The sequence below is a fragment of the Rhipicephalus sanguineus genome, chromosome 7 (assembly GCF_013339695.2).
Source record: "Rhipicephalus sanguineus isolate Rsan-2018 chromosome 7, BIME_Rsan_1.4, whole genome shotgun sequence".
Taxonomy (NCBI): domain Eukaryota; kingdom Metazoa; phylum Arthropoda; class Arachnida; order Ixodida; family Ixodidae; genus Rhipicephalus; species Rhipicephalus sanguineus.
In genome coordinates, this window is record NC_051182.1 from 63,401,701 (window position 1) to 63,473,789 (window position 72,089).

The window sequence follows — 72,089 nt, forward strand, 5'->3', positions numbered from 1 at the left end:
GAGAAGAGCAAAGGGAAGAATGAAGTTCTTGCGAGAGGCAAAGTCTGCTGATGGCGTGAACATGGCGCTAGAGAAGGGAGCATAGTCGCAGGAGATCGGCACAAGAACAGAAGACAAAGGTGGGATGTCCGTGTCCGCGGCGACGAGGACACGAGAAAAAGACTTGCAAGAGTCGACTTCGGCGATCGCTGATAATTCTAGCTCGGCATGGGCACAGTCAACAACGGCATGATGTGTGGAAAGGAAGTCCCAGCCTAATATGACGTCGTGCGAGCACTGCGAAAAGACAACGAATTCGACCACATAGAAAAACGTCCTGAATGAGTAGCCGAGCCGTGCACGTCATAGAAGGCTTTACGTGATCCGCGGTTGCCGTGCGCAGGGAGACGCCAGAAAGCGGCATCGTAATTTTTTTTAACTTGCGGCACATTGCTTCACTCAATACAGATACAGCAGCTCCAGTATCGACTAATGCTTGCACGGCAACACCATCAACGTACACAGAAATTTCGTTGGCAGGTAGAGAACGAGGCCTTGTAGAGTTCGACAGCGGCGCAGTTCTTGCCTCCGCAACTGCGATGGTCAGTTTTCCGTTTGGGCGGGTGGTGGTCGACGAACCATAGGTGAAAGCGAACGTCGCCGCGGGGAGGGCGATCGACGTGGGTTGAAGGCGCGGCGGTTCGATGAAGAGGTGTCTGAAGTAGCGTGTGGAGGCATTGACTGTGGTGGCTCTGGGCGGACGTAGCTGTAGCTATCATTGATGGTACCTGGACGAGGGACGCGCCGGCGACAGAACCGTTCAACATGGCCGGGTAGACAACAGTAGTAGCAGATTGGCCGGTTATCCGATGTGCGCCAAGGGTTATTGGAAGGCGTTGCAGGACGGCGATAAAGAGGAACGTGCGGGCCTGCCGGCGCCCGCGTTGCGCAAAATGCGTTTGTTTGGGGAGCAGTGTCCGCGATGGGTGGCAGGGCATGTGGCTGCCTTCTCGCGACGTCAGCGTAGGTGAGGGGCGCGGATACAGGCGGTGGCTGGTACGTGGGCGGTAGTGCCTCGGAGACTTGTTCTTCGATGGTTTGTCGCAGCGATGAAGTGAGCCCATGAGTATTGCCTGGGAGAAAGGGTGCAAGAGACAATTGGCGAGCCACTTCCTCTCGGATAAACTGCTGAATCTGCTGTTTCAGGACCGCCGGGTTCGAAGATATTGCGCCAACGGTCGCTGCTGACGTGCTGGTCATGTCCGAGCTAGGACGTCGCGTGGAAATGCGCTGCTTTCGCAACTCATCGTAGCTCTGGCAGTGCTGAATGATGTCTGCGACTGTTTCAGGGTTTTTCGCCACAAGCATGTGGAACGCATCGTCCCCAATGCCCTTCAAGATGTGCTTGACTTTATCGGCTTCGGACATGACAGGGTTGAAGCGGCGGCAGAGGCCTACGACGTCCTCAATATACGAAGTGAAGCACTCGCCAGCCAGTTAGGCGCGATCACGCAAGCGCTGTTCTGCGCGGAGCTTGCGCACGGTTGGTCGGCCGAATACGTCCGCGAAGGTCGTTTTGAAAGAGGCCCAGTTGGAAATCTCAGCCTCGTGGTTGTTCAACCAGAGTTCCGCTACTCCTCTCAGGTAGAAGTGGACGCGGCCAAGTTTGTCGTTGTCATCCCACCTGTTGTTCACACTCACTCGTTCATAAGAAGAGAGCCAGTCCTCGACGTCTTGCTCATCAGTACCGCTGAAAATGACGTGGTCCCGCTCTCTTGGAACACCGGGACAGCGGGCAGCTTGGGGTGTGGTAGCATCGTTCGGCATTGTTGAAGGGGAAAGTAGAGTCCGGCTGCGGAGTTCCAGGATGGAGAACAGAACCAGCACTCTCCACCACTTGATGGTATGCGTTTAACGTTGAGGCAGTAACGCGTTTATTAGAAGATTGCAGCATCTGAAGCGATCAGCGGTCCAAACCGAGCAAGCGCGAGCACCAACAACAACCGTCTTCGTCTTCTTCTTTCGCTGGCGTTCTTGTCTGCGCCCTACCATGTTACACTATCAAAGGTACAATTTTCCTTCTCGAAATGGTTCTATAAGTGTTCTGTGGTATGAATTTTACAAACGCTAGAAGCAATCCTATACGAAGACTGCAGTAATGCACTGTATGCAACTAAGCAACTACAGACCAACAAACATCGAAACAAAGGCAACATAACTCTCAAGGAGCTGCTATGGTGGAAATGTCGGATCCTGGTGGAGCGCTCATGGAGCCAGCTTCATACGGCGCTGCTGATATAGCGTATTCTGAAGAGCCTTCGCGCATCCTCTGGTTGTTCGGCAGGTTTCCTTCACATGTGTATTTATTTTGATCACGAACCTTCACAAAATTAAAAGCGACGAATTTCTTGATGTAATTTCTTTGTTTCCTTTAAACAAAGAAGCTGGGTGACAGGTAATATTTCCGAAAAACGGGTGTTGCTGAAATCTATTGTTTCTTCTTCCGTTGACATTTATATCAGTTCTCTTACTAATCAAGGAGGTTTCAAAAGAACTTTAACCTCCTTCCCACAGATTCCAGCTGAAGCGGAGTGTTCATCCTGATATCTGTGAGACCTGCGGGAGTGAGGGTAGAAGTGAATTCTCACTAAACGGAATGACACAAAACAGATTTGCATTTATTAACACAGACTTGCTTTTCGTGCTTTTCCTGTTACCCACGCGTTCGAGTGAGTATTCATAAAGGCCTCTTGCACTAAACTTGTTCGCATGAGAAAAACTCACTGGCTACTTTACGTAATCGTCTAAGAAGACTCCTTGTCCAAAGCCACCCACTGTAAATGTTTTTCCTTCCTTATTTATCACGCAAACGCCGCTTTGAAATTTTTCTATAGTCGGATACAACTTTAGAAGTCAGTGGCATTTCCTCCTCAAAGGCGGATGAACACAGCCTTCACGAATGGGCGCGCTCTCGAGACTGACGTCATGAGCGGGACGGCCGGTGGCTTCGCCTTCGGAGAACATCGGCGCGTGCATGAGCGGGACTATTTCTTTAGTCGCGGAGGCGATCGGCTGCCGCGCTTTGGGCGTCTAGGCGGGGCATCTTCTGACTTCTTAAGTTGTATCCGACTATAGAAACGTGGTCGCCGCGAAGATGAAAGACAGGCGCATCTTGACGTACGCTTGAGAGGAACATTGCTAAGATTTTGGCTTCCCTCTGAATTACAGTGTGTTTTTTTAGAATATCACGCTTAACGTTGCTGCACGAAGAGTTACTTAAGGCTATTGCCCTAATATAAGGTCAACGGTAAGCTGTGCGTATTAATAGCGGAACCGGTGAGCCAGTAGATATAAACACTTATGAACCAGCAGCCCTTTCAATTCGAGCCGTGCATTTTCTCTTTGTTGTTCCTGATGTATGACACAACGCAGTTTGCATAAAATTCCGCACGTGCTGATTATGAGGTACTGCATCGCTGGGAACTGCTGAACAACCCTGATCGCCCCCGTTTTTAGAGGTGCGCTCCACGTATGGTACACAATGAACTTCCAATTCCGAACCCGCAGGAATGTACCCGCTGCGCCAACCATTGCACCCGTAAGCTATTCTGTTGCAGCTTGCTTCCTGAGTGCATGGCGCTGCGTGACCTCCCTTCGGTATTGAGCCAACAGTGTGAGATTGTCATGGTCAACCTAATTTCTGTAGAGAGGTTGATGAGTAAGCGACTAGGCTGCTCCATTTCTTGATGTTTTCCAGGAAAATAAAGTAGGACAGTGTTAATTCTCAAATGAAAGTACAAGTAAACAAACAAAAAATCAACGTTAAACAAATGGAGCAAGAATAATGCGTGCTTACGAACGTTAAACTGTAAAGGGAACTGTATCTTTGGAAGTTTCCGTTTTCACCTGATACCTTCCTGTCGGAAGTGCATCGTCATGCCCAGCGAGACTGTACCTTAGGTAAAACACGTGCAGTAAAATAAAATCTATTGAAAGCCGTACGATGTTCGCCGTCTAGATCACTTCGAAAACGTTTTGTGGCGGGTTGAATTTATTGAAGTGTATTATAGAGTAATTATTTGCAGGTAAAATTCGGAAGGTGTGAATATGCAATGACTGCAACAGTAGCATCGCTTAACAAAAAAGTTCGGCAGATTCCACGTAGCGTGGGAGTCGATGTTATGCGAAGCATGCGGCGGGAAGGAAAATGTGGCGTAATTTTATTTACTAAGCGAAACGTTGCAAAATGACGTTAAATATTTGTATGAATTTTATACGCACACATATATGTTGAAGAGCCGCATATCTGTTATATAACCAGTTGTTGACAGTTGGGTAACACTGCCAACGGCAACGTGGGTATTACGAACACCAGAAGCGGTAAGCGGATATGTAGTGCTTATACTTGTCCCTTATTATAGAGTACGCGCGCATGTTTCACGAACCCGTGTGCATGTGTGGAAGAGCTCCTTGACAGTTCTTGAACAAGGTCATCATCACCGTGATCAGTGAGCAGCACCAGCTGGTCATGACTTGTTATCGGATCCCGTCGTAATCGCGGTCCATGTGTAGTGAGTATGTGGTATAGTACAACTGTTGGAAACTGTGGATGCCTCGGTCATTTCGTGGACAAATTATCTGTCGACAGAGCCGGCGACATGTCGGAACCTGAAGTCACCCTTCGCGTTGGTGAGGTACAGGCCGTGGAGGCTCATAGGCTTGGATATTGCTACGTAGATCAACATCAGTGGATGACGCTTCTCGTATCCGTAGACTACCTGGGCGCGGCGAACAGAGCGTTGGCCGTCAATAAACTGATCCGTGGCAAGACGCGTCGGCATTTATACCTGCGGCATCGAACATTCGAGCCTTATCGCTGGTGGTTGCGATAGTTCGACAATAAGCTGAGCGGTTCGCGATTGCGCGCTCCAGCCTAACAGAAGATTTTAGAATAATCTGAAATGTTCCCAGATTTTCTGGCGCGGTTTGCGCAACGCAGTAACTACACGTGCAATAGACCAATAACATAAAACATAGAAAGAAAGGAGCGCGTGTGGCAGTATTCAAAGCCGGAGCTTCTAAAAGTAGCAGGGAGAATACGTACTTGAGCTTCAAAGGACAAATATATTGGAAAAGTAAATAACATAATATCAAATATGCAATATATATATGACCTTTATTTCCAGCATTGGCACAGGTTCACATCATGCCCCACAGTTTGATTTCGTGAGTGTTTGCTTGCAATAGAGTGCCCAAGTTCTATCGACATGTGTATGTGATACAGAGAGTGTGCTTACGGCTGAGCAGTTGTTTAGTGTTCTGGGCGAATACCAACAAAGGTGTGCACTGCATGCCCAAAGCTTATTTTCTTAGAATTGTGCTTCTGGGATCTGTAAGCACTCGCCTTACGTCTCTGTTTCTTTAGCATTCATCTACGCTGCATACTCAGCAGCCCGATTACTACTAGCGCCAAGAAATTCCAGCTGTAGAAACTGTGTATCTGAACTATAACGAGAAACAAAACAAGCCTGAAATATTTTCTTCCACCTATTACCTGAATACGTAATACCTATGGTATGGATTCACGGCCGAGAATTTCGCCGAGAAATTCGTGCCTGCCCTGTAGACACAACGCGATATTCCTTATTTGTAACGCATTCAAGGTGACATCGCAGAGCGAGAAAGATGCAGAACTGTACGCATCCGCGATTGTTTATGTAAACGATTAATCAAAACTACATTTCTCTGACTACGTCAACTATCTGTCGGCATAGCGCACGTTTCGTTTCCGACTCCACATCATGCACTCAAAGATCAACACAACCTGGCAAGCGCCGCATAACTAACGGAACGATAAGACACTTGTCCTAAAGCTATGCTGTTAAACTCGGACGCCGCTACACAATGAGAACAACGTTCTTTGAGCGATCTCGGTGTTCAGTTATACGCACATATTTCTCAGCTTTCAGGCTGGTTACTTAGGTACGGGTTGAAAGCTTTTGACGTGTATGAGTGCCTTGTTTTTCTTGGACCTGACTGTATACATTGCTTGAACCATCTTGGGCACTCACAATAAACGATGCAAACCTTTCTTGATTGACGTTGTTTCTGCCACTCGAGGCCAGTTTGGTCACCTGGCGATAAGTATTACACACGCAAGCCGCGATTTAGCAACGCCAAAGAAGAAAATACCACAGGGAGCAAAAAGCGCAGTAGCGCGACCAGGGCGAACCAGCCGCAAAAACGCGTTTGTTTAATGACGATGATAGTATTTGCAGCGCCATCGCGCCTCGCTTTATTGCAGTTCAGTACGCTGCCGCTACCCTTATTTCCGTGCTACAGTCAAAGGTACAGTTTCCTTTCTCTAAAGTGGTAAATGTTCTCTCATAACACAGGGAACGCCAACGCCCACCGCTCACGGAACCAGTTACGTACGAAGCTGCAAGCAAACAGTATTCTGAAGAGCTTTCCTGATCTCTCTGGTTAGCCTGAAGATTTCCTCCGCATTTGCATTTGTTTTAAGGAAGAACCTTCACAAAGATGAAAACGACGAAGTTCTTTATGTAATTGCTTTGTTTCCTTTAATCGAATATCGATGAATGAGGGCGTATTTCCAAGAAAATAGGAGTAATGCTGATATTTTTCGTTGCTTATTGCCTTCACATGCCTAGCCATTCCTCCACTATCAAAACCTGCTTGCCACAAGTTTCAGCTGAAGCCCAATCTTCCTCCTGGTAGTGCGAGATCTCGATTGGTGGCGTAGAAGTGAATTCGCGTTAAACAAAATGGCACAAAACTGACTTGCATATAATAACACCAGTCTGGTCTGTTGTCGTCTGTTGTTTTTGCCGGCGCTGTTCTACTGCGATTATGAACCAACTAGCCCAAAAGTACATCTTGACAAGTTACAATGTGCTGCTGTTTCACACATGCGGCAGCGTTCACACACACTTCGCAACGTTCACAGAGCGTATGGGTGAGTTGTGTTCTACGTAATTGTGATGCTACATGCCTGCCACCGCCGTGAATTTGACTGGTGGCTTCATCCGTGTGGAAACACGTGCTCTATATTAATTAGCTTTTTAATATTTGTAGCAGGTGGTGCTTGCTGTCTTTTTGATCTTCTTTTGTTTTTAGACGGGCGAATGTGCATTGAAAATGGACTTCTCCGTTTCATCATCACCTGTGCTCTCACTTCTTGTCACGTCACTTTCTTTTTCAATATTTCTGCCACGTGTATAAACAAATATTTACTTCAGCGTGGTCATCGACCATGCAGGCTGGATCGAACACAGGGTGGGGAAGGCGTTGTATATGGGGACGAAATTAAGCAATAAAATGAACCAAAAGTTTATTTTCCAACATAATTATCAGAGGTTTCAACTCCTCATTTTCGCTACTCACACGGCGACAACACTGAATGATCCCGACTTGTATGCATATGCTTAATGAACCCCGTTAGTCCATTAAAGGGGCTCACATCTCATCGCCTTCATCAAAAGTTGAATACGTGCTGTTCACTTTTTTGTCCTCCGGAATGAATACAAAAGCTCGGCAATGCTGGACGATATTGTCGTTCAGTTTTCTCACCGCATCTTTCTCATGAACAACATGCTGCGCATATCTCTTCCACTTTTTAGTCGTCACTTGCATGTTGCTTTGCCAAACCTTTGCCAAAGACCCGTCAATCACATCAGGCGTTGCCCGTCGCCCCTAGCCATCGGCCGGAATCCCTGAGTGAACTGAGTGATTTTCCTGAGTGAAATTACGTGAGCGGGATTCCCTGAGTGAAGCAGAACTTTGTTTTGTGTCAAGATGCGTAGACACCATGTCGCTGGATGATGTCACTCTCTTGTACGCACGTTAAAAAATCAAAATGACTTAAACCAATTTGAATAATAAAGAGAATAGTTAAACTTCAATATAGCGAAGTTGGTGAAGCGGTTATTTACTTCGTTTTATCGAAACTTTGTTAAACTAAAATTTGACCTTTCATGCAAGGCACAGTTACCGAAGGAATAAATTTAAACTTAAAATGCCACCCTCCGGCTCGACTAATACGGCAACATGAAAAAACTTTTTTTTGCGTGAAAAAAATTGTTTTTGTTGAGCCTGAGGTGCGGCAATCACAATTAGATGCCTTGCCAGAGTGTCACATATAAAGACGAAACAAAAGCAAGTTTAATGCACTGTGAAACTGCGCTTATTCTGCTGCTGTGGGCTGTTGTCAAATCCTAGCGCGTTGCCCAGAGCAGTACAACGCCATTGCTATTATGTTGCCCAGCCCAGCCATTTGCTCTCCATGAACGCGCAACATCGAAAACCGTCGCGCGTTAGAAAAAAAAAGAGTCAAAGTTTCACCGCAAGAGCCGAAATAGTGAATCCGATAGCAACAAAAAGGAATTTTTTTCCGAATATAGGGTAGCAGCTCAATCCATCAGGAAACGTAGCCGCTGCTGTAAGAGATGTGACCTATTTATGGCTCAGGGGCACATCCAGGTGCCTACTTTAGGGGGGGTTGGGGGGTGGGGGGGGTGGAGTACAAAGGCTGAAGCCACCGCGCCTCAGCAGTGCATTTTAGTGGGTGAAGCCCAGAGGGGATTATGGCGGCACCTAAGCAGCCTTCGTTGGAAATGCGCATAGGGAAGCAGGAAAGGGTAGAGCGATGAGGAGAGAGGTTAGAGAGCAGGAACAAGATTCTTTTACCCCTTTTGGGCAGTGGTAGGCAAAGCAACCTGACAAAGGGGGCAAACTGAACAGGCAACCTTACAAAGGAGCTGCACGACAGGCACTGAAGGGAGGGGGCGGGGGCTAGCACAGGCTTTGGGGGGGGGGATTCACCATTGCTATGTCTTCGATGGAAGTTTCACAATTAGAGCAGAACATCTACAATGGCATGAGCCTTCTGCTGATCCCCTATAAAGATACCGCGGCACACGCGACCACACCCGCTGGTAGAAAGTACGCACTTCCTGTCGGAATGACACAGCCCCCTCCCCAACCTTCTGGCTCCTATCTCCATATGCCCATCGCGCGAAGGAGACGGTCGGCTCGTTTCATCTCTGCGTAAGGCCCGTTAGTCGGCAGCGCTCGCGCACTTTCACTCCCACACACACAGAGTACACGACGCCCGGGGTGATATAATCGCGATTTGGACTTGATAAGGAAGATCATGGCAAAGGCGAAAAATTCCCCTGGAGTGGCTATATAATTCCTATCGTAAACAAAAACAAAATAGCTGCGGGCTAAGCTCGCATGAAAGCACGGCAACAGCCTGAAATACGGCACATCAGATTATGGTGGCCACGTTTCAGTTTTCCGACATCGGGCGCCGAATCGAGCAAGCGGGGCCCGTGCCAGTGCCGCGAATATTGGTCGCCGCTATGACGTGGTTCTGAAAAGTTTTGTAAATCGGCTTTGTAGCAAAATACCTGCCTGATAACTAGTGGTGTGGCTGGTAATTCCGAGTTGCAGCCCCCCCCAAAATATTGGTCGACTGCCTAAAACTTGTTTAAGCAGTGCCCTCACCAGAAAAAAAGAAATAAAAAAGCGTTCACCTGCTGTAAATCGGCCTGTTAGTTACGCTCGCCCTCGCCTGGAAATTTATTGTATTCTTCACCGAGTCCTGAATAGCATCTTTATACCAGTCTTGTCGACGGCATACGCTTCCTGAACGATCGCGATCACTTGCAAGATAACTCAAACTCGTTACATCTACTGTTACCGCTATACAATTAATCGTGCTTGTTACTTGACACACGGCGATAACAAAAACGCCATAACGGGCGCTAACGCACTGCACGCGCGACAAAAAATACAGAACTACACCGCGTAGTCACAGAACACCCTGACAACATTGCGCGATACGATGTGACGTGGTTAATGGTTCCCGCATGCCACGCATTAGCCGGATCCTCTCCCACTCCACTGCTCCAAAGGCGAGGAGAGCTTCGAGGTGCGCCCCTTTGCCGCAGCCGCAGCGGCTGTTCGATTTGAAAAATGCGTTCACAAATTATCGATCCAGCGTTACTGCCACTTTCTTTCCATTTCTATAAAGTTACTGCGGATTTTCCTTGATGGGAGCACAGTTTCCCTGAGTTTTCCCTGAGTATTTCCAGACTATCCAATATCCCTGAGAATTCCCGGTTTTCTCGCTCGGTAGACACCCTGCTTGGGGTCTGGGTTATGGAGCAGGGCGTCCCATTATTCTAGAGTGTGTGGACCATCGTACTGACACGGACATATCCAGACCATGTGGACAAAGTTTGCTGCCTTATCAAAAAATTTGCCATTGTGACAAGAAAACGTCTGGGTGCCACTTGCTGTAGAGTACAGGGTTTGAAAAAACCGCCGTCTGTAATTTTCGCCCATAACCTCCTCTTTCTTACTGAGCAATCTGTCCATCTCGGTATATTTGCCGATTTAACCTGTAGTGCGCCGTGATTTCCTGGTATGCGCGTATATCCTGTCTTCACTTTGTTATTTCGGTAACTTGGGAGGGTCCGGGGGTCGACCGGTAAGTGAGACCTCGGGCGAGCGCATTAGCCTCCTCGTTCCCTCTAGGTTCCTGGTGACTTGGTGCTCAGAAGAGATTGATCCCCTCTCTGGGTCCATATATCGCTTTTTATACGGGCAGCAGTATCCGTCACCCTTCCCAATTCATAATTTCTCACAGCGTTTTTGGAGTCGCTGATGACCACCCGACCCCCTTTTGGCTGATGGCCAAGGCTATGGCCAGTTCCTCGACCTCTACAGTCTCGACACCACTGATTGCGCAGCACGCTATCACGGTTCCGTCTTCCCTGACCGCCACTGTCGTATGTGCCACTTTGTTCTCATATACCGCAGCGTCTGCATATGGGACATCCTGTCGACCGCTGTACCTAGCTTGTAATGCCTCTGCCCTGCCTTTATGTATGCCTTTGTGAAAGGCAGGGTTCATGTTTCTGGATAGCGGAGGTATCTATTGTGTCCCTGGTCTGTCCCGGTATGTATTTTGAGCGCACTTGCTCATGCTGGCGCTCGTAGGCAAACCATTCTACACCCCAGTAGCCTTTGATGCTGCGCGGTAACTGGAGACTCAATCAGCCCGTACGGAATGTTCGATACCCCTAACTTCATAACTCTGTCGGTGGACATGTTCAGGGGAAGTCTCAGCGCTACTTTCATACTTTTTTGTCACACTTATTTTGAGCTTGTTTCGTTCAAATCGGTTGCAAATGCGACAGGGTGCTACGTGCACTATCTTACTTATTATGAAGCTTTGCAAGAGTCTAAGAAAGTTCGCCTGCGTCAGCGCAGCGCGCCTGCTCCCTATTCATCGGATGAGACTACATGCCTCATTTGGACTAGCTTCCAGCCTGGCAACCATTTCATAATATTTCCAGTTCGTCTGAACCCTCAGCCTGAGGACACGGATACTGTTGACCGTGGGGACCTCTGCGCCGTTAACGTACTTGGGAGAGAAAGAACATCTTTGAAAGGAAGAGTCATTACTTTCTGATGCTAACTAGCGTGCATAGAACAACGAACGATTCATGTAGGTAATTGTCTTACGAAAGTGTGGTCTCCTGAGCTTTAGTCAAGTGCAGTGACTCGACGACTTTAAGGTGAACTTGCATCACGTAAGTACAGAGTTATAAGATGTTGTAATCAGAAAATGATAGTTGTCGAAGCAATAACTTAAAAATTAAATGGAGTTGGAAAAATTGTTATCGTAACGCTGAATCCTTGGTTTGCCTACCAAATTTTTTACATAACATATTCGTTCAAACTTAGACAACACCTGTGCCACATACTATGGTTTTCTAGTATATTTGGAAGTAACCGTCCGTGGAGTGGTTTGGCTCTATCGACACTACCACGACATGGTGTATAGTGCAAGCAAGCCATTGTTACGTTGAATTGTTATTGATGTTAACCGTCTGGGATAATAAATTTTTCTAAACACACCAGAGTTGAGTACATATTGTACTCGAAATTGTTCATCTCTTGTTCAAAACGTATATTTCGAAAGTCCAACACTGACAGTTACATTCAGCTATCACTATTTCACGTGCCATTGCATATAACGTACAACAATCTAAATCTTCAAAGTTTCGTTCTCTAAAGCATTCAACGAACTCCTATACGGAAAAGGGCAACTTACCGTTCTCATTTAGTAGAGTACTTCTAACTCTAAACCATGCCAAAAGCGAAATCCTAAGATCTCTGAATGAACGCGAGAATTGACAGTGGCGGCGTGGCTCGGCCGATCCAGTTATCATCGCGTGATGACGTCATCATTACTTCACAGATCAACAAAATTTTTCACGTCATCAAATGAGATTGTCACTCTGTCAAAGGTGTGCCGATCACAGATGCAGTGCAGAAGAATTTGAGGCGCAGAAAGCCTTGAATGCCTCCGATCCTGAAGGTAGTAAAAACCACGTTAGGTCTATAGAGCTTCCGCAGTGGTGAACGGGAGATGTGTGCGGGGATAAGGTCAATACATCGACTGAAAAAAAAAATGGCCTCCGCCTTTCAATCTTCTTAGGCTGGTGCCTAAGCAACCCTTTCAGTTTTAGATGGGAAGCATATTAAGGCGGGGCTTTGTACATCCCGCGGCGTCCACACCCCCACATCGCACGTGCGTGCCCTCCCCCCCTCTCTCCTCTCCTTCGCTCCCCACTCTCGCGGCCGTTCCCTCCACCTCTCCCCCCCTCTCACGCGCCCTGCGCATGCGCGTCCCCTCCCCCTCTCTCTCCCCTCCTATGCCACCCCCTCTCATTCTCTCCTGCGCAACGCCGCGATGTTTGATTGAAAAAACCGACTCCTCGCTCAGCACAATAGTTAACCGGCAACCACGTATATATAGGCCCTTGGATCTTGACCTGCAATGTAGTGCCGTTGGCAGATTTCTCTTGTCCGTAGTTAACAATAAAGATTTGCACCGTGCACGTTAATTAAAAGCGGACTGCGGGTCTCTGTGTAATCTTTCTTCTGTCTCTCATTGCCCATTAGCAGTGGTATTGCTCTGGGAAACACCGGTGACCGACGCACACTGCATGCTTCACTGCTCCGCAGGTTCCACGTTAGTGGAGCTGAATTTCATTTTTTATAGAGAAACTTTTTGTTTGTTTTCAATCTCAAACCGCATTGGTGTGCGACAGGGGCGTAGCCAGAAATTTTTTTCGGGGGGGGGGGGTTCAACCATACTTTATGTATGTTCGTGCGTGCGTTTGTATGTGTGCGTGCATATATGCGCAAGCAAAATTGAAAAATTTCGGGGGGGGATTCAACCCCCCCAACCCCCCCCCCCTTGGCTACGCCCCAGGTGTGCGAGGTCGTACTCGTCATAGCAAGCGCTGTAACGGCTCTTCCGCCACAGAAGAGTTATATTATCGAGCTGAACGGACATGAGCTGCGGCGGGGCTGTCCTTAGCGATGAACATGATGGGTGTTCGCCATAGGGAACCAAAGCTCAAGTTTTCAGCGCGACGACAACGCCGCACTGGCCGCGCTGCGGCTCTGTCGGAACGCTCTGGAGCTTATGCGCGGCCGACGCAGTCCCTTTCACGATAACGGTAGCGCATGTGCGCACGCGTTCTTCTGTTGGTGCGGGTAACGGGGGGGCCGTCAGCTCAGCACGTTGAACCGAGAGGCTTGCTGTGGAAGCTGCGCATTTCCGCGATGGCAGAAGTGACCCCACAAAAGTGGACGTGTGGTCAGCCCACTGTTCGTGGGCTGCCACAACAGTGCAGACAACACCAAGGCACGCGATTTACGTGTGAAACTGTATTCATTCCCGGTCGTGTCGCACGATAAATAAAGGCGGTAAGCGTGGATAGCTGACAGCGCAGCAGGTTTTATACGCCTATCAAGTCTATATCATAAAAAGAGACTGCAAGCATGACACGAGAGCCGAAAAAACTAGGCGAGCAGATCATCTTGCTTCACAGTGGTTAAAGCTCAGCTAGCTGCCTCGCGTCTTAATCGGCGGGTGACTCTCCAGCGGCACGGAGGACTTGACTCTAACCTTCTCAGGAAACAGGGCCATGACCGTGTAATTTCTTTTTTTCGCACGCCGCTAACATTTGTTCACGAAAGCACACGGCTGCTATTGTTAAGCATGCCATCATATGATTCGTAGTCCACACCGTAGAACATCCATAGCGTGCACGGCTTCATTTCGGAGTGCATGTGGACCATTATTCATCTTTAACATGACAGAATGAGACTTACCTCGACGTATACGCCCTACAAGGTGTAATTGCGACTTGGGAAATGCATTTCGCTTGAAGTCAGGCGTCGTTGTCGTCGATCGTCTGCTCTTCACCGTTAACTTGATTGACGAGCCTTTCTCCTTTTATCAAGTTTGCTTTTCGGAAGCGCTTGTCCAGCTTTGAGATCTTTTTGAACCCGCACTGCAGGCGGCACATTGTGAGGTGCCGCGAGAGCTCTGCACGTGCACAGAAGCCAGCGGCAACGCGGGGGAGAGAAGGAAAAACGCTCGCTGCTTACATCCCAGTTTCTCTTTTTCTGCCAGAGATGGCGCTGCCTGTCAAGAGCAGCAGCGCCGCTAAGCGTTGCTTGGGAAGCCTATAGTGAAGTAAACCCCTATTTAGTTCAATTTAGTTTCCGCAAAACGTTTGCGCGTTGGGCCCCTCAGTTATCTTATTTGGTTACCTCATCGGTGAAGATATTGACGGACGCCGAGCGAGGTGAAAATATTAGAGATGTTTCGGCTCTCCCCTTCAGCCTTGTCCACAATGAGACGAAATGCATTACGCGTGTAAATATTCATTACATTCGCCTCTCGCCTACCTTAGAATATATCCGGTTCGTGATTTTTGAAAGAAGATTGCCAACGATGGTGACGTTAAGATATTACGTTCGTCAGCATGCCCTCGTTGCCCCCGTTTGTTGTGCCAACTTAAGCGTTCATACGATGCAGGCCAGTCGTCCGCGCCATGTTCTGCGCTGCAACTGAATGTAGGTGGGCCCGCAGGCTGGACACGGCAGCCCAGAATACACTGTTAGCGAGATCTTCAGGGTCGCGATGGCTGCGTCGGTCATAGGGCCCGGTCATATTTTTTCAGCGTTCGGGTCGAGAAGATGTCACAAACATCTATTATAAAACATACCAGAAGTTCTAATACAGATCGTATATACCTTCGCTGCCTACGAGTTGGAGATGAAGTTCTGTAGCACAGTATGCCAAGAATTTCGGAAGTACTCATCCCAATATACAAGGCGTGCGAACACGGACACAAGAAAAAAGTGAAGACACCGCAAGCGCCGTTCGTGGTGTCTTCTTTCTTTTCTCCGTGTTTGCACGTCCTGCCTTTTGGGATAAATACTCACCAACTAGCTCCGGTCTATGTTTTACTAAGCTTTATTTCTACCACTCTGAGCCTCTTTTCTCATGTTCTCGTACTTATCTGAACGATTCTGCTTGTCTGGCTTCTTTAATTGCCATTTGTTTGTTCCGTGCAAGGTCTCCGGGATTTCTGGTCTCTTGACTTCCCTCTTTTGCCCGTGTTTACACGGCCTGTCTTTTACGATGAATACTTACGAACTAGCTCAGCTCTCTGTTATTCTAAGAGTTTGGAAGCTCTTTTCCGGCATCTATATTTCCATTGCACCTGCCAAGCATGATCAAACTGCAACGTGAATTCAGTACTTGTATCTGTAACGTCACGGCGACAATACTTTTGAAGACTCGAGAGCCGCTCAAGTACACCTAGCGTTTTGCCGCAGTGCTCTACAGGAAAGTGTCAACCAAAATAAATGCCGGTTGTGTTCTGGGGGCTAAATTGGAAAATAATTTTTGTCGAAAATACATCAGCTCTTTTTCACTGCGTAGTAATTGAGCATATCCCCGATTGCCGCATGCAAAGTATATTTACTCGAGCAGAAGCAGCCAAATACACCATGAAAAATTATATAAGCAGTACAGTTTTCGCTGGTTTCCCTTTTTTTTCACAAATGTTCAAAGCATATGTTACTGGACTTCTGAAATATTAAACCATGAACTTTGACCTCGTTTCCTGTTCTCTCAGAGAAAAAGAGAATTTATTAGAAGACAGAGAGCTCGGACTGAGCTATAGCGCTCTATCCCACTACTCTTTACAGGGGATAAGGAAAATCGGAAAGATGGTTTGATGAAGGGTGATGACGTGGAGAGGAAGTGGTGCGTATACACAATTGCCACGTAACGTTGTGGCTTCGTAACAGTCTGGAGTCCATATCTATGCTCTTAAAGGAAATTGTAACTGCCCTTGTGTCATTTGTTGACCCTGTGTGATGGAACATTATAACACTTTCACAAAATGTTGCCACATCAATTCGTGCCATCGTCAATGCCAACGTTTACGTTGCGACGCGTAAAGTGAGATGCCACAAAGTGTAAAGTGGGCAGTCACAATGTGCTGTTGTTTCAAACATTTAGCCGCGTTCAGACACGATTCGCAGCGTTCACAGAGCGTATCGGTGAGTTCATGCAAAGCCCAGGTGAATGAGGTTTAGCAAACGCGTGGCTTTGGTTTATTCTGCCCGGGAGGCGGAAAGCCTTCTTCTCTGAATATGCACAGCTCCAAGTGGAACACAAAAACTTATAAATTCATATATTAGATGTCAAAGCAGTACCTCTGTAGTGGTGCAAGCGCAATCTAACACATTAAAATACAAGAATGGATTTTAAATAAATATCTCTATTATCCGCAGTTGCAAAAAGGAAGCAAAGTTTGAGAGGGTGCCATGCAAGTGAAAAAAAAATATTATTGAACATTTTTTGCGGGAATGCTCAATGTGATACTCCAAAACATCGGAACTTGACGCAATGCTCATGAGGGGGATCAGAACAAAGGGTAACATTGTAATGTCTCAGGGGTGTGAACGGCAATGCTCCTCTATCAACATAGCTGTTGTGTATTCGCTGCATGTATGGTTTAAGACAGAGGTGGGACATGTTAAGGGGCTATAGGGAAGGACGAGGTGAAGAATGGCCGGCGCTCGCAGAAAAAGAGACATGAAGAACCCGAAAATTCGAGTAGAATCTCCTTTGTGAATTATTCTATACTCAGTTCCATAAGCTGTTGTGACCACTGTGGAAGGCATGGGCGCCCTCAGCAATGATTGCAGATCGCACTACGTAAGTGTGTTTTTACGCGCCTGTCGCCCCCGTGGAATCGACTCGTGGTTTCATCTGTGTGGAAACACGCATTCTCAGCCTTTTACTTTTGTAGGAGGTGGCACTTGCTCTCTTTTGATGTCGTTTTGTACATAGACGGGTGAACGTGCGTTGCAGGTGCACTTCTTCATTTGTTAATTCCCTGTGCACTGACTTATTGTCACGTCACTTTATTTTTCAATGTTTCTGCCACGTATAAAAATAAACATTTACTTGAGCGAGGCCATTGGCCATGCGACCTGGATCAAATACAGGGTGGGGCAGCCGTTGTATAGGGAGATGAACTCATTCAATTAAATGAATCAAGAGGTTTATTTCCCAACATATTTATAAGAGGTTTCAAGCTCTCATTTTCGCTACTCTAACGGCGACAGTACTGACTGATCCCGACTTGTATGCAGATATTTATTGAACCCAGTTGTTCCGTTAAATGGGCTCAAATCTCATCGTCTTCATCACAACAGGAGTCCGTGCTGCTCACTTTTCCGCGTTCCAGAACACAAAAGCTGGACCATGCTAAACGACATCGTCGTTCAGGTTTCTCACCATATTTTTCGTGTGAACATGATTCGCGTAGCCCTTCCACTTCTCAGGCGTGACTTACATGGTGCCGTGCTAAACTAGGGGCTCGCGTCTTTGAGAATAAACATCTTCTTTTCTCTCTCCGAAATGGCACTCGGCTGCTGACCCGAAGGTCGCGGGATCGAATCCCGGCCGCGGCGGCTGCATTTTCGATGGAGGCGAAAATGTCTGAGGCCCGTGTACTTAGATTTAGGTGCACGTTAAAGAACCCCAGGTGGTCGAAATTTACGGAGCCCTCCACTACGGCGTCTCTCATAATCATAGTGTGGTTTTGGGACGTTAAACCCCAGATATTATTATTATTATTCTCTCTCCGAAAATACATGACGTCGTTCTGCCGATAGTCCGGATCGACATGCTTCGTGCGCAGCTTTCCTGTTGCCGTCAATCTACACCCGACTACGCGCTTGGCTGGCATTGACCCGCTTTTTGTGTGGAACCATTTGGCCTACCTGGGCGCCGTACGTCCGTTATTGGAGCAGGTGCGCGTGGCGACACTGCAAAATGTGTGTCGCTTTGGTAAGTGCGTTCGGAGAGCGTTTTGTGAACAGGAGGCCAAGGTTGTTCAGTACCCTCTTCAGGGGTGGAAAGAATTCGGGTCTGCCCCATTTCTCCAGAGTGTACTCTCTGAAACGTCGCCCACCACCTTTGACCACATCGTCTTTGGCTTCCCTGCCGATCCTCCCTCGCAGCGTTAGCCCGCCATCAGAACGTGGGAAGAACAGGAGGCCCTCCTTGCGTGGCAGGTTAAGGGCACACAGCTTCGATGTGTGAACCGGTGTGTGAGTGCCCTTGCCCTGCGTGGTCTAGACACTAGGTACAATGTGATAGCCGTGCAGTGGCCCAGGGCCCGTGAAGGGGCCAAAATCGCTCGCCCAATTAATGTTTACCTTCCTTCTTAGCACCATCTGTATCCTCGCTGTGGACACGGTCATTAGAGGCTTGTACTCATCGAGACCCTCTCTGAGTTTCGCGAAATTTGGAATTTCCGGTCGCTTAAAAAGCTATGCAACACTTTTCGCTGAATTGCTTCTGTTCCTTTACGTCTCGTTCAGCCAAAATTATTGTGGTGTGATTCAGAGATGCGCGTTAATCACATTTATTTTGACGGATGTGCTAATTGCGTGTTCGAAACATCTCCACGGCCCAATAATAGAAAGTACGAAAAAACTTGAGTGTATAAACGTTGTATTGATTCCAAGTTTTTGCTAATTATACTAATAAATAGTTTTAGTATAGTTTATACTATTTGCATAGTTTTAACTATAGTTTATGCTAGAAAAGAGTGCTAACGTGCGAAGCGAACCTCTGACAGTAAGGAAACTCAAAGACCGAAGTATTGCCGCCCTGTTGTCGCGGATACAAGTACTGAACTTGCATTAAAATGTGAGCGCTACTTGGCAGGTGGAATGAAAAATATACTCCTGAGAACAGTTTTTAAAATTCTTGGCACACTGGGCTAGAGAATCACATACACAACTAATATACTCAGAATGTAAACACGGCGGGCATTATTACTTTGGTATGTGGTCTGACACTGGTTTCTGAGATCCCTCTTCTGGACACGAACACTGCGAAAAATATCATCTAGCAGCATGGCCGACGCAGCCATCACGCCGCTACACTTCCCGCTACAACGCAAGTCTGTGTTGGCGGTTCCAGTCCACCGGACACGACTATTTTTAGTTGGAGCTCAGATCATGACATGAATGACGGGCGTGCACCGTATGAACGCTTAATGTGCCACAACAAATGGGGACAACCAGGGCATGCTGACACAAGTAATATATTACTGTCATCGACATAGAAAATTTCGTTCAAAAAAACATAAATTGGACGTATTGTGAGCTAGCGGAGATTTTTCGATGTAATGAATATGTACGCGCGTAATGATGTTCGTCCCATTGCGGGAACCGACAAGTCAGTAAATATTTTTCACCTTGGTAGGCGTCCACCAATATTTTCACCATGAAGTATTTTTTTACCTTAGCGTGCCCAGTGCTCACTAGCAATCAGTTGTGGATATATACTGCTTTGTGTCTGCATGTATGGTATTTTTTCCTGTGCACAGTGCTTTATTGTAGAACAAAGATGCCCTTGCTAAAACTCTGGAGTTCGATTCATGGCACTAAAAGACTGCTAGTGCAAGCCCACTCGCAGACGTGATGAAGCTGCGGCACAGAAGTCCCCATCTTCATTATCATTTTTTTCTTTTCTGCCGATGTACTGATACTTGAGGATCGGATGTATTGCATCCGTTGTGCACCTCAACTGGGTTTTCCATTGCGTACGTGATAGGCCTACCTTTGACCGAGTGACAATTTCTTGTGATGACATCATGAAGGCGTCTCCAAATTAGGCGGTCTGTGGCGTCATGTCACATCATGGTGATGATTTCTCGAGTTTATGCCGCCCACACCGACGGTCAATTGTCGCGTTTGATGAGAGAAGATAAAGAAACATTTTATTTAAAAAACAAAATTACACCGTTTCCCGCTAAATGGGACCATGAGGCGATGCGAAGCCGGAGCACTTGCACGATCGCGTTCCGTTGGCGTTCGTTGGGAATGCTACCGACCTCGCGTCGTGGAACGCGAAGAGGAACGCTACGCGCGTCTTGTCTTCCCTCTAGCCTGGCCGTTAATTCTCACAGGACGAGCGGGGAACGCGGTCGACAGGCGCACGAGAGCGGGGCAGCGTAGGAGAGGAGAGAGGGGGAGTGGACGCGCATGCGCTGGCGCTCATCGCGGCGTTGTGCAGGAGAGAATTTCGGCATGTCTAGCCCGCGTTTCAGATGAAGAGTAGAGAGGGGGAGGGGAGAGGGGTAATGAGGAGAGGGGGAGGGGAGAGGATGAGTGGAGAGGGGGATAGATGAATTAGATAGGAGGAGTGGTGAGGGGGTGTGTGGAGAGGGTATGCGCATGCGCAGTAAGGGTGGTCACGCCGCACACCACCACCGGTTTGAACTCCGCTATAATATGGTTCGCATCTAAAATGTATATAAACGAAGCATGTGGCAGGGAACCCTAGTCCGGGGTCCCTATGACGATCTCAGCGACGACACGGGCCCGTTGAACCAAGGCCTGGCGGACCTCGGGAAGCCCGTCGCAGAGGGCATCGTCCCACAGCTCTTTGGTGCGGAAGGGGTGCAGGATGACTGGAAGGGGAGGGAATAATTTTGCGGCGCATTCCACCGTGGCATATGGAACGCCATTGGGCAGCTGCCACAGCCCGGGCAAGAGTCTGCGTACCAGTCAGGGTAGAATTTATTCATGGAGAGGAGGTTGGTAAAAGTACTCGTTTGAAGTTGGCGGAGTGCCACCTCTTCCTCTCGCGAGAACGACGGTGGTGGCGGAGACATAGCTTGTCTAGCTCTGGTGTAGTGTGTTAATATGTCTCGGTATGTCAGTGGATGGCCCACTTGATCCGGACTCTCGGCCCTGCCATCTCGGTGGGCAATTTCTCGAGCGACCGCGAGAGCGTGGTCATTGCCCGGCAATGAGGCATGGCCAGGAGTCCAAAGCAAGTGGATGCGTTGTGGGCTGGATGTGTCTATGTTTGATAACTTGTGTAGGATGTTGTGAGCCGCCTTGGGGAAGCCGCGTCCCATCAAAAAGGCTCGGCATGCTTGCTGGGAATCGGTTAATATGTACACCTCTCCAGGAATATGACGAGCGTGTCGTACAGCAAGCGCGACACCAAGGACTTCGCCGTCTGTAGGTGTAGACCTCCGCAAAGAGGCGGCCGTAAGGAAAGTTTCAGCGCCGTCCAACACAACCACGAAATACCCTTTGCAGCAACGTGCAGCATCAGTTTATAGCGTGTTTGTCTCAGGGATGTCCCCGAGCATGCGCACCAGGTACCGAACACGAGCGCGCTGGTGTCCCGCATCATGATCAGGACTCATGTTCCGGGGTAGCGGGTGCACTTTTAAGGTTCTACGGACCCAGGGCGGGAGGGCTATGGCGGTGTCGTCGACGTCATCGGGCAAGACAGGGTATCCCAGTCTCGAGAGCAGGTGCCGCCCAGTGGGCGTGAGCAGGAGGCGTTGTCTTTGGCTGGTCCATTGAACTTCCAAAAGCTCACGGAGGGTGTTACGCGTCCCTAGGGCTAGCAAACGTGTCGATGCGGTGTAGTGTGGTAGTCCGTGGGCGAGCTTGGTCGCCTTTCGCAGCATTACGTCGACCCGCATCTGCTCCGACTAGGTAAGTCTGTGGAAGGGGAGATGGTAGGTGATGCGACTGATCACACAGGCCTGCACCAGCCGCCGCAGGTCCCGCTCTCGCAGTCCCAAGCGCCTGTATCAAACTCGTCGTATCATGGCGAGAATCTGTTCGGTTTGTCGGGACAGGAGAGAGACAGTGTAGTTTGCTTTCCCGTTTGCTTGAACGTGTAGCCAAGTATATGCGAGCACGCTCCATGTGCGGGACGGCAACGCCATCCACGTGCACCGTAATCTTGGGTGGAGGGTAATGCTACGCGCCCGGATGAGAACAAGCTCGGACTTTAGAGGGGAGCAGATCAAGCTGCACTGTCGTGCGTATGTGGTAACGATGTCGCCTGCCTGCTGCAGTCGATCCTGAATGGCCCCGTCTGACACTCACGTCGTCCATATCATGATGTCCTCTGCGTAAATCACATGTATGACATGAGGGATCTGATCGAGCAGCTGTGGTAGTCTTGCCAGGGCAATATTAAACAGGATGGGGGACAGAACGGATCCCTGAGGTGTGCCGCGACATGTAAGGCGAATCGCGTTGGAACGGTGAGGCCCTATCCCGATGGTGGCTATTCTGTCGCGCAGAAAGGAACGGATGTAATTATACGTGCGATCGCCGCATTGTGATTCTGCGAGATTCTGCAGGATCAAATCGTGTGCGACATTATCAAATGCCCCTTATAGATCAAGGGTGAGGATGGCCCTCGTCTGGGCTCGCGACGGAGGGCCCGTAACCTCCTCCTTGAGCTGTAGAACCACGTCTTGCGTAGAGAGATGTGCCCGAAATCCGAACTGTAAGTGGGAGAAGAATGACTGTCATTCGAGGAAAGGTAGCGGACGCCGTAAAAGCACGTGCTCCATCAACGGTCCGACGCATGAGGTAAGAGATATCGGCCGTAAATTTGCTATGGCTATGGGTTTGCCTGGTTTGGGTATTATGGAAATGTCGGCATGACGCGATGCCTGTGGTAGTGTACCCTTATGCCAATAGTCATTGAACAGGTTCGTGAGATGATTTAGATCCGAGTCACTGAGTTTGCGAAGTGCTGCGAATCTAATGTGATCTGCGCCTGGTGTCGTGTTTCGACGGAGGTCTTGAAGTACTACGCGAACCTCATCGACTGTGATGTCCGCGTCGAGTTCCTCGTTAGATTCTTCCTCGTGTGGGTAGTCGGGATACTTTGGAAGAGGGCCGGTAGGGGTGAAACGTTGTTCAAGCTCTTTGAGAAGGCCGGATGGATCGTCTTTGTACATATGTGTTAATCTGTGTAGTTGATGAAATGTTTGTGTCTTGGTTGCGGATGGATCTATGAGGGCGCGAAGTATCGACCATGCTTTGGCTGTGCCCAGGGTGCCAGAAAGACGCTCACAGAAACGCCGCCAGTTCTTCCAGACGAGGGTCTGCGCGTATTCTTGTGCCTCCTGCGACAGTTGGTGGATACGCCGGCGAAGCTTGCGACTGAGGTGTTGGCGCTTCCAACGCCGCGTCAGCCCTCTGCGCGCCTCCTACAGATGCAAAGGTGCGGGTCCACGTCCGGGTTTGCAGTTGTGGTAACTATTGTGCGCGTACACGCATCGAGGTCATCAGAAAAGACTCTAGCCATTGCTCGTACATGACACTTCTGGAGGGTCCTGTCGACGTTCCCAGAACCGCACCCAGTCAGTGATACGTACCCACCGCTCGGGACAACGTGCATTGTGTAGTGTTAGGGTAGTGGTCACGATATAGTGGTCACCGCCTAGATGTTCATCGAGATGACCATGCGCGATTACTGGTCCTGTGTTTCTGGAAAAAAGTATGGCCGGGCACGTGTCTCGTGAGACACTGTTCCCTAAACGCGTGGTTGGCCTGGTTCTGTATATAACGTGTATCGCAAGTTTCATATATCATCCCAGAGCCGAGTTCCCTTGGCTGTAGATTTGCGGTACCCCCAAACTGTGTGCGGAACGTTGAAGGTCTCCGCACACGAAAAGGGTGCGCCCAAGGCGCCCAAATTCGATTAGGAGGCGATGAAATGAGTGTGTGCACGAGCGGGGAGAACTGTAAACACTTAGTATGTATAGGCTACGACTTTCACTGCCCTGAGAAATTATTTCAAGGATTTGATGTGGGATGTCGATGCTTGTAGTTTGGGTGTCGCATGTGATGTTTTTTGATACTAGGGCTCCTACGAGTGGGAGATTTACCCGCAAAAGTGTTGAAGGCCGGATAGAGTAGGCGAGCACTTCAGCTCCTGTAGGAGGATAACATCTGGAGGGTTCGTGGTCATAGCAACGTACTGTTGCAGAGATCCCCTTTTTTGATGGAATCCCCGGCAGTTCCAATGCCAGACCACGATCTGTTGCTGGCTAAGGGACGCCATCACCATCGTGAGATGAAGTGGTTGGGCGTGAGTATGGGTGCGTCCGCCTTGCACCTGTTACTGGTGGTTGGGGCCGCATGGCTTGGGTATTGGGTAAGGGAGCGATGGAGTCAAACGGGAGACTAACTCTGCGAAGAGAGAGTGTGTGCGCTCTTCTGATGCCTGTATAACAGCGATGATATCCTTCCGAAGCGCTAGAGATTCCTGCCGCACATTGTCTATAGCTGCCTGAATTCAAGCGTTTGCACTCTCTATTGCAGCGTCCAGCTTCGCATCATCTGAGCGTGACGCGCCTGCATGGCACGACTTAGCCGCACAATTTCGGGGAAAGGATCGGTGTTTTGGTGTTCGATGGAGGGGAGGGGCGGGATGTGTTATGGGGTGGAGGATGGGGGGAAATGAGCTGTGCGTGACCCTGCTCAAAACTTACCTCCCGAGGTGCCGTCATGGCATTACTGTTATCCGAGGCCCGTGGCTGCTGATACTCCGAGGTAGCTCTTGCAGTTGCCATGATGCCTAATAATGTCTTCTTGTACGGCGATGGGGATGCGTGTGATGCCGGGGTAGCAGGGCGCTTCTCCGGGATGCGCGCTGAAGTCGACTGGGAGCGGGATCGGGAACAGGACTGATTTTGTCCTGTGTCTTGGAACGGGATCTGGACCATGTCTTCGAACGTGACCGCCCACTTCGATGTTTCAGAAGCATGAGTGGTCGCTGATGAAGGAGCTGCATCTGTGGATGCTGTCATTTGCCGCCGTTCGTCGTCGATGGCTTTTTTAACCCAGGATCTGTTGAAGGGCTATCGCTGGCGTCGCGGGCACTTTGGGTCAGTGGTGGCATGATCACCACCACAGGATTTGCACCGTGGAGAGCATGGATGCGAGGGCATGGGATTATCGATGCCGCAGTGCTCACAAATAGTGAGGTCCGGTGTAGGGCAGTGGTCGGCTCGGTGTCCCAATTTGGGGCACGTTTTGCAGACCGTCTGTCTGGGGCGGTGGGGGTAGCAGCGTAGCTCTGCTCCTAGAAAGCGGACGAAGCGGGGCACGCGAAGCCTTTCGAAGGTGATTAGTGCAATGTTCGTCTGACCCATCATTCGAGCCTGCAGTATCTGGATGCCGGTCGCTTGCATTTCCTCTACCAACGTATGTGAGGTGGTACCTGGTTCCAGTCCCGGGACAATACATTTGCACGAATTGTCGGGGGATGACAGATATGCAGATACCGGGTAGGTGCGTTGGCCGAGTGACAGCTCTTCGACCTGTAGCAGGGCGCCTGCGACGTGTGATGACGGGGTGTTTTTTACGACCAGCTTTTGCTCTGGCCGGCTTCTTAGGACGAGGTTTTTTCGGTCACATGAGCTCACATGAGGTCACATGAGCTCACTCCGAAGGTTGGTCTGGACCATTGATCCAATCTGAGGCCTCTGAGAGGACGCAGGAGAACCTTTTCATCTAGGAATGGAAGAGGAGGCAAGCGCTTTGCCACGCTCGGCCTGGGTTTGGTGAGAGGGTTGTCCGAGTCAGTTTTGAGGAGCGATGCTGTTTGGAGAGCAGCGGCGTTGCGTGCGCGTCGCTTATTGCGGGCCACCTTCCAGCAGGCACCGTTTTATGCGTAGTCCTCTGCCGTGTCCGTGACGAAGTTGAAAGCCGTGGAATCTTCGTCCATGCCTTCCCCAAGTTGCGGGTCATTCGTGTGTTCTGCGGTAGAAAAACTGGCAGTGATGTGGTCAGTCGTTGCCCCGATAGTGGATTCCTTGTCGGTTGCTGTGAGGGTCCCCTCGGCGTCGCTTAACATCGTCGGCGTCGTTTGCTCGTCGTCGCTATTAGAAACGGTGCATAATAACGACAATGAACCTAGACGCAGCCTGCGCTGATGGTCGTGGTTATTGTCGCCAAGAAGAGCATGAGGTGCAACGCTGCCCACTGCGAGCGGCATGTACCGACGACGCCGCGCCTAAGTGGTACAGACGCCGGCTCCGTTAGGCTTAATGAGGCGTTCGCCACCTCGGGATGTTGAAGGCTTGTGAATCAATTAGAAATAGCCTCCAGTGTTCGCAGCGGCACTGGGGAGCTCCGGTAACTAGTTAGGGCGAACTGTGCAGACGAATCGGATGCCGCAGTTGACGATCATCCGAAAATGAGGATCGAAACGGGAGCCCGCGCGAAAACACGTCCACACACTGTGGCTACCTGGCGGAGTTTTTCCGCGCTTGATGAGGCATCTAAGGCTTTCGCCAAAGGCATGCCTTTGAGGACGAAGTACTCCACTACAGAGGTATGGTAAACAGCCATTTTCCGCATAGGAGTTTATCGCATGCTTCTAGGACGAAAGCTGAAATATAAATTGTTGTATTCTTGATCATATGCAATAGCGACAGATTCATCGCTGTTGGACTTGCGAAATTGCGCTTAGAAAAAGTGGTCGACGATGTAATGTTATTAGTACTCTACTATGGCGTGATTTTCTTCTTCAGACGACACCTAAACAAGGCAAGCAAGGCAACCAAATCGTTCCGGCACTAGGGAGCGCTGTGTGTGGAGCCAAACCTCCCCACGTGCGGTTGCCATCGAGTATTGTGGACAGGCCTCGCAGGCCGCACAGGTATTAGATGCGAAGTATCTTAAGGCGGAGCTCAATCCGGTGGTGGTGGTGGTGGTGGTGGTGTGCGGCATGACCACCCTTACTGCGCATGCGCATACCCTCTCCACACAGCTCCTCTCCACTCACCCTCTCACCATCCCCTCTCCACTTTCCCTCTCCCCTACCCCTCTCCCATACCCATATCCACTCTCCCTCTCCCCTTCCCCTCTCCACTTTCCCTCTCCCCTCCCCCTCTCCATACTCCCCTCCCCCTTTCCACTCTTCCTCTGAAACGCGGGCTAGACATGCCGAAATTCTCTCCTGCGCAACGCCGCGATGAGCTCGAGCGCATGCGCGTCCCCTCCCCTTCTCCCTCCTCTCCTACGCTGCCCCCTTCTCACCCGCCTGTCGACCGCGTTCCCCGCTCGCCCTGTGAGAATTAACGGCCAGGCTAGATGGAAGATACGACGCGCGTAGCGTCCCTCTGCGCGTTCCACGACGCGAGGTCGGTATACTCGCGGACAACTTTTCTTGGCAATGAAGCGAAGGCTACAGAGCCACAATGCACGTATCCTAACGCTAATGAATGTAGTCCCACAATTGCGTCCGTATTTTCTGCGTGAGATATTTAAAATAATTCTTCATTTTCCACATGTAGCTTTTTGAGACGGAACGCAGCGCACACAAGCGAGATATTTGTATTTCTTTTACTTTAAACATTGTCACTTTGCGTTTTTGCGTGCTTGAAAAAGTCGCGCCTTTTACCCGTACTTTGGACGCTAAGCAGCGTTTGCGTCGAAATGCAACGCTAGCCATCACTTTCCACGGCGTTACGAGACGCGCGCCAAACCGGACTACTTCGCGTAGCAGTACATGTGCAGACGCTCCGCCCCCGTAGCTTTGCCTTCATTGCCAAGAAAAGTTGTCCGCGAGTATGCATGCCCAACGAACGCCAACGGAACGCGATCGTGCAAGTGCTCCGGCTTCGCATCGCCTCATGGTCCCCTTTAGCGGGAGGTGGTGTAATTTTTTGTCTAAGATTTAACGAATAGATTAGGTAAAGAAATTTCTTGAAGGAAGCAAGGATTGAGCATTGTGATGACAACTGTACTACAGAGTGCATCTTCTAAGTTATTATTTCGATAACTACCATTATCTTACAACAACAGCTAAGTGTTAATGATGCAATTTTACTATGATGCCATGAAGTCCTTTTCAAGCATGGTAAGGGAGGAAAGAACGCTCTCTTAAAGGGCTCCTCACCTGGCCACATTGCAAATTTTAGTTAGACGCAGTTAGACGCTAGAAGGTGTTCTGTACCGAATGAATAGCATTATACGACAAGAATTTCTCAAATCGGTTAATTGCAAGCTGAGAAAAACAACAATCTGTAGCGGCGCGAAACAATGATGCGAGGAGGCGAGTTTCACAACCCTTCCTACTCGCCCCATGTAGCCTTCGCAAGCAAAATCGCTTCCCTGCGCTCTTCGGCAGCGGAGCCGGAGGATTACCTGACACATACGCATTAACACTTCATTCGCATGCATGGTCGCGTGCGCATGACGTGCCCAAGCCAGCCCTAGCACGCGTGCAGCGTTGCACGGCCGGTACCTTCTTTTTTTAGCGGCCGTGGGCGTTGTTGTCGGCGTTCTATGTGGTGTTAGCTACTGCCTGTTTCTTGGGGACGGGCATGAAAGTTGCTACATTTGTATGGGCACGAGACTAGCGGTATCATAAGCCAGCGCCGCATTAACGTTTTACTTGGAAGCGATAGAATAAATGAGCATAATGAGTGCTCGAACACGCCAGAACACAAATTTTGTTTCCAGGGTTGTTGTCTGCCGATGCGCTAACCATGGGGACACGAACTCATGCGAAACAGGAGGCACATTAGCCCCGCATCTCGCTGTAATTTACGAAAAAAATGAAAAAGACGCACACATTCCCTTTGCTGTGTCTCATTCTTTCTCTCAAGTCTATTCATCTATTCAAGCATAGCTACACGACACTAGACCTGTGTCAAATAATTACCGCAGGGTGACGTGCAACTGTTGGCGACGTACACAGCACAGTCGTCTACGTAGAGGACCGACGTCACAACACTACCGTCTACGTTGGGCCATTCCTACCGTCTACGTGAGCCATTACATTTTCCGACTGCACCGACACGACAAGAGAAAAGCTGTCGGCTCAGCTCAGTCAGTCCAGTCAGTCAGTCAGTCAGGTCCAGTCAGTCAAGTCAGTTCAGTCAGTCAGTCATCAGTCAGTCAGTCAGTCAGTCAGTCAGTCAGTCAGTCAAGTCAGTCGTCAGTCAGTCAGTCAGTCAGTCAGCTCACTCAGTTCAGTCAGTCAGTTCGTTCAGTCAGCAGTCAGTCAGTTCAGTCAGTTCAGTCAGTCACTCAGTTCAGTCAGTCAGTCAGTTCAGTCAGTCAGTCACTCAGTTCAGTCAGTCAGTTCGTTCAGTAAGTCAGTCAGTCAGTCAGTTCAGTCAGTTCAGTCAGTCAGTCAGCAGTCAGCTCAGTCAGTCAGTCAGTCAGTCAGTCAGTCAGTCAGTCAGTCAGTCAGTCAGTCAGTCAGTCAGTCAGTCAGTCAGTCAGTTCAGTCAGTCCTCAGGGCGCGCGTCCACGAGAAGGGCAAGCAGCGTTCAGCTTGAAATGTGACCCATTTCCGCGGAGCGTAGCGTTGCAAATTTTGGCAGACTTGATCGTAAACGCCCGGCGTATGCATTGCCCTCAACAGCTCAAAATTATCAAAGCCGGGGAAGGGCCCTTTAAGATAATTACCTACCTGAAACGCTGTTCAATGTTGTAGTGGAGCAGATGCACGAGCAGATGCACGCCATCGCCAACTGCGCAGCCTTCAAGACCCTCGTGACCGAGGCATTCGGCCGACCAGAGGTCTGCAAGCTCCGCGCTGACCAGCGTCTACGCCACCGAGCCTAGCAGCCTGTCGAGACATTTCCCAGTTACACTGAGGATGTGCTAGACCTCTGCAGGCGGGTTAACCTATTTATGCCGAAAGACTAGAAGATCAGACACACCTCAAGGGTATCGAGGATGGCGCATTCCAGATGTTGCTGGCGAAAAGCCCGTCCACTCTGGCAGTGCCAGAGCTTTTACGAATTGTGCCGTCAGCGTTCCATCGCCCGGCAGTCTCCCACCACCAGATTAGATATCGGCCGTCGCAGTCGCAAACGGCAACGCTTGCCGGGGAACACTTAGTAACCAGATCATGGACTTTGTCAGAGAGATGGTGGCCCGATAGCTCTCCCTGCTGCCTCATAGCGACGCGCCCACCGCAAGCCTGCGTCCGACACTGCGGTAGGCCATACGCACCGAAATTTGTGAGGCCCTCCCTGAAGTTCTGGCCCCTTAGCCGTGCACTTCCATGCCTTCCCACCTCTCTAGTGCCGCCTAAGCACCGACTGCTCCATCTCCACCTCTCAGCTACACAGCTGTGGTCGCGCGGCCCCCACCGCTTCCAACCTACTTATCGGCAACCTCCCATCCCGCTTTGCCTCCAGTTTACTGGGCCCCACCACTCTTCTTCCGTCCATCAGATGCGAGGCGCACTCATGACAACCGCCCTATCTGCTTCGCGTGTGGCATCGCTGGCCATATTGCGCGTGTGTGCCGCCGCCGACCCACACCTGCGTACGCCTCCTTCGGAACTTCTACCTACGCGCCACAGCATGCCATCACATCTGCATCTGAACAGATGCACTCCGACTCCGATCGCCGCTCAGAAAGTGCTCGTTTCCCTTTTCCTCGTCGCCGGTCTCGCCGTCGTCTATGCGTCATCAACCACCTTCTGATGAGGGAAACTATTCAGTGCAGTTCCGGAGGCAAGAACTGCAACTTGTGCGCAATTCTCACGGCCTCCATTTTCGCCGCAAAACGTTATTGATGTGGATGTTGAGGGAGTCGCTGCATTAGCGCTTGTACATACCGGGGCCGCCGTTTCTGTAATGCGCGCGAACTTTTGTCGGAGACTCAAGAAAGTGACATCTCTCTGTGGCATGGTGCTGTCCACAGCTAGCGCGCAACGCATTGATCCCTCAGCTGTGTGTACGGCGCGCGTCGTCATGCAAGACATTATGTACATCGTCGAATGTTTTGTTCTGCCATCTTGCTGTCACGACCTCATCCTGCGTTGGGATTTCCTTTCACGTCACGAAGCTATCATCGATTGTTCACGTGCGGAAGTGTCCCTTGTGCCAAAATGTGAATTTTCATCGCCCGACCGGTCTTTTCTACTCTGCAAACTCATCGTTGATGCCGACACCACCTTGCCTGCGGAAGCTTCAGTCCCTATTACCCTTTCGTGTACTGCTCAACGTGACGCCACGGTAGTGTTTACGCCATCTCCAGTGTTTACTGAACGCAACGGCATCGTTCTCCCATTTGCCGTTCTCACAATTGCGTCTGGGTCAACCATAATGCTGGTTACAAACCACTGCAACTACCTTATTGCCTTACTCCGTGGTGAAACTTTGGGATATGTACAACCTGTCGACCACATGGATGGTCTTGATCTTCGCGAAGACACCACATGTTGTGGTGGTATTCCTACTTTTTTAATGTTTCGTAATTGCATATACGCAAAAAATAAGTAACTCAGCAACTGGATTGACCGTGGCATAAAAAGGGTGAACAAAATTACAGCATATCCACGGGTGAATGATGAAGAGCTTGGGCGAAGCTCCTGAAGCAATCATGGTCTCGGGATACGCTTCTCGTTGAGCCCGTTTCGCAGCGGCGTCCTTGGCGCGCACCGTCACGGGATCCGCCTGGCTGCCGCCAAGCGAGCGCCCGCCGCTGCGCATCGTCCATGCTCCGCCAACGATCCGACACGTACGGCGACGATCCAGGAGAATGAGAGAGGCGCTCGCTCCCCGTGCATCCCCGCGCAGCCCGCGCAGCAGCCAATCGGAGAGCAGTGGCACTTCCAGCGCCATCTAGTGTCGATTCACACAAGCGCCATATTGCACACAATTCTATTGGACAAACGCCATGTAGGAAATGATACGAGAAATGGTGATGACGACACAGGTTGTGTACAGCGCCATCTAGAATATCGTCCCTGAACTGCAGTTTGTATGTACTTCTATGAGACAGCGCCATCTCTTGTATCATACGGGAGATCCGTTTACGACGGACAACGGAGACGTGACAAGGTTAGACTAAGAGGGGCTACGCCCCTAAAAGCCCTTATCGAGCCGGAATCTAACCAAGGCCTAGACAGTCAAGCGTTCTACCACAGAGCCATGTCAGCGTTTCAAACAACTTCGGAAAAAGGCCAAGCTGAAGTGTAATGTGCAGACAACGCCAACGTTGTTGCAGTTTGTGCTATCCACTTTGATATTAATTTAATACCATTACAGATGCCCGCCTATGACTCCACACGTTATAGTCAAGCGTTGCGCGAGTACGCCTTGGACAGCAACTTCTGATATGTGCATCATTGCTCCGAAGCGTGCACTTCCTGGTGATAAATCTGACGTCGCTGCTCTAACGTTGTGCTGACGTCACGTCAGACCACGAGCTACCTTTTACACGCCAGTGTACACGGCGTGCCTGGTGAGCCCACGATACGTGCAAAACTACTCAGTTTACACAAGGACGCAGATAAACATCGCAACGCTTGGCTCAAAGCAAAACATTACGCACAGGCTACTTATTCGCTGACTGCTTCGCATGAAATTTTTCTCACAATGCGTGGCGTCTACCGGATTTTTGCGTAAATGATGGCTGTGTTTTTTGATACTTGAGGGGAGTCTCTGCACGTCATCCACCAAACGTTCAGCGTTTTGCCTGTAGCCTTTAGTACTGGCTCTGGCCGCAGCTGTAAGGGTGAACGTGAGCTCTCGCTTGCATCGGTGGGCCTCGACGAGCTCGTCCAAGGTGGTGTGTATTCGTGGCTCCTTTGTAGACTTGGTTAATTTATCCGTCAAACTTGCGTTTCCTTGTGTATTAATTCGACGTATGGGAAGGCATATGCAATTTTGCTGATTACAAAGACTTGGGCTAGTTTGCTCAAGTCGTTTTTCTTACCCCTTGTCTCTTGTTGGTTGTTTTTTCTGATGAGCCGCATACCTTGTGTTGCGGCTTGCCTTCATTTTTTTATTGTGACATCATCACTGTGGTATTCTCGCTCATCATTCCTATGATGCGTATAGCACTCGCTATTTTGACGATTTCTCCTTCTGGCAGGATTTTGACATCCGGGACGAGGTAGCCTGCAGCTTTCTTGCCTCTGTGAAGGTCACGCCTGTCCAATAATTGGGATTTAGGTTGTGACAACGTTATATCCAAGGTTTCTCATGCGGTACTATGATATAAACTGCTCTTTGCACGTCCTATAACTATCCCGGTATTTGTTGTCCCTTCACACGTAGTGGCAATGAAAATAACCAAGCTTGTGTGAAAACAAACAGCTATGTCATAAGTTGCGTCGAACAGCGAGTAGCACGCAGCGTTCGCCGCCTGCATTTGCCCGGAAACATAAACTCGGCACAAGCTGCATTGGCCGGGAATCGTCAGCTCAGCTTACAGAATTCGCACGTTACAGATCTAAACGTGTAAATAACCCAAGGCTATCCACATTAGCCTAGTGTTTGATTCCCGCGAGGCTTGGGATAGAAAGAACAGTTGGAAGGCAATAATCGTTATCTGCCGGTGCTAATTAGGGCACCTTGAGGAAAGCTTTATATAAGTAATATTATAAGAAACGAGCTCTCATCTGCGTTACCCAACTACAAAGTTAATCTACGTCTTCAGGATGAAGTTTCATCAGCTTGCAACACAGCAATAAGTCGTTGTTCCAAGAGAATGGTAGTTATTTAAATATTAACTTAAGAGGTGTGTTCTTTGATCAAGTTGTTATTGGATTGCTGAAGCCTTGCTTTCTTGAACAAATATTTCTCACACAACTTATACGTTGAAAGTTAGACAATACTTGTGCTTCATGCGATGCCCTCTCAGTATAGCTGATCATAAGCGTTCGTGGAGTGATTTGGCTCCACTGACGGTGCTTTGGCGCAGGCCGCGAGGACTTACGAAGTCAAACAGCGATGCATCTGTCGCTCTCACATGTCGTATACCATACAACATTCTAAATAGTTTGGCTTTTGCTGCGTAAAGCATGGGATGAGCTCCTATGTGCAAAATGGCAGCTTACCATTTTCCTTTAGTGGAGTGCTTCGTACTCTAAATTATGCCTTTGGCGAAACCTTTAGATGCATCGTCAAAAAATTGACCGCAGGTATCGCCGGCGTCAGCTCGAAGACCCGAGAAGTCATCATCACCTGATGGCGCCATATGAAATCACAGATCACAAACATTTGTGCTGTATGCACGATATCATCACATGACATGGTCACGTGGTCAAATATGGGCCGATAACTGAGGCAGACCAAAAGAACATGAGTGCAGAACGCTTTAAGAGGTTGATGGGCATCAGTGCTTCGACTGAAAAGAAGAAAATGAAGGCGATTGCTTTCGACTACGAGTCGTCTTAGGCAAGTGCATAAGGAACCCTGTTAATTTGCTTTTTTTCTTTTTTTCAGCGAAGCTCTCTTTGTGTGTTTTCAGTGTCAAACCGCATTGCTCTCTTAAATGCTCGTCGTCATAGCAAGCTCCGTGACGGCGCTTCCACCGCATGAGAGTTAGGTTATCGAGTGGTACAGATGTGAGCTGCTGCGGCGCTTTCCTAAGCGATGAAGATGATAGGCGTGCGCTATGGTGACCAAGACACCTAGCTAGTAGAATGAAGTGCGCGCGTGGCCCTTCAGCCATTTTAACTGGTTTCCTCATTGGTGAAAACATTAATGGAGGCCGACCAAGGCGAAAATTATTTAGTGACGTTTCGGCTAGCACACAGGAGTCTTGTACGCAGTGAGAAGAACCGCATTGCGCATGTTCATATTTAATGGATCGGCCTCTCACCTGCCTCACAATAGGTATGATTCGTGATTTGCGAAAACATATTGCCAAAGTCGGCGACTTGAATATATTGTGGGCATTTATCGGGCACTTCTTCATCATCTGTACATTATCATCATCACATGGTGTTCTTCATCATCTTCGCTTGTGGGGACATATCTGGAGATTGTTCTGTGCCTCGGATGTGTTCAGTTCGCCAAGTCTCGAATGCTTATTAAAGTCGTGTCAACTGCGACGTCACAATACTACGTTTGGCAGCATGCCCTCGTTTTCTCTATTTGTGGGGGGTAACTTAAGCGTTACTACGATGCAACCGGACATCCGCGTAATTTTATTCGCTCCAAGTGAAAATAGGCGGGTCTTTGGACTGGGAGCGCCAGCACCGACTACAGTTGTAGCGGGAAGAGTAGCGGCGTGATGGCTGCGTCGCTAATGGCACCTGATGATGTTTTTCGAAGTGTTCGTGTCGATGAGGGGGATCTCAAAAAACCTCTATCATAAAACATATCAAAAGTAACAATCCAATTTGTATATATCTTCTGCGTGTACATGTTGTGGATGCGGTTCTGTCGCGCAGTGTGCCAAGGATACTGGAATTCGTTCTCCGGCGTCTCTGTCTCCCAATGCACAGGCCAAGCTTCATGGAAATTTAACGCATATTCATACTTGTAACAGTCACATTTGGGTGGCAAGACATTATAACGCTCACGAGCCGCTGACATACACCGCGCATTTCGCCGCCGCCGCCTGTGCTAAGTGAAAGTTGCGAAAGTGGCTACGCGCTGTGCAGGAAATTGGAAACAAATAAAAGACGGGTTGTGTTCTCAGAGAAAAATTGGAAAACTATTTTCTTGCATAAGAAATTACATTAGTCTTCGTTCACTGAGCAGCAATGAAGTCTTTTCAGAACTGCCGCATACAAAGTATATCAACTTGGGCCGCAGCAGCAAAAAAAAAAGGCCATGAGAAAAGAAATAAACAGCACAATTTTCTATGGTTTCCGAATTTTTTCAGGAAGATACAAAACATAATTTAAACGATTTTTTTTAGAAATTGAGACAGCTACGCACTAGTGGCGCGATGACTAAGCAGAAAGCGGTGCTCGTGGCGTTTTCCTCCTCCCCGACTTCCCTTCCCTTTTGTGCCCCGTGCTGTAATCTTCTACACAAAATTATGCTATACTTTACCCTCTTTCCTTCTCGTTTGGCTCCTCATTTCTCTTTCCAACCCTTTGCTACACTTTAATGTACGTGGCTACGTGGTCCTTCACCCTCGCCCTATTCTTTGCCACCTCCTCATCCAAACTCTCCTTCCCGCCCCCTTGCTATGCTACACTTTACAAGGGCATGCCATGCTTGGCTCGTTCCCATCCTCCTTTCCCTCCACCTGACATCACTCCTCCTCACTATCACTTCCCTTTCCCACCCTCTTGCTATACTGCATGACACAAGGCTCTGTTCTCATCTTCTCCAACTTTCTTTCCTCGAACGCGTTGCTAGGCGACGCGAGATGACATGAGTAGGGTTCCGTGATTACGGATAAATCCGAAAAAATCTGATAAACACTCGCCGGTAAAAATCTATGAGTTTTCTCATTTATACGATAAGCTCCGATTTTCAAAGGGCATTTTCAGCGTTCAAATGGCATTTTGAAAGCTGACAATTCGGAACGAGCGCGCCTCCATGAGCAGCAGCAACCCCGTAAAGTATGCTTGTGTCTGTTACAACAAGCTCATATGCAGCTTTTCTGGTCGCCAGCGGTTTAGTTCACGTAATCGACACCACGTGGCGTATCGACCTTAAGAATGCAAAAGTCCCGCCATGACGTATGCAGTGACGCGGCACTAAATAAAAGAGAATCAAAAGAAACGGAACAAACGCCCCGAGACTGTCGCTTCACCTCAGTGCGCAGAAAAGAGAGCGCTGTGTGTCGGCGTTATCTCGACGGCGACGACTGGCAATGAATCGGCAGTTTTTCTAGACGTGCCATGCCAAATGTCTGGCCGTGATAGACGCACCCGCGATGCATGAAGAGAATCGTGTTTTTTTGTTGTTTGTTTGCTTGTTTGCTTTCTGCGCTGCCGCATCTGGTGGGATATTGGAGCAGCATGCTGCTTTCCGAGTTTTCTTGGTCAGCTAGCGTGAACCATTATGTTTGGGTAAGAACAGGATATTGTGGTTGCATAACAACCGAATTTTCTTTAGTGTACCACTTAGGTGTTGCTCGTTTGCTGCTTGCGTTACCTAAAAATAAAACTGGATAATTTGAGAGCGCTAGGGGATGAGAAAAAAAAACAAAGTTAAAGATAGCTTATTTTTGTTTTGATTTAGTCCTTATCGAAATGTGGCTGCCACCGCCAGCTTGGCGCCGTCGAAGCGGGTGTGCAAAAATGATATAGTCGTTGAAAGATGATCCTGTACACAGGAAAATGTGAACTTGGTTAGTGTTTATTTTTTTTTCCGAATGAATGCACAGTACAACACATACGACCGACGTCTTGTGTAATAACCTCTAGATCTGCTGTCTATCCCGCTCAAACAGGGCATCTATATATCCTATTGCATTTCTTTCTTTCTTTCCTCCCACAGTCGACTCACTCATATGCTGCAGGTGATTGCCTTGAATGCTGTTGGCGCACATAAACCAACAGGTTACTCTAATGGGCTGGAAGCTCTCCTGAAGCTCTCCTTTCATGTTCTGTAGGCGCAGTCTCTTTCAACTTCGCACGTCAGCAAGCAAAAGTCTATCATGAATCACCAATCACCAATCACTGTGATCAGCAGAAAGAGTTTCATAAAAGCGAATTTTGGCGTTTTCGCCCTGACAACAATACACAGTCGGATTCGGGGTCCGAGCATCATTAGATGAAGCTCGGACCCCGGGTGAAACCAAAGCAAGATTGCTTCGCGCGCGCGTCTGTTTTACTTTTCTGTGATGAATATTTAACCGGATCGAGAAACCCTTTGAGACAGTGAGGCTGCTGTCGTTTTCGCAAACAAACTCCACGTCTAGGCGGAAATACTTTGCCGCAGTTAGCATGACACTGTTGCAACTAATGAACAAACATTCGCTTATTTAACTTTTTAATTATTGACTTCAAGGCGAGTGTTTATATTACAAAGTTGTAGTGCGTGTCACTTTATGGCATTCTTATTTTTTAGAAATCCCAAAAGTTGCGCGTAGTTCGAGATATTCATCATCGAACTTGACGGGAGAAACCGAAACTGATCTCGCCTCGGAACACGTGCAGCCGCTGCACGCCAAAAAAGACAAAAAAAGAAGAATCGGAAATGGTCAGAAAGCAAACAGTAGCAAAAAGAAAAGTGGATTTGAACCCGTACCTCAGTGGAACTCCGGAAAGTCAGACCTGAAAAATTGCAAGCACCACTCGGCGCCGGCATGCACCGGAATGCTTGGCTAGCTTCGCGATTGTTATCAGTTGTTCTGTTACGAATACACGAACGACACGAGTAGTGAAGCTTGTTCTGGAGCTTACGTGATCCCCAGAGATTACCTTGGAAGGTTCGATCACTGATGTATAGACGATTTTCCGTAAGAGTTATGGGCGCCACCACCTCCAGCTACTAAGGAATGTTTTGTTATTCTTCTGACTCGTGACGTGTATTTATGATAAGGTCGGAAAAAGTCGGGTGCACCGAGCCAACCGTAGCGTATGCGTCCATTGCAACACCGTTCGTTCAGTTGTCCATGATACAAAACTAAGAGGTTATAAAAATAAAAATAAATATTTTGGTTTTAATATCTTCAAACCACGATATTATTATGAGTGATGCCACTGGAGCACTGTGGAAATTTTGACCACCTGGTTGTGTTGAGCGTGCACCTAAGCCTAAACAGATGGACCTCTAGCATTTCGCATCCGTCGAAATCGCCGCGGCCGGGATTCGATGATCTAAGGGTCAGCACTCGAGCACCATAGCCACTAGACCATCACGGCGGCTAAAACACGGCAAGGTTAACAGCTCAATATGGCCACATCGAAACCTGCATATATACACTGGTTACCGCCCTATGGGTGCTCCCTCTCCGATAAAGGGAGACTTAAAGCACTGAGTGTGAAGCGTGGACGATAAATTCCAGCACTATCTGTTCGGGCGCAGATTCACCGTAGTAACTTATAATGCTGCCTGAACGTGGATGTTTTCCAGGTAATAACTCAAGTACAAATTTGTCTCGTTGTTTATCGCGCTACAAGAATGTGATTTAGACGTGCGTCATCACACTCGGCTCTCGAATAACATCACCGATGCCATCTCACGCAACCCACTCGTGCCATGGAAGGAAACAGGCAAATTGCCTATATTTCGCCCGAGTACATATGCTCGAAGCCCAAAACGAGGACAAACGCTTGGCGCCAATCATTGCCTGTAAAATGAGTGCAGATACAAACCCGATGTTTACAATACGCAATCACATACATACTGTACCATCATGAATGGCACAAGGACTTATCGAAAGAACAATACCTCCTCGACGTTCCGAAATGTTTTGTACAGAAATACTAGAAGCCGTTCGTGATGACTCCGAAGGAGGGCACATCGGCCAACGATCCTTGCTCCAAGAACTACAAGAACCCTTCAGGTGGCCGAAGATGTAAAGCAATGTGCGCATTTATGTCACCTGCTGCGAAGCGTGTCAAGTTTAAGCGACAGCCGAGCAGCCATTCAGGGCTGCTAACACCTGTGCAGGTGATACCCGATCAGTTTTTATGCGGTTGGCAGTGACTATATAGATAGTGTCACTACCCACCACCACAGCTCGAAACCGCTACATCACTGTAGCTGCGGACTATCTGTCCAAATAAGTCGAAGTGGTAGCCATACCATCCCTCACCTCCATTCATTTAGTCGATTTATTGAGTGAGATTCGATTAAAGACATCGCTTTCGCAGCCTGAAACTATGAACAACAAACCTGAATAACATTTCGCAGCCTGAAACTATGAAAGAACCTTTACAAGAACGTGTCCAGTACCACTACGAATTCCCGTTCCATCCCCAGGCAAACGGCCCTACCGAGCGAACTAATCCGAGTACCCAGGGAAGACTCGCTCCACGTAATGCTGTAGAGCAGAAAGCAGACGACAATTGGGGCGTCCACTTTCCGGCAGATGGCATTGCAGTTAATACATCGCTGCAGACGTGTACTGGTGTGATGCCGTACATCAGTGGTGTAGCCAGGGGAGGGGGGCACACCGGGCCCGTGCCCCGCCCCCCGGAAACTTTGCCATAGCATACAGAGCAGAAAATGGCACTCGACCACATCTCCATGCCCGGCCCCCCACTGCAAATCAAGGAGTCCCCCCCCCCCCGAAAACAATTTCTGCCTACGTTCCTGCCGTACACAGACATATGGAAAGCTGCCCAAATTGAAAGCGGTTATCAGGCTAGGTAACTAGACACTCCTGTTAGCGTCACATTTATGTACACGTTAAAGAACCCCAGGTGAATAAAAATTTCCGGAGCCCTCCATTACGGCGTCCCTCATCATCATGCCGTGATTTTGGGACTCTAAACCCGAAGAATTATTATTACGTTACCCCACACGTTATGACAGCCGCAGCGCGTGACAGTCGTGACAGTCTGCCAGAAGTTCAAAGTTGCGGCGATGAAAAAAGCCACCCAAGCGAAAAAAAAAACAAAAAGAGAAGCAGGCGCTCTAATGACTGTGTCCTGCGTTTCTTTTTGTTGGCGCTTCGCCGCAAAGCACGTGGTCGCCCTTGCAGTTGACACTCGTCACAGGCAGCGGCAAGATGCGAGATATATATGTCAGCGGCTCGTGAGTGGTCGAAAGTCTTATCCCTACAAGTAATGAATTCGCGTTACAATGTGAGCTTGCTTGGCGGGCCCAATGGGAAGTATGGACGCCCGAGAGCAATGGCGTCGTTGGCACAATGTGCTAGAGGGACGTCTGCACAACCCGTATACCCAGACAAACAAGTGTATACAATGTGCATTATTTCTTTCAGTATGTGTATGCTACTTGTGCAGACGCCCATCTAGCACGCTGTGCCAACGACGCCACAGGCTGCTCTCGGGCGTCCACACTTCCCGTTGGGCCCGCCAAGCAAGCTCACACTGTAACGCAAATTCATTACTCGTCGCCCTGACATCAACGCGACAAGACTTCCGACCACTCACGAGCCACTGACGTACATCTCGCTATCTTGCCGATGCCTGTGACGAGTGTCAGCTGCTATGGATACCGCGTGCTTTGCGGCGAAGTGACAACAAAATGAAATGCAGGGTACGTTCGGAGGGCCATATTGAAAAATTATTTTCTTCCTTAAAACAAAAAATGATTTGATTAGACTTGCTTCATTACTTAACGATGTAGTCTACTATCAAACGCTGCATGACGAGCATTTTTACCTGAAACGCATCATTATGAAAAATACGGTTAAACATGCGACAAATCGCACATTTTTTCTAATTTCACAATTTTTTTCGGGAAGATTTGAAGCCTTTGTTACCCCTAAACATTTTTGTACGAAAATACGCCTTTCTGACAATTATACTATTATTAAAATTGGTTAGGGAGAGTTCAAGATAGCTCGAGAAAAAATCACTAACTTTGAGGATTTTCGTAGTTTTTGAAGATACGTAGGTGGTAGGGAAACACAAAAATTTCGGAATTATTGAATAGGACAACTAAACTGAGCTTCTGCGATAGCGCAAGCGTTGTTTCGAAGCTCAACACATCAAAATAGATTTTATACACATATTTATATTAGGCACAGTTTAAGAAATACAAGCGAACTTCGAGGGGGCGCCATGATCGTCAAATTATTTTTGGGCAAAAATGTTTTGCCACAATACTCTATGTGGCACAGGAAACAGGCACAAATTTTATCAGCAAAATCTGCGATGTGCGAGAGCCACCTCTGGAACACTTGGCATGAAACGACCCATATTCCCAGCTATCATGCAGCACGATTTAAAAAAAGAGGAACGGCGTTACGCGAAGCAAGCCTACCGCATATTGTTCCTAGCACACTGGAGTAGACACTGCTATTTTTTCGTTATTGAGGTTTGATTAATTAGTCATAACTATATTTGTAACTTGACAAGTACTCACCTTACACTTGACAAGGATGGGATGGGGCTCATTCGGCAAGCATTATCAAATCATGAATGGTAGTCTACCACTATCTCTCAAGAGGAAGGTATATAACAGCTGCATCTTACCGGTACTTACCTACGGAGCAGAAACCTGGAGACTTACAAAGAGGGTTCAACTTAAATTGAGGACGACGCAGCGAGCGATGGAAAGGAAAATGATAGGTGTAACCTTAAGAGACAGGAAGAGAGCAGAGTGGGTCAGGGAACAAACGGGGGTTAAGGATATCATAGTTGAAATTAAGAAGAAGAAATGGATATGGGCCGGCCACGCGTAGCACGTCGGCAGGATAACCGGTGGTCATTAAGGGTAACTGACTGGATTCCAAGAGAGGGCAAACGCGTGAGGGGAAGACAGAAAATTAGGTGGATAGATGAGATTAAGAAGTTTGTAGGTATAACGTGGCAACAGAAAGCACAGGACCGGGTTGATTGGCGGAACATAGGAGAGGCCTTTGCCCTGCAGTGGGCGTAGACAGGCTGATGATGATGATGATGATGAAGTACTCACCTACTTGTCAAAATGTCAATGAGGCGTATGTAGGCATGTTCAAATGGCATCTAACTGCGCTACTTTCAACAACGTGCTAATTGCGCGCTCATTTTTTCGGTTGATCAAGAAAGCACGCGAGGTTTAAGACTAACGTGTCGCTGCTGCAGCATATATATATATATATATATATATATATATATATATATATATATATATATATATATCTGTATGTCTTGAGAAAGGTCAGGCTCTGACAGAAACGTCGACATAATAAATGAAGATTTCTTGAAGTGCCACCTCTCATACTTATATATATATATATATATATAAGCCTTCGTCAGAATGAATGTACTGCCCGTGACAGACACTATTTATAAGTGTGCAGCACAATCAAACGTGCTTAGGTGCAACACAAGAGCAACAGGGGCAAAATGTGTATCCAGATCAACAGGTACAATGTTGCAACACAATAAACGTGCATCGAGTGCAACACAACAGGTGCAACACAAAAAAAAACGTACATCGAGACCAACCGGTGCAAAAATGTGCATCCAGAGCAGCAGGTACAAAGATGCTGAGCATCGAGGGCGACAGGTGTCATTCGCAATGCGAGCAACGCCTGTTAATGGGCGCAACGCTGTGAATAACAATAGGAACGCGCTGCGCGAGAACAAGTGGTGGGCGCATGGGGAACACAATACTGTGAATAACAATAGGAGCGTGCTACGCATCGAGGCGCATAAAACTGCGAATAACAATAGGAATGTGCTGCGCATTGAGAACAGCAAGTGAAGAGCGCATGGTGAATACAATACAGTTGATAAGCAAGAGGAATAGGAACAAGGACGAGTTTGTGCCAGCAATGAGGTGTGCACTGTACATTAGGCAAGTACGCTAGCCAACCTACCCGCGTTCTCGTTTAAGCCGCAAGAAACCGTGTTGAACTTGTGAATTAAAAAAGACTCGCGCATTTCCCGTTTATAATGTGACGTAAATCCTGAGTCCAATATAGTCGCCGTAAATGATTCAAAGGTGTGCCCGATGCTGGCGACGTGTCGAGATATTGGCAAATGAATCATGGAGTGCACATGCGCTTTGTGGTTGTTGAAACGGTCTTATCTGTCTCACACGAAAAATCGCCACGAATTTTCAAGCTAAAACCATTGGCGGTGCTTTTAGCCACAGTGGTGGTCGTCATCTGAGTGCATACTTTGCATCGAGGTTTGTGACATGGATGGCAACCAGCGTGTGGAATGTAGTTGTTTCGAACATTGGGGAACGTGAGGATAACCTGCAGATTACTGCAACGTCGATACACGGCGCGGGGTGGCTCGGGAAAAACTTTCTTTAAATGCTCGCTTTGAGTCAGCATGTTGTAATGTTTCCTCAGAATTGCTGCCACATTGGGCGCTGAGGCGCTATGCGTGAGGACAAGGTTAGCGCTATTGAGGCTACGGGGACGTCTCTCGGCGTTGATAAGAGTTTTACGGTCAAGCTTGTCTGCGCGTGCCACAGCGTCATCAATAATCTGAGCGGGGTACTTCTGTTTTAGAAGGGAAACACGTAGTTTATCGCAGCTAGCACTGAAGTCTGCCTGCTCTGAGCAAATCGTTTAAAACGGACTGCTTGACTATATGGGATGCTTGATTTAAAATGTTTAAGGTGACTTCTGTTGAAATGAAGATATTGCTGTCGATCAGTAGGCTTCTGATAAAGCTTAGTCAATAGGTTTCCGTTCCTCAGGCTTACAGTGACGTCAAGGAAGTTAATAGTTTCCACCGAGTAGGTGTGCGTGAAGGATATGGATGGGTGAACGTTATTAAAATCCGATATAAATGCGCGAAGTTGAGATTCACCATGTGGCCAAATAAAAAAGATGTCGTCAATGAACCTCTTGTAGCATAGCGGTTTTAAATGGCGACTGCGTAAAAACTGCTCTTCAAGCCTCCCCATAAATATGTTTGCATAGTTCGGTCCAATCTTAGTTCCCATAGAAGTGCCGCTAACCTGTAGGTAGTGGACTTCGTTAAACACGAAATTGTTCAGCTGGAGAATCATTTCAAGTAGTGTCGCTAGGGTAGGGCTGTCTATTGGCTTATCCCCGGAAAATTTGTCGTACGTCTCAACAACCGCAAAGATGCCGTCCGAATGAGGGATGTTTGTGTACAGGGACGATACGTCCAGTGTTACAAGGAAGGAACCATTAGGCACGGTAATCTCATTAATTGCCGACAAAAAGTGGTTCGTGTCCCTCACGAAAGACTGAAATGTTGCTGGAATGTTACGAATTAGCGAGTCAACATAACAAGACAGGTTTATATATATATATATATATATATATATATATATTATATATATATATAAGCCACAAAGACAATAGTTCAGGAAAATACTTTCCAACGCGCGGAATCGAACGGGCGACCTCTTGTTCCGCAGCGCGCGGCGTTAGACGGCTAGGCCACGAAGAGTAGGTCTTTGAGCATGGTAACGGCAAGCTATTTAGATACACCATTTACTTCAGCTTGCTTTCTTTGTCACCAGCAAGGGGCGCGCTTTAAAGGTCGTCGCTCCGTTCGTTGCGAAGCGCGCGCACGCTTCCTGTTAAGCGAGGCGCGCGAGGTGCACTTTGCCCTACAGGGCGTGGTCGCTGGCGGGCGCGCCTATCTCGTAAGGGTGGTTTGCGTGTCTTGTGCTTCCAGCGCGACGTCCGCACCAAACTTACGGAGCGTACGACGCTCACTTCAGTCGATGCAGCGGCCGCGTTTGCGAAAGGAGCGCAGTGTTCAAACAGAAAGAAGTAATAACAGTTACAACTGTTAGTTCGCGCTGGTCATGTTGTACCTCTGCGTTCGTTTCGTGCGTCCTTCTTCATGTTTGAGCAGCGCGCTTTAAGTGTCGAGCTGCGACACTTTATAGTTTGCGCTCGTCCTGTGTGTGTTCTTTTCGTGCGTTATTTGCGTTTTATCGACGTGGCGGAAATTTTGAGCTGCCTTCCGTTTTTCGTGTTGCATCCCAATTTCTTGCTATCGCATTCATTGCTTCACCGTTGCGGCGAAACTGTGACTTTTTCTGATGAGCCGGATATCTTGTGTTGCGACTTGCCTCCATTTTTTGTATTATGACCTCACGACTGTGATATTGTCGCTCATACATACCAATGATGCGTATACCGCTCACTCTTTTGACGGGTTCTCCTGCTGGCAGAATTTTCATGATCGGGACGAGGCAGCCTGCTGCTTTATTGCCACTGTGAATATCACGCCTGACCAATAACTCGGATTTAGGTTGTGACAACGTTAGATCCTCGGTTTCTCATGGGGTACTATTTGCAGGTCTTCCAAGTATCCCGTTATTCATTGTCCTTCACACCTGGTGACAATAAAATAAACAGGGCTTGTGTGAAAACAAGCAGCTATGTGATAGGTGCGTCGAGCAGCGAGTAGCACGCAGCATACCGCCTGCGTTTTCCCGCAAATATAAACTAGGTTTAGGTTGCACTGGTCGGGAATCGCCAGCTCAGCTTACAGAATTCCCACATTACAGACCGAAACGTGTAAATAACCCAAGCGTATCCACATTAGCCCAGTGTTTGATTCCCGTGAAGCTTGGGAGAGAAAGAACAGTTGAAAGGCAATAACCGTTATCTTCTGGTGCTAATAAGGGCACCTTGAGGAAAGCTGTATGTAGGTAACGGAAAGCTGTATGTAGGTAAAGGGCCCCTGTCCAGGCCACATAGCAATTTTAGACGCTGGAAGTTCTTGTGTGCCGAATGAAGAGCATTATGCCATAAGACTTTTTCAAATAGGTTCATTACGAGGTAAGAAAAACAATCATTTGTAGCAGCGCGAAACCATGATGCGAGGAGGCGCGCTGCAAACTCTTGCCAATCGCTCCGTGCAGCCTTCGCAAGCCAAGTCCCTTCCCTGCACTCTTCGGCAGCGGAGCCGGACGATCACACGACGTATACGCACGAACACGTTATGCGTATGCATGGTCACGTGCGCATGACGTGCACGAGCCAGCCCGAGCACGCGAGCGGCGTTGCACGGCCGCTGCCTTTTAGATGCGAAGCAACTTTTCCTATGGGCTGTGTCAGTCCTTCCATTCGCGACCGTCCGCTCGGGAACCACGTTTTCTGGCACGCGCTAGCACGTTCGGGCCTGTGTAAGGGACTGGGTAAGACGCTGTTGCCTCTTTTCCTTAGAACCGCGTGTGCTGGCACGCGCTAGCGCGTTCGGGTCCGTGTAAGGGGCTGGGTAAGACGCTGTGGCCTCTCCCCCTTACACTCTCTCTGCAGTCATGTGAGGGCGTCGGGGAACGAGATTCTGCAGGCGCGCGATGAACCAACGCATTGTATCCTAGTCATAACGCGCTGCCACGCGCTAGCACCTTCGGGCCTGTGTAAGGAGCTCGGTAAGATGCTGTGGCCTCTCCCCCTTAAACTCTCTCAGCCATCACGTGATGGCGACGGGGAACGATATTCTGCAGACATGCGATGAGCCCACGTGCTCCCGTTTGGCGTGGCGTGGCGATGAACCCGCGTGGAGTGCTCCAACAAGAGTTCGGGAGGAATAACAGAAAAATCAACTACAGTGAATTCATGGTGTGCTCCACTTGCAAGGACGCGTTAACATCGGGCAAGATGCCCGTGATGAACAGAACATTAAGTCGACCCATGCGCTGCTTCGCATCCCCACAGTGTTCCCTTTAGTTCTTTCCTTTAATTTTCCCTTTTTATTCCCTTTATATTTTTTATGCGAAATCATTGTGAGATGTTTGTGTCTGCCCAGTCGCTCAACCTACAAGGGATGGGGCACAGACAAAGACAGGACGTCAATACACATGGACATAAATACATAAATGGTCTAAACTAGATACTTAAACTCAAAACCTCTGCTGGTACAACCGTCTCTAGCATTCTAGTACATGCACTGCACCGTTCTCGCGTCCCTGACACTGCGCATCTAGTCCGCGCACCACTCGACGTCAACCACTCGCACGTCGCTGTCGTCGGGATGGTCCGATGTGTCGCCGTGTCTAATGGGGTGTGACGCCTAGGGGTTGATGAACCACCACGACATTGGTTGGACTGCCGCTTCGCTACGTGGTGGATGGCCAGACCCGTGCTCGGCCACGTCAGAGAACACCGGTAGTCCGGCCCAACACTGCTTGATCAGGTAGGAATACCGGACTATAAGTCCCGGTCATTTTTTCTTAGATACCAGCGCATGTCGGACTACAACAGAGTTACAGTCTGTGTCTCGTAGTACTGTAACTTCGTGTTTATCCAAGAACCCCTTCGCAGCTGGCTTGTCTCCAGTTCCACCAGCCATAACTCCTCGACTCACCGTGGCATTCATAATCGGAATTGTCTCCCCGTCTTGTAAGACGACGTAACCCCCGTAATCCGTTGTGCCTTCTGCTTTATCTGCTGAGACCACGCATGATGCCTCTCTCGTGCCCTCTCCTCCGGTGGCAAACTTCTCCCTGTTAAGGCGCAACTTGTCGCCTGTTCGACCCTGGTCTCTGTAATTCCCTTTCGTGCGCGACCAACAACCGGCTGCCCTATGCCCCTTCTTGTCCCATAGGAAGCAGCGACTGTTTCCCCGAGGTGTCTTCTTCGTTTGCTCCGCTCTTAATCCGGTGCCTTGGGCCGCTTCCTTCTCAGGCCGCTCTCTACCAAAGTTCAACAATGACTGAGCCTCGACAAAATTGTCGGCTGCCTGAGAGATTTCCTGTATTGTTCGGCAATTTCTTTGCTTCAGGAAAACCCTTATTGCGGGGGAACTACCCTCGACAAATTGCTCCGCATTCATTAGCTCTCTGAGGCCATTAAAGCTTTTCTCAACCTTGGCAAGCTCCAACCAATGATCGAAGTACCCCGAGAGCCTGAAGTACCCCGAAGTACCACTGCTTGGTGGTTTCTCTATCTTCCGGCCTTACATTACGTAATTTCTCCCGGTACCCGTCCGCCGTCTACAGGAACCGTTGGAGGAGTTTCCGTTTCAGCGTGTCGTAGTCAGAGGCAGCGGTCGGGTCCATGCGTCCGATTACAGTCAAAGCTTCCCCTGTCTTACAAAGGCTTAATGATAGCGCCCATTTGTTGCGCGGCCATTCCTGACAGGTGGAGAAACGTTCGAAGCGCTGTAGGTACGCGTCTAGGTCGTCCCTTTTGTCGTTGAACGGAGGTATGAGCTTGTGGGGGCTGCACACGTTCGACTCAACGGACACGTTCGTGCTCGCAGAATTCATGTTCTGTGCGGCGTGCGGACTAGCACCACTTTCTTGAAGCCGAAGCTTCAGTTCGAGAAACTCCTGTTCTAGCAGCCTTTGTTGCTGCTCCGCCTTCTCGCGAGCTGCCGCGCGTTCCTGTTCCATCAACTGCTGCTTCAATGCCATTTCCTCCTTGAGAGCATTTCGCTCTTCAATCTTATACGCTCTTGCTCCATCCATGCCCTCAAGTCCGCATCTTTTAGCCCTAGCTCTTTGCCAATTCTGACGAAGTTGTCATTGTCCATGTCTCAGCCTTGTGTTTGAGCATTGGCTACAGATGTTAATAGCCAATCCTGAGAGGCTCGCCAATTGTGAGATGTTTCTGTGGGCCCAGGCGCTCAACCGACAAGGGATGGGGTACAGACAAAGAGAAGACGTTTATACACATGGGCATAAATACATAAATGGTCTAAACTAGATACATAAACTCAAAACCTCTGCCGGTACAACCGTCTCTAGCGTTCTAGTACATGCACTGCATGGTTCTCGCGGCCCTGGCACAGCACATCTAGTCCGCGCACCACTCGACGTGATCCACTCACACGTCGCTGTCGTCGAGATGGTCCGACGTGTCGCCATGTCTCATGGGTGTGACGCCGCGGGGTTGATGAACCACCGCGGCAGTCGTTGGGACGGCTGCCGAACAGTGCGCTATTTACCAGAAGCTCTCGTCTTCTTGGAGACGCCATATTTTAGCGGTGAAGTTAGAGCCAAGTGTATTCAATACCCCTTGCACGATGTACAAAGAGCTGTCACACTGGACACATCGACAAGGCGCCAGAACGGAGCCACACCTGTAGGTACGGAAGACGACGTAAAACCAGCGGACGCGCCTCATCACTCCAATGACGTCACTGAACAGGAGGTACCGTGCAGTAGCGACGATGGCAAGAAGAGTGAAGAAATACGAAATGGAGGTGTGAAGCCGAACCTCCACAACAGCGATGACTGATTGCAGGAATCAGTCGCAGCGAAAGACTACAACCTGATAGCAGCAACGGGTGGAACGAAACTTAGCGACGCCCCTCTCCCGGTTTTAGCGAGTTCTTTTGCCAGTATAGATAGCAACACCTTACGACGTTATCAGAAGGAGGACGTCTCGTTGCATTGCTGTTTCAGCGCAGTCTGGAAAAAGGTGATTGCGAAGTGTCATGAAAAGGAATTCTTTCTGAAGGACAGCATTCCGTTTCGTAAACAAAGACTACCATGCCGGAAAGAGCTGGAACAGCTGGTGGTACCAAAACGGCTACAGTATATGGTGTTAAAAATGGCCCACGAAGGAATTCTAGCGGGTCACCAAAGCGACCAGAACCCTGCATAGAATCGTCGCCGAATTCTATTGGCCAGGTTTGCAATCCGCTACCAAGTGGTTTGTCAACTCATGCGATGTGTGCCAGCGGACAGTTCCGCGACATTTAGTCGGACAAGCAGCCCTAGGCACGATGCCCGTAATTGAAACTACCTTCACAAGAGTGGGCATCGACATTGTTGGAACCATTTCACCCATATCATCTAAGGAAAACCGGTACATATTAACAGTGGTTGGCTTCGCAACCAGATATCCGGACGCGGTCGCTTTACCGACCATTGATTCGAAGCAAGTGGCGTTCGTGCCCATACTGCGCATGCGCCAACTCTCTCCCCTTCCTCGTGTGAGCGCGAGGAGGTGGGAGGAGGTGGCGCGAGCGCTGCCTTCGCTTGATTTCTCCTCTCTCGTTTCTCCTTTCCGCCACAGCTTTGCGCTCGTATATAATGCGGCGCGCACTCGCTCCCGCTGCACTCTCCTTCGCAACGGCGCTATGGACGTTCGCGAAGCTGAACGTAAAAGGCAACGCCGGCAAGCGAATCTCGAAGCTGCGAACGCCCGTCTTCGCTGTGCTTCCGTAATTCTCTCTCTGTGCAACGATGTGCAAAACGCCATGAACAACGTCAACGTCGGCGCTAGTTGCAGCGGCAGCGCCACCGCCGCGGAGAAGAGGAAGGCTCAGGAAGCCGAACGTGAACGTCAGCGTCGCTATGCGGTAATTCAAACGCCTCGACAACCACCGTCTCATAAGTCACATAAGAAAAACGGAAACTCGATGCGCACCCACCACGATGCTTTCGCATCCCACGATGGTTGCCCGTACGGGGAGATGATGTGTAATTTTTTACAGGAAAGTGTTTTATGCCGGGGTCCACCAAGACTTCAATGACGTATTTCCGTCACGGAAATGACGTCTAAAAAGGTACACGATCAGATGGCAAAGAAAAAAAAGGTTCCGTCACCGGGCATCGAACCCACGACCGCTCGGTCCGCAACAACAGATGCCGGGCACGCTATCCACTGCGCTACGGTCACAGACTCTAGAGGCGTTACAAACGCACCTTTTATATCTACCACTCTCCCGGTCGGCGGGGTGCTGTTGCCCTCTTAGAGCGGTAAGGTAAAGTAATTCGTCATTAGTATGGCCTCCGCGATTAGCACCTGCAACGCGTTACACGTCCATGCCATTCGGCGCGTTTTCAATAGAAGTTCAATTTTGTCAATGCCTTAACACACCGCGAGGTGGCGACATTGGCCCAAGCATCGTAAAGCATCGGCCTCGCTCATAGCATCACGCTAATCCAAACGAAAAATAGCTCTGCGACACGTGCCTGCCTCACCTGGCTGTAACACCGCGTTCCCCGCTCACGCGCTCACCTCGAGAAGAATCGCGGTCGGGCTTCCGGGGTGGCACGACGCGCTTTGCGTTTCCCTCAAGTCCTGCCGCGGTGTTCAATCACATTTTAACATGCCGCGGGATGGCGACCAAGTTCTGCGTCTAATATGCGACGCTCTTCTGGCTATCACACCTCGTTCTCTGATTACGCTTGCACAGTTTACTACTACAAATACTACAAGGATTTGTTGAATAATTTAACAAGGACGTTAGTCGTGGGGATGGAGATGTACCACCAATCATCAAAGTGGGTGCCTCCAGGTTAAAGGGTGTTATAGCTGCCAGACATCAATATACATTGTGCAAACTCTCTTATATCAATGTACAGTAAATATTCAGTTACTACTGTATGGGCACGCTTTACTTTCGTGTTATTCCGATTCCTATGACGGAGGGATAAACCATGTTTTTTTTTTATATAGCGACCGTGGCCATTGTGTCGGTGTTCTCTCTGGTGCGGAACGGGCATGAAGGCTGTTACATTTGTACGGGCACGAGACCAGCCGTATGAAGAGCCGGCGCCGCATGAAACTTTAGGTAGACCCTGGAAAATAATTGAGCCAAATGAGTGCTCGAACGCGCCAGCAAATTACTTTCATTGTCAGGGCTGGCGTCTGCTCTATGCGCTAACAGCGGGGACACGGACGCGGATGCGAAACGGAGGCACATAAGCCCCGCATCTCGCTGCAAATCAGGAAAAAAATGAAAAAGACGCACACATTCACTTTGTGTGTCTCATTATTTCTCTCAAGCTTTATTGAACTATTCAAGCAAGAAATTACACAAAGTACACATGTCGTGGCGACGTCAGAGCGCAGTCGTGTAGTAGAGGACCGACGTCACAGCACTACCGTCTACGTAGGGCCATTCCATCGTGTACGTCATCCCCTCATTCTCTGGGCGCGCGCCCGCGATGAGAAGGGCAAGCAGCGTTCAGCTTAAAATTTGAGCGATTTCCGCGGCGCGTAGCGTTCCATCTTTTGACAGACGTGGTCGTGAACGCCCAGTGTATACACTGCGATCGTCAGCTCAGAAGTGTCGGACCTGGCGAGCGGCCCCTTAAGAAAGCCTGCTCTCATCCGCTTTACCCAACTACAAAGTGAATCTGCGTCTTCAGGATCAAGTTTTATCCGCTTGCAAAACAGCAATAGGTCGTTGTTGCAAGATAATGGCAGTTATTTAAATATCAACTTTAAAAGATGTGTTCATTGGTCAATTTGCTATCGGATTGCTGAAGGCTTGCTTTATTGAACAATTTTTTCTCACGTAACATATTCGTTGAAAGTTAGACAATACCTGCGCTTCATGCGATGCCCTCTCAGTGTAGCTGAGCATAACCGTTCGTGGAGTGATTTGGCTCCATGGACAGTACTCTTCGAGGCATGCGATGGATAAGTCGCTCTTTGCTTGTGAGAGAGAGGAGAAAAAAACTATTAAAGAGTCTGTCAATCACATCAGGCATTGCCCGCCGGCCCTAGCCATCGGCTGCAATCCCTCGAGTCACGGGAGAAACAAAGGCATGACTGATGATGTCCTGCTGGCCGTTGGGATCTGCGTTACGGAGCCGGGCCTCCCAGTATTATGGAGTGTGTGGAAGATCGTACTGACTCGAACATATGCAGAACGCGTGGACCAGGTTTGCTGCCTTATCAAAAAAGTAACAGTATCGCCACAAGGGAGAATCAATGAATGCGACAGCAAGAAATTCCAATGTCACACGAAGAACGAGAAGCAGCTCGATACTTGCAGCGCTCCTCCGAAGCACAAAGAAGGACGCTCGGAAAGAACGCACAGACATGCACAGGGCAAGCGTCAACTAACAATTGTCGCAGTTGTTACGTCTTTGTGCTTGAGCAACGGGCTGCAAGTGTCGACAATGGCGAATAGGATGGTCTTAGATATTTCTTTTTCTTTTAAACTGCGGTACGCAGAGTGACTCCCTGCGATTCCTGCCACATTGGGTCGTCTGATGCAAGGTGTGCCCGGTGCTCTTTGTTTTATTCCAGATCACGAGTGGGTACAGAAAAGGGCCACTCTGTCATGGGCGTTTTAAGGGCATATTTCAAATTGAAAGAAAATTAGGAGCGTTGCGTCTGCAAATGTCGACAATGGAGAATGAGACGCTCTTAGATATTTCTTTTTCTTCTGAACTGCAGCGCGTGGATCGACCCCTGCGTCTCCTGCCACACTGAGGCGTCTGATGTAAGGTGTGCCAAGAGTTACTCTATATGCTACCTTTATGTGGCAGAGTGGCGCATAGGTCTGGCAAGCAACCAGAGTTATGGGGTGAAGTCGCAGTCCGTTTTTGCAGGCAACATGCCTACCGTGTCACCGATTAACATGGCGGGCGTGTCGAAGACCTGCGAGAAACATTGACAATCGATGACAAGTGTTAATTCAGTTGGCTGCAGCGGCGGCGTCAAGAAATGCATACATTGGCCCGAGCGTCAGCTTGTCCGCAATGAATGGTTGCTAGTAGCGTTTAAAAGACAGATGCGCAACTCTGCTACCTAAAGGTAGCATATACAGTAACTCTAGGTGTGCCCGGTGTCCTTTGTTTTTTTTCCTTCCACATCACGAGTGGGTACAGAAAACGGCCACTTTGTCGTGCGCGTCTCAAGGGCAGTTTTCAAATTAAAAAAAAATTAGGAGCGTTGCGTGATAGAAAACACGCTGAAGCTCCTCCGAGATTTGCTTACCGCCAGCGGTAAATGGCGTATATAAATAGCTCGCCGTTATATCGCCAGTGTATGTATGTGGCATGGTTGGGTTGTCGAATGCAGTGGGCTGGGCAGCGAGGGGTTGATGGTTTGAATCCCCGGTCGGGTGCTTCGGAATTTTTTTCTTCTGCTTTATTTTTCTTTATGCTTTCATATGTATATATATATATATATATATATATATATATATATATATACATGGCGGCGACGGCAAAACTCAGCCGAGAGTGTCCTTATAATTGCTATCGAAATAAAATTTGCACTGTGACCGGGAAACGTCTGGGGGCCACTTGCTGTAGAGTACGGGGTTTGGAAAAACCGCCGTCTGTGATTTTCGCCACACAACCTTTTCTTTCTTACTGAGAGATCTCTCCGCTTGTAGGTATATTTGCATATTTAACCTGTAGTGCGCTGTGATATCCTGGCATGCGCGCATATCCTCTTTTCTGTTTGTTATTTCGGTTACTTGGGAGGTTCCGGGGGTCGACCGGTTAGTGAGACCTCGAACGAGCGAATGTGCCTCCTGGTTCCCTCTAGGTCCCTAGTAATCTGGTGCCCAGAAGAGCCTGATCAACTCTCTGCGCCCCCCACCCTGTTTTATACGGATGGCAGTCTGCGTCACCCTTCGCAATTCGTAATTTCTGAGAGCGTTTTTGGAGTCGCTGATGACCATCCAACCCCCTTTTGGCTTATGGCCAAGGCTAAGGCCACTTCCTCGACCTCTACAGCCTCGACACCACTAACTGTGCAGCACGCCATCAGGGTTCCGTCTTCCCTGACCGCCGCTGCTGTGTGTGCCGCTTTGCGCTCATATTCCTCAGCGTCTGTATATAGGACGCCATGTCGTCCGGTGTACCTAGCTAGTAATGCCTATGCCCTGTCTTTATGTATGTCTTTGTGAAAGGCAGGGTTTATCTTTCTGGGTAGCGGAGGAATCTTTTTTGTCCCTGGTCTCTCCCGGTACGTCCTTTGAGCGCACTTGCACATGCTTGGGCCCGTAGGCCAACCTCTTTAACATTGCTCTGCCCGTTCTATATCTGAGTAGCCATAATGCTGCGCGGTACCTGCAGCCTCAATCAACCAATCTAGAATGTTACATACCCCTAACTTCATTAATCTCTCAGTGGACGTGTTCGGGGGAAGTCTGAGAGCCACTTTCGTACTTTTCTGTCACACTGATTTCGAGCTTGTTCCGTTTCACTCGGTTGAAATTGCGATAGGGTGCCTCGTGCACTCTTGTACTTATTATGAAGGTTTGCACGAGTCTAAGAAAGATAACGTCCGTCATACCAGCGCGTCTGCTTGCTATTCATTGGAGGAGACAGCATGTCTCATTTGAATTCCCTTCGAGCCTGGGAAGCATTCCATAATATTTCCAGTTCGCCTGAACCATCAACCTAAGGACACGGATACTATCGACCGTGGGGATCTCTGCGACGTTAACATACTTGGGAGAGAAAGAACAGCTTTCAAAGGAAGAATCATTACTTTCTGATACTAATTAGGGTGCATAGAACAATGATTCACGTAGGTAATTGTCTAATATAAGTGTGGTCTCCTGCGCTTTAGCCCAGTGCGGTCACTCGACGACCTTAAGATGACCTTGCATCACCTAACTACTGTGGTGTAAGATGTTATCAGTAAATTATAGTTGTCGAAACGATAAGTTAAAAATTTTATGGAGTGGAAAAATTGTTATCGTAGCGCTGAATGCTTGGCTTCCTGATGAATTTTTTTACATAACTTATTCGGTGAAACAAGCACAACAGCTGTGCCACTTCCTATGGTTTCCCAGTATATTTGACAGTAACCGTCCGTGGAGTGATTTGGCTCCATCGACAGTACGAAGATTGCCGACACGGTGTATGACGATAGTGGAGTACAAATTGTACTGGAAGTTGCTCTTCTCTTCTTCTAAACGTATATTAGGGCAGAACCTCCTTATAGCATCACCTGGTTGGTCGTTGCTCCATCCGGCGTGCCCCCGCCGTCGCGTATCCCGTGTCATTCACTGGATGGCGCTGTCCCATAGAGATGCATGCAAACTGAAGTTGGGTGACGATATACTAGATGGCGCTGTCCCATCGAGATTTGTGCAATAAGCGGCTGGGTGAATGCACTGTAGACGGCGTTATATGTGCCGCGGCTCTCAGATTGGCTGCTGCGCCCGTTATCTGTCATTCTCCTTGATCGTCGCCGTACATGGAGGAGTGCGCTTGCCGGATCGTACTGCTTGGCGGACCATGGACGACGAGGAGCGCCGGGTGCGGAAGGCCGCTGCTTCTCGTGCCCATCGGCACGATCCCGAGGTGCGAGATCGAGAGGCTGCCGCCAAGCGAGCGCAGCAGTAATCAAAGCGGCGTATCGCTTTTATTACTGCTGGGCGAAACCACTGAAAATTTCACGGTGTAACCATGATTGCTTCAGGAGCTTCGCCCAAGCTCTTCATCATTCAGCCTTGGATATGCCGTAATTTTTCTCGAAAGTCCAACGCCGACCATTACATGCAGCTGAAACTACTTCTCGTGGCATTTCATATAACGTACAACATTCTAAATCTTTAAACTTTGTTCTTGAAAGCATGAAACAAACTCCTGGGCGGAAAAGGCAGCTTACCATTCTCCTTTAGTAGCGTACTTGTAACTCTCAAACATGACGACAGCGAAAGCATAAGGCACCTGAATCAGCGCGAATATTGACCGTGGCGGCGTGGCTCGGCGGATCCAAACAGTCATCATCACGTGATGACGTCATCATTACTTCACAGATCAACAAAATGTTGACGTCATCATATGAGATTGTCACTTTGTCAAAGGTTTGCCGATCACAGATGCAGTGCAGAAGAACTTGAGGTGCAGAAAGCCGGCAATGCGTTCGATCCTGAAGGTAGTGAAAAAACAACGTTAGGTCTATAAAGATTCCGAAGCGGGAAAGGGGGGATGGGTGCGGGGATAAGGTCAATACATCGACTGAAAAGAAAAAAAATGGCTTCCGCCTTCGAGTGTTCTTAGGCTAGTGCCTAAGAAACCCGTTCAGTTTTTTATAGCGAAACTGTCTTTGTCTTCAGTCTCAAACAGCATTACTCTGCGAGGTCGTTGCCGTCATAGCAAGCGCTGTGACGACTCTTTCACCGCAGAAGAGGGAGGTTATCGAGCTGTACTGACATGAGCTGCTGCGGGGCTGTCCTAAGCCATGAAGATGATGGGTGTTCGCTACAGTGAACTAGACCCCTATCTAGTTCAATGTGGTTACTTCAAAATGTTTGCGCGTGGGGCCCCTCGGTTATTTTAATTTGTTACCTCATTGGTGAAGGCATTGATGGACGCGGACCGAGGTGAAAAATATTATTGACGTTTCGGCTCTCCCCTTGAGCCTTGTCCACAATGAGACGAAATGCACTACGCATGTGAATATTCATTACATTCGCCTCTCGCCTACCTCTGAATATATCCGGTTCGTGATTTGTGAAACAAGATTGCCAACGTCGGTGAAGTTAAGATATTACGTTTGTCGCATGCCCGCGTTGCCCCTGTTTGTTGTGGCAACTTAAGCGTTCATACGATGCAGGCCAGTTGTCGGAGTCAAGTTGTGCGCTGCAGATGAAAGTAGGCGGGCCCGCAGACTGGACACGGCAACCAGGAATCAGTGTTAGTGAGATCTGAAGGGTTGCGATGGCTGCGTCGGTCATAGGGCCTAGTCATATTTTCCCAGTGTTCGTGTCGAGGAACGAGATCTCACAAACGTCTACTATAAAACATACCAATAATTATAACACATATCGTATATACCTTCTGTGATTACGAGTTGTCGATGAGGTTCTGCAGCACAGTATGCCAAGGATTTTCGAATCATTCATCCTAAAATACAGGGCATGGAAACACGGACACAAGAAAAAGTCAAGACACCGCAAGCCCCATTTGTGGTGTCTTTTTCTCGTGCCCGTATTTGCACGCCCTGTCTTTTGGGATGAATACTTGCCAACTAGCTCCACTCTCTGTTTTTCTAAGCTTTATTTCTAGCACTCTGAGCCCTATTTTCATGATCTCCTACTTATATGACCGATCTTGCTTGTTATTTAATTGCTATCAGTTTGTTCCGTGCTAGGCCTACGGGATTTGTGGTCTATTGACTTCCTTCTTCTGCCCGTGTTTGCACGCCCTGTCTTTAAGTATCATTACTTACCAACTAGCTCAGCTCTCTCTTACTCTAAGGTATTGGAAGCTCTTTGCCGGCATCTATACTTACAGTGCACCTGCCAAGCATGATCAAATTTCAACGTGAATTCAGTACGTGTAACTGTAACGTCACGGCGACAAGACTTTTGAACACTCCAGAGCCGCTTAAATACACCTGTCTTTCTGCCGCAGTGTTAGCAAATTGTCAGTCGACAAAGCCACTAGGTGCTCTACTAGGTGCTTTTCAATAAATTTTTTCAGTTGCGAGTCAGCGCTCGTCCGTGTCCCCTCTGTTCTTTCGGTCTTCGTCGTTCCTCGCGCTGTACACCAACATGCTCTACAGGAAAGTGGCAACAAACAAATATGCCCGGTGTGTTCTGGGGGCCAACTTCGAAAATATTCCTGGCTAAAAATACACTAGCCTTTGTTGACTGCGTAGTAATTGAGCATATCCCCAATTGCCACATGCAAAGTATATTTACTTGAGCAGAAGCAGCACATATACACCATGAAAAATTATATAGCTAATACAATTTTCGCTGGTTTCCCCGCTTTTTCACAAAGATTCAAAGCATGTGTTACTGGATTTAAAAAAAAGGATATGTTCTATCTGCAGAACGAAGCTAATATCTAGATTGGTCAGGTCGAGTGGAAGTTAGTTTCGACAAAAAACCATGAACTTTGATCTATTTTCTTGTTCTCTGATAGAGAAAGAGAATTCATTATAAGACAGAGAGGTCGGACTGAGCTAGAGCGCTCTGTCCCGTTACTCTTTACAGGGGAGAAGGAAAAGTGGAAAGATGGTATGATGAATGATGATGTGGAGAGGAAGTGGTGCGTATACACAATAACCACATAACATATACAATAACCACGTAACGTAGACCAGCCGCGATATTTTCGGGGGGGAGCGTAAGCGGGGAACGCGGTGCTACAGCCAGGTGAGGCAGGCGCGCGTCGCAGCGGTATTTTTGGTTTGGATTAGCGTGATGCTATGAGCGAGAGAGACGCTTTTACGACGCTTGGTCTAAGATTGCCACCTCACGGCTTGTTAAGGTATCGACAAAATTGCAATTTTATTGAAAACGATCCGAATGGGACGGACGTTTAGCAACAAGCGTTGCAGATGCCAATCGCGGAGGCCACAGTAATGACGAATTACTTTACCGATCATAGAGGGCAACACCGTCCGCCCGACCGAAAGCACTGTGAGAGGACAGTGTGAGATATAAAAGGCGCGTTTGTAAAGAGTCTAGAGTGCGTGTCTGTGGCACAGTGGATAGCGTAACCGGCATCTGTTCTTGCGGACCGAGCCGTCGTAGGTTCGATGCCCGTTGTCGGAACTTTTTCTCTTTGCCTTCTGATGGTGTACATTTTTTTCAACGTCATTTCCGTGACAGAAATACGTCACTGAAATCTTTGTGGACCTTCGTGTTATAAATAGCCGATGTGTGCCGCTGCAGTCCAAACTCAAGGTAGTTTATCCCTTGAAATAAAATTATTACTGCGTCGTTTTCGGCGATGCCACTTGCGCAATGATATCGGCCCATTCCACAGTACCAGAAGAAGCGTTGAAAACGACATGCTAATTTGTGTCGCAGGGCCCCTTTAAGAAAGCGTGGTACCCTCCGCGTTAGCCTACGAAGTGAATCTGCGGTTTCAAGATAACGTTGCATTCTTAACAATAAAGCATATAATCTTTGTTCTAAGAGAATGAGAGTTATGGAAATAATAACTTAAAAGATGTACTCCTTGGTAATGTTGTTATCGCGCTGCTGAAGCCTTGCTTTGTTGAACAAATTTTTCTCACATAACTTATTAGTTGAACGTGAGTCAATACCTGTGCTTCATGCGATTCCTTCTGAGTACTGGTGATCGTAACCGTGAGTGGAGTGATTGGGCTGCATTTATAGTGTGTCCCAGATCGCCACCAGCACATTACACGGTCGAACTGCGATGCATCTGTCGTTCTTCAATATGCTTCACGCCTTTAGTATGCTATAGCGTGGCGAACTTGCTCATTACTCTCGCGAAAGTAAGCAGACGGAGGCCGTGGTTACCTACATCGCTGTACGTGTATTTCCGCGTTCTTCACTGTTCCGCAGTGCAATAAGCAACGATCGTCATATGTGTGGTGGCCCAAAATCCGATGGATGTCAACTAACAATTGCTGTGGGGTGGGGGAGCTCACACACATAGAACAACGCGCCCGAGACCCAGTTTTCCTCATTTACCGCAAGACCCCATGAGCAAGAGCGACGGAAGCAATCGATCGGCGCCATTCGTTGGGAAGATAGAGCCGCTTCGTCATTGTGCGAGTTAATGCGTTTCTCATTCTCATGCTTTCGTTCTGCGATATTGGTGCTCGTTGGATGCACTCGATCATGCTGACACTGGTAAGCGGTCAATATTATCGCAGCCCGAGCATGTATTGGTTCTGTTCGACCGCCGCGCAAGGGCACTTCGCTAAAAAGTTCTGTATTTAATAATTCCAGAAACAGATATGCACCAATAGTTGCCTTCAGGAAGACGCCTGGCGCAGGCCAGGCGTCTGTCTGCCTTTGTTCTGTTGTGGGTGGGCGTTCTGCGGGAATGGCGTTACCATGTAGGTATCTCGGACATCTCTCGGGAGGGTCACTGCGTGTTCAAGGTTGGAGTGTGAGGACACGCCGGCTTCGTTTAGTAGTCGACGGCCTGCCTTGGAGGAGGAGAGGCGGACCACTTGGGCCGTGGTCTGGGCCTCGATCACTTCGTCTGTGTTGTTGTGCATGCCTAGTTGGTCGAGACGGGAGGTACACGTGTTTTGGGGTAGGCCGAGGACTTGTTTAATGGTTTGTGCGCATGAGTGTGTTGAGTTTCGTCTTTTCCACCTTTGTCCAGTTGTGGGCAGAGGCGACGTAATTGATGTGGCTCATCAGGAACACGTGGTATATGCGCAGGAGGTTGTCCTCGCCGAGGCCTTGCCTGCGACCCGAGACTCACTGGATGAGTCGGAGCATGTGTTCTGTTTTAGTTCTGACGTGTGTTATATTGCGTGCATGACACCCGGTGGCCTAGCATTTGTTCTGTTTTAGTTCTGACGTGTGTTATTGTGCGTGCATGGCACCCGGTGGCCTCTTCTAGGAGGCCGAGAATGCGTATGGAGACAACGCGGGGTATTTGTTGCCCGTCTTTGGCTTGTAGTGCTATGGGAAGCTCGCGTAAAATGGTTAGATTACGAACGCCTTGGCGAGATTGCCGGTACAGTGGCAATTCTGATTTCGTGAGTGACAGTCGCAGTCCGGTGTTTTGTAGGTAGGCTTCTGTGATATCGAGAGCGGCTTGAAGGGCTTGCTCTACTTCCGCCAGGGAGCCTCCCGGGCACCAGATGGTGATGTCGTCCGCTTAAAGAGCATGCTTTATGTAAAGGATGTCGTGGAGTTTATCGGACAGTCCCTTTATTACTATGTTGAAAAGGAGTGGAGAACATACTGCCCCTTGTGGGGTCCCGTTGGGACCTAATGTGTATGTGTCGTATGTGAGTTGTGATACTCGTAGTTGGGCTTTGGTGTCTTGCATGAAACAAAGAAAAATAATTTAGTGGAAGTCGCAAGTGAAGAGCGGAATAAACTCACAGGGCCAATTAAGCATTCGCCTTAGAATAACTGAATGGTTAAGGCCATCTTCTTTTTCTTCAGTCGATGTATTGATCCTCCGCCGCCCCCGTCCGAAAGCTGTCTGCGCCTTTTGTACTGCCTCCATGACAGGATGCATTGCAAGGTTTCTGCATTTCGCCTGTTTTGCACTTCACGGAGGCCATGCAAAGCAACGATGCCATGTGATGACTTAATCTTGTGACGCCACATTACGTGACGTCATGATGACATCGCAAATTTTGGCGATCTGTGACGTCACAGGGTGACGTCATCACGTGATGATGATTTTTCCATTACTCATGTTGACGTCGGCGACGGTCAATTTGCGCTTTTGATGAAACATCTAAGGCTTCTGCCTTAACAACAGTAAAAAAGTACTGCGAAAACTACACAATATTGCATGAGCGACCGAACTTTAACGCGGCACGGCGCCGTAGTGATAAATCAACGCAAAAGAAAGCACAAAACCTGGGGAAAGCCGTATTTACCGAAGCCATTGAAACCGCAAAGCGCGAAAGGACACCCTGCAAGCGCAACGAACCTATGCGCGTCGAAGGCTACTCTCCGGCCCATCTCACTAGCGTGACGTCCCACTGGGGAGCCACGCTCTCCTCTGAAGTTACACTCTCTCCGTTAGATTGGGACGGCTGGAGAGAAACCCGACAGCGAGGAAACTCGGACGATATGGCTTCCCGTGTGTACGGTCGACGGCGCCCTCTAGGTGGCCATCTGTGGCGCCTCTATAGGCGGTGAAATACGTGTATAGCATACAACATTCTCAATTTTTAGGCGTTTGCTCTAAAAAACATGCGGTGAATTCCTAGGCGGTAGATGGCAGCTGACTTTAGTGGTGTGCTTCATAAACTAATCCATGCCTATGGCGAAAGCCTTAGATGCCTCATGAAACACGAATATTGGCTGCCGGCATCGCCGGCGTCAGCTCGAAGATACTAGAAACTCCGCTTAATGACGTCACAATATATCACACATCACCAAAATTTGTGATGTTTCCCCAGTATCATCACATGACATTGTCACTTGATGAAAGGTCGGCCTATCACGGATGCTGCACAAAAGCAGCTGAGTTTTGGAAAGCGCCAAATAACTTCGATCATTGAGGCAGTGCAAGACCACGTTGGGTGCCTAAAGATTCACATAGCGGCAGGGATAGTGAATACATGCTTGGACAAAAAATGGAACAAAATCTTTTTCGCCTTCGTGTCAATTTAGACGAGTGAATAAGGAACACTCTAAACCGAAATTGGGCATAGTTGCGCTAACTGTAGTTGTTCAACCAACGTATAAACGGTTCCGCCAACAGGGTGTAAATGCGAGAGAGTGGGTGTCGTGCGCAAACACCCGGCAAGAAGGGGGCCAACGGGGAGTGCAAGTGCGCGCCGATCGCCTGCTGCCGCGTTTCACTTCTTGGCCCTGTCGGCGAGCACAATTACGAGTTACATGGGTTGTACGCCAAGAGGAAAGGGAATCCCTCTTACAACGAATAGAAGCCCATTGTGTTACAGCACAAGAACGAAGAACAAACTACGGCACACATAGGACAGGACATAGCGCTGTCTATCAATTGATATACAGCGCTGTGTAAAACATGAACGGTAAAACATGAACAGAGGTTTCTGAACTGTGCAAGTGCGGTGGTTACAAGATACCAATTTCATGTGTACAAACCTACATAGGACAGACAGGTCGGTGCATTAACAAAAGGTTAAGGGAGCACAAGTACAACCTGAAAGCGATCGCTGCATGCACTCATTTGGCGGTGGACTGCAGATATTGCGGGGAGAGCGCATGTCATCCACTGTTCGACCAGGCCACTGTTATGTTCAAACACAAGGATACCCTCTCCAGACAAATAATGGAAGCTTTCTACATTAAAAATAATGAAGACAAGTGCGTTAGCCGGCCCTCTATGACCCTCCAAGACAGAGAAATAGCACTTCTGGACCTCGGAAGAGTAGCAAAAAGAGTGACACGCGGCAACAGTTTCTAATCTATGATGTTAGCAATTTTTGCTAGCATGTATGTCGCAGTTAACTGTGCGCAGGCGCGCATCTTTGCTCCGCCCTATATAAACACGTTCCTTGAATAAAAATTTTCAGTTGATAGACATCGTGCTGTGTCCTGTCGTACGTGTGGCTTAGATTTCTTCTTTCTAGTCGCGCTGTAACATAATGAACCTGTACCAACTAGCCCAGTTCACTGCACTCTTCAATAGAAGCTGTTATGAGAGGCAAGTTAAACTCGCGCCGGCGCGCACAGCCAGCAAATGAGCGAGCGCGATCCCCACGTTTCTGACCGTGATCGTCTTTTGTCGCGGCGTGCATAGCCGTGTCCTGTTCATTTGCAAGAGAGGGCGCCACCGCCTCAGCGCTCGCCGTGTGGCGAGAGAGAGCGCATGGCGTGCGTTGACTATGGAATCGTTCTTTCTGCGATGAGCGTTGAACTAGCAGCTCACATGAAACGAGAAACCGTTCACCGCGCACCCCGTATATATAGCCACTGCATCTTGACCTGCAATGTAGTGCCAGTGGGAGATTTCTGATGTGTGTAGTTGAACAATAAAGATTCGCAGTGTGCACGTTAACTACAAGCCGACTGCTGGTCTTTGTGTCTAATCTCTCTTCTGTCTCTTTTTGCCCATTAGCAGTGGTTTTGTGGCAAACGCCGGCGCACACTGCATGTTTCGCCCCTCCACAGTTTCATGTTAGTGGAGCTGGAACACCCTTCCCCACATGATTCGCTTAACCCAATTTTTCTCATTTCTTATGAAAGTCTTTAACAGAAAATTGCCTAAAACCATGAGCAGCCCCGAGGTGTCGGCAGGTGCTGAAAGCTTTGTGCACTTGCGCATCGTCGGCAGAGCTCGTTACCTTTTCAGAGTACTACACGCTACCATATCCTACGCTCTGCGCTCGAGCGATACTGTAAAAAATTACAAGGGCTTATATGCTGTGCCTGGGTCTTAACCCGTTATGGGGCATATTGTTATGAACAACGCAGCCCACCTATTGAGGGCGGCATTGTCATTTCTATGAGCTTCTTATAGTATGTACAAACATTTGAGCTCTCTATTGTTAACGGTTTTCGAAAAAAAAGTGGGGCTTATGTGTCCCACTGACCACTGAAAGACAGTCGTTCCAAAAAAAAAAGGTACCTATTTTCAATCTGAAACCACATTGCTCTGCTAGATGCTCGCCGTCAGCGCAAGCACCGTGATGGTCCTTCCACTGCAGGAGAGCTATATGTTATCGAGCGGTACGGACATGAGCTACGGGGCTGCCCTAAGCGATGAAGATCATGCGCGGGCGCTCCACGAAACTATACCCCTATTTAGTTCGCTGTAGTGTGTGCAAAACGTTCTCACATGTGACCCTTCAAGAATTTTTGTTTTGCCGACCTTCATAGGTCGGCAAAAAATGGGTGATCACACAAACTTACTCAAAAAATATATTTCGCTCTGACGGCTCTCTCAGACTGACACTCACCAAACCTTTCCCTCAGCCGGACTGACTGCGACTGACTAACTAAACTTTTTTCTCAAGGAGACTCAGGCTCAAACTCACCCACATATAACTCAGTCGTACTCAATCGCACTCAGACTCACGGCTTCATCGGAGTGAGCCTGTGTGAGTCCACTCATGAGGCCGTTGGCGTAAATTTGGCTTGTTCGATCATGGTGCCAATCATCTTTATGCCAATATCTCTCATCACCTGTTCTGTACAATACCACTTATGATCTTGTACTTTCAAATAAGAGTTATTATCATAGATCACACTTTATCATATATAACAATCCAGTAAGGACATTTTTATGATGTGCGTGACTAACACGAAATATTTATATCAAGAACTTCCCATGAAAGAAATTGCGGGGTAGGTCATGGTACCCTTTCCCCTAACTCACGCCTCTGATTAATAAATATTGAGGTGGCGCATGAATGCTAGTGTACTGAGATATGTTTGAATGGACTTGAGTGTAATGGAAACCGATATATAAGGCTGATAGTAATACTGAGGATGAGTTGACAGGACTATAATGTCGGCAAGAAAAGGTGGAGCTCAGTCGGTCTCTCTCAAGAAGTATATTTTGCGCTTAGGGTTCACTCGGACTCAAACTCATGAATATATTCCTGAACCGGACTAACTCCGTCTCAGGCTCACTACAATGTTCTTCAAGTGGACTCAAACTCACCGAAATATTACTCATACGGACTCACTCACTCACTGCCCGATCTCAGTGTGAGTGAACTTGAGTGAGTCGACTCATGAGAGATTTCGCCGACCTACGGTGCCCTTATTGGTGAACGTATTCGTGGACACCAATCAATGTCGAACACATTTAGTGCCATTTCGGTTTTCACGCGAGAACCTTGTTCACAAATGAGACGAAACAGCATTAGCGTGTAAATATCCATTACGTTCACCGCTCGCCTACCTCACAATATGTCCGATTCATGCTTTCCGAAATAAACGAGCCTACGTCGATGACTTGAAGATATTACGTTTGTCAGAATGCTTTCGTTGTCCCCATATATTGTTGCAATATAACGTTCATAAAATGCGCGCCAGTCATCTTCATTGCGTTCTGCGCTGCCACTGAAAATAGGCGGGTCCCGTGGACTAGAAACGTCAGCTAAGTCTCCAGTTGTAGCGGGAAGTGCAGCAGCCTGATGGCTGCTTCGGTCGTGACTCCCGAAGATATCTTTTGCACTGTTCATGTCGAGGAGGGGGATCTCTAAGAGTTTTCGTGTCCCTTCAGGACGAAGACATGATCTTAGAAAGTTGTATCATAAAACATACCAAATAATAATGCAGGTCATATATACCTTCTGTATCTGCTAATTGTGGAGGTGGTTTTGTAGCACAGTATGCCAAGGATGTAAAAAGCTGCTCTCTGGCGTGTGTATTTTCCATTACACCTGCCAAGCATGTTCACATTTTAAAGCAAATTCAGTACATGTAGACGTGACATTATGCCAACAAGACTTTCGAACAAAAAGTACTACGTGCTGTGCAGGACAGTGGCCGCCAAAAAAAAAGGCCGGGTGTGTTAGAGGGACAATTGGGAGAATTATTTTCTTCTTTAAAAATTCTTAGCATTTGTTCACTGCGTAGCAATGCACTCTTTCCTCAACTGCCGCATACGCCTGGTACTCACTAGGGGCGAAGCAGCACAAAAAGCACCATGACCAATGCAATAAGCAGAACATCTTTCTCGGGTTTTTCGATTTTATTGTGCGATTCGAAGTACATGTTATCCAAAATATTGTTTTAGAAATATGCTCTATCTATAGAATAAAACTAATATGCAGACTGGTCAGACAGATTGGGAGTTTAGTTTATTAAAAAACGGGAACCATGATCTCTTCTCTCGTTTTCTGAGAGGGAGAGAAGAAAACCTATTCAAATGCAGAGAGGTCAGCATTAGCTAGAGCGCTCTAGCTTATTACTCTGTACAAGGGAGATGGAAAATGCGAAACAAAGAGTGATGAGGGGTGACGATGTGGAAAGAAGTTGTGCGCATATACAGTAACTGCATAGCATGATGGCTTCGCTATAGCCTAAAGTTCATTAGTGTACTCTTAAGAAGATCTATGGTGCCCTTGTAGTCGTTGTTGACACTGTCTGATCGCAGATTGGTGACAAAATAACGCTTTCATTTTCTGTTGCCACACCGACTGCTACCAGCGTTTTTAGCTGTGACTCGTAAAATGGGAAATCACAAAATATATGCACATTTCTTTCACGCACTCGGGGGCGTTCACAGTTCGGGATGTCCGCACGGCTGATTTGGTGAGCGTAGCGCTAAGTTAACGCAACGGTCAGAGGAATCCGGTTTAGCACAAAACGAATCCGGCTTGGCTTTGCTTTATTATTGCCGCGAGACGAGAAGTAATTTTTCTTGTTCTCGGAATTTACGAAGCTAGCAGTGGAATAAAAATAATAGAAATTCTCAAATGACATGCTCAACCTGTACCTCTGTAGTGGGTAAGCGCAGTTCTACAGAATAAACAGGAAAATGGGTTCGAAGCAAATATCTCTATTGCACACAGTTTTAAAAAAGCCAGCAATATTTTAGAGGGCACCACTGGAGCGATAAAATTCTGATGCGAGGTTTTTGCGGAATGGTCCATGGGATACTCTAAAATGCCGTAACTTTTTATCATGAAAATTTGCAAACTCCGAACGCCAAAACGGGGACTCTTCCATGCAATACCGCAAAGCTGTTAAGGTGGATAAGTAGAAAGAGTGGCATTCTAATGTGTTAATAAAGTGTGGGGCACTGCCCCCTGCCTCAAAAGCCCCAAAGGGGCAAATTTCACAGTTTCAATGAACCTCAAAATTAAACGCAGCAAGGCAACATCTATTGCTGCAAGCCACTGTTTCGACTAAAGTAATGTTTTAATTGGAAGCTTGCGCGGCCTTTCGAAACCTTTCGTAGCGAAGCTTTCTGTATACACTACGCTATTAAAGTTTACCTGATAGTGCAGTGGGACACTTTGCTTGCTTACACATAAGTACATAACACACAAGATAGAATAGAAGGCATATATTGATTTTCATATACTTTGAATTTATATTTGACTTTCCGACAATGGTCGACCACAGATGGGGCGGAGAACATTGACACCTTGGACGAATCATTCTTCACGAATGTAATAACAAACGCGCGACGCGCACGTTGCCTAGTATTGGTAAGCTTTGGAATCAAATTCATGGGTCCTTGCCCTCACGCTTTGTTCATCGTCCACTTGTGGTACCTCGACACGGTTGCTGCGAAAATTAGACGTGGGTACAAGAGGACTCAGCAAGAATCTTGTGTAGGGAGTTCCCTGAGCAATGTCATATAACAATGGCGCTCAGACACACCTTTGAATATCAGGTTAACCAACGCTTTGTTCAAGGAGACTGTGCTGTTTCGAGACTGGGACGATGAGAAGCCGCGGAAACACCAAAGGAAATTGCCCGTACGGCATACACTCAATCTGTGAGGAGAGACCTCAAAATTGGCGACTGTTCATGCAACATGTAAACACACGTATGATGGCTATCCATCCTGTTTCTGTGTATACAGCACGGGGCTATTAAAGACGATAGTCTTTCTTGGGGAACTTAAACGCAGAAATTTTGGTCTGTCTGTCTTTCTGTCTGTCTTTCTGTTTGTCGGCACGTCCCTCGATTCAGCCACTCGGCCAAAGTTGAACCACTTGCCCAAGGGCCAGCCGTCTTGAACTGGTACGGCTGTTCATACTTGTGAACGTTGTCGATCAAAAAGTAAATATCATGCATATCTGAGGTGCAACATCACTAGGTAAGTATTAGGTGGCGTGTTCCTTTAATAGAAAATGCATACATACGTAATTTTAAGGACCCTAGTTTCTTAAGCTGCGCTGAAAATGCATAAGAATGGAAGCTTGAGCGAGTTGGTATGCGTTCATCTTTGTTGAAACAGCGCTCACTAGACGACGACGAAGTAAAAGAAGGCACAGGACGGGCGCTGCCTGTCCTGTGCCTTCTTTTACTTCCTCGTCGTCTAGTGCGCGCTGTTTCAACAAAGATGAAAATGCGACTGCGCTGAAATTTGCCTTCCTCCGTGCCCTTCGCACGAGCTCATTGTTGTGTTTCGGTTTCGGTTCTGTATTGCACTGTACGAATGCCATGGGTTGGTGTTGAAAAACTTTAGTTTTGAGAAGGCCAAGAAGGTGAAAAAAATATTTAAAAAATGAAAAAGCAGCGTTGCGGGCGGCCTTCAGGCTGCCGGTTGTGGGCGCCGCTCTGGCGTTCCTGTTTTACCCAGGCGACGTGTAAATAAAAGAGTGTGTGGAGAGTACTCGTTGAGTGCGGACGTTTCTCTGCAAAGGTCTTCGCCTGCTGCTGCGCCGGGACTACCAGCACGCAACACAGCACTCATGTTTCCCGACGTATTGCCAGATGGCGTCCATATCTCACACAGCGCCTCTTCTATCGTCTTTACACGACATTTGCAGCGAAGCACGTAGATACGCGGCCAATTTTTATTCTCGCCTTTCAGATTACGGTCTACCGGTTCCAGATTAATTCTTTATTGTTCCATAAGAAGCTCTTGGCGAATTACACACCAGTCTTGATATCTGAAATACGTCAACATGTAGGATTAACACTCAAGAATTTGGCAATTACACTGATGTGAAGGTTGTGGGATATGAGATAACGCATAATTGAAGTCACATGCCGGTACGGTAGGCTCACCAGACTCACCTATTTGAGCAGCTGCGCTGATCAGGAGTTTGGAGATAGGAGACATACCGAGGACTGCTGTGGGAACCAGATTTTCGCCTTATTAGTACGCGTTGTCAGTATGATCATTATGAGCCGATTTTCTATGTACTTGCGGACGAAGCCCTCTCCCAGTGACCACAAGTTTCCTATCTGGCTCGACATGATACCATTCACCTCTGCGAACATCTCATTTCGTTGCACCAGCTTCCCAACTAGTTGATCTAAACTGCAATCGGTTGTTCGTCCTACGCATTACGTGACAAACCCATGACATTTCTTTCACCTAATAATAATTTTACCTCATATCCCTGTTTGCTGTCCACCCATTATTCTTTCTTTCGATATCTCCCTGTTACGCGCGTCCTTCTCCGCTTAATTTTGCGCGGTGGCGTGGTAGATATTTTTCAAGATCTCAAGCTTCAGCGCCATATGCTGGAACTTGCAACGTGCAGTAATTGCATACTTTTCGCTATAGGACCAGCGGCTGATTGCCTGCACTAATTCGGGAAAACCTGCCGCACGCGCACCACCCATCCTTATTTGCCGTGCATTTCCTTTTCATGAGGACCCTCTTCCGTCAACGATATACCTACCTAAATAGGCTTTTGCACCGACTGTGAGGTTTTCTTGGCGATCATGAACTCTTTTCCTCGCTACACAATTATCACTGAGTGTGTGTTCTGCCCATTAATTTTAGCCGCTGCCGATTCGGTCACCACCTCTGTCCCCGAGAACGGGCCGATGAGAACATCGGTAAGTACAGAGCAGCAGCCGGAATGGTCGCGGGGCGATCGCCTGACCACATTCGGGGACATTACACAACATTACAGACTAAACAGACAAAAATACCCACTACCACATGACAAAATAAACAAACGACAGGCTGTAACATTGACATTATTTCAAACGAACACTTGCCCCAGCCAGGCAATCCTACCCTTAAAAATTCATTTAGACAGTCTATAGACTGTCTAAACCCATTTTTAGAGTATCTATAGACTGTCTAAATATATTTTTGTAAGGGTACACCTCTGTTACCAGAGCCTATACCGGATGGATGCGTGTAAAGCTTGCGGGGAAAGAGCTACGCTGCGGGTATGTGTTGGGAGGAAACCCAACGGCGGCTGCGAGAAGATCCGGCAGCGATGCAAGGCTTTCGCCAACGACGACGTGCCCGTCGGTCTATGAGAGGTGCTAATGCTTGGTTTCAGCGTCAGTTTCCGTCTCTGGTGTTCGGACTAGAGGTGTGCACGGGCTCCGGGTAGCCCGAAAGCCCGAGCCCGACCCCGGCCCGTGGGCCGGGCTCGGGCGGGCCGACGTATTTTCAGCTCGGGCCCGGGCCGGGCTCGGGCTCGTCGCAAAGCCCGACTCAAGCCCGAAATATAGAGAATGAGCGGGAATTGTTTTCCAGCACGCATACAGCGCCTTTACCGCGATCGCCCTTTACCGCTTTTCCTTTCCATTCGCTACTTTAAACAAAAGGGGAGCAGGTAAAGCACTGCCTCTGTTGCACTCCGACAAACAGAGAAAGGAACACCGCCTGAGCTAGTGACGGCGCCCACGCGAACTGTTCGCGTTAGATTTAAGGACCAACTCCCGCATGAGTGAAAATGCACGCGACAGCGACGAGCGACCCGACGTAGATCGCCTTCGTGCAAGCTGACGCTCGCATGGGCGTACAACCATACAAGGACGGCTTTGGCGAGCCGAACTCCATTGTTGCTGGCATGAGGCCGTCTACTTGTAATTTGTAATCTGTGTAATAGAGACTGTTCGTCGTGTGTCGTTTGATCATATTTGATATGCTCAATAAAATGCCAAATTACCAGAAAAC